General features: G+C 27.9%; 5 protein-coding genes and 1 long non-coding RNA gene across 9 annotated transcripts; 1 reads left to right on the forward strand and 5 right to left on the reverse strand.

Moving 5' to 3' along the window:
* The first annotated feature begins 4,402 nt into the window (after positions 1–4,402).
* LOC115707963 (shikimate O-hydroxycinnamoyltransferase) lies at positions 4,403–12,287 on the forward strand. 4 transcript variants are annotated; one of them, XM_061118483.1, is made up of 4 exons: positions 4,403–4,549; positions 4,716–4,817; positions 10,566–11,042; positions 11,243–12,287. In XM_061118483.1, exons 3-4 carry the CDS (start codon positions 10,587–10,589, stop codon positions 11,861–11,863), a joined length of 1,077 nt encoding a protein of 358 aa, XP_060974466.1. In that variant the 5' UTR covers positions 4,403–4,549; positions 4,716–4,817; positions 10,566–10,586; the 3' UTR covers positions 11,864–12,287. The 4 variants fall into 4 exon arrangements, with proteins under 4 accessions (XP_060974466.1, XP_060974472.1, XP_060974463.1 ...); XM_061118489.1 differs by having other exon boundaries at positions 10,577–11,042; XM_061118480.1 differs by having other exon boundaries at positions 4,413–4,641.
* Positions 12,288–13,346: 1,059 nt separating this feature from the next.
* On the reverse strand, positions 13,347–15,120 carry LOC133039594 (uncharacterized). The gene is made up of 2 exons (XR_009688714.1): positions 14,755–15,120; positions 13,347–13,903 (listed from the first exon to the last, which is right to left on the reverse strand). It is a non-coding gene; the product is annotated as an uncharacterized LOC133039594 (long non-coding RNA).
* A 3,053-nt stretch (positions 15,121–18,173) lies between these two features.
* On the reverse strand, positions 18,174–20,228 carry LOC115707961 (shikimate O-hydroxycinnamoyltransferase). The gene is made up of 2 exons (XM_030636080.2): positions 19,702–20,228; positions 18,174–19,123 (listed from the first exon to the last, which is right to left on the reverse strand). The coding sequence occupies exons 1-2, from the start codon at positions 20,176–20,178 to the stop codon at positions 18,224–18,226; spliced, it is 1,377 nt and encodes a 458-aa protein (XP_030491940.2). The 5' UTR covers positions 20,179–20,228; the 3' UTR covers positions 18,174–18,223.
* A 3,277-nt stretch (positions 20,229–23,505) lies between these two features.
* On the reverse strand, positions 23,506–25,918 carry LOC115707964 (uncharacterized). Its single transcript, XM_061118499.1, has 2 exons — positions 24,798–25,918; positions 23,506–24,220 (listed from the first exon to the last, which is right to left on the reverse strand). Exons 1-2 carry the CDS (start codon positions 24,886–24,888, stop codon positions 23,820–23,822), a joined length of 492 nt encoding a protein of 163 aa, XP_060974482.1. The 5' UTR covers positions 24,889–25,918; the 3' UTR covers positions 23,506–23,819.
* Positions 25,919–26,175: 257 nt separating this feature from the next.
* LOC115707959 (shikimate O-hydroxycinnamoyltransferase) lies at positions 26,176–29,053 on the reverse strand. Its single transcript, XM_030636079.2, has 2 exons — positions 28,378–29,053; positions 26,176–27,327 (listed from the first exon to the last, which is right to left on the reverse strand). Exons 1-2 carry the CDS (start codon positions 28,822–28,824, stop codon positions 26,365–26,367), a joined length of 1,410 nt encoding a protein of 469 aa, XP_030491939.2. The 5' UTR covers positions 28,825–29,053; the 3' UTR covers positions 26,176–26,364.
* A 15,972-nt stretch (positions 29,054–45,025) lies between these two features.
* LOC115707966 (heat shock 70 kDa protein) lies at positions 45,026–47,469 on the reverse strand. Its single transcript, XM_030636085.2, is given in 2 exon segments — positions 45,026–46,862; positions 46,864–47,469. Coding segments are annotated over 2 exon segments (1,956 nt in total). The 5' UTR covers positions 47,188–47,469; the 3' UTR covers positions 45,026–45,230.
* Positions 47,470–51,318: the final 3,849 nt, after the last annotated feature.

Below are 51,318 nucleotides of genomic sequence, written 5' to 3' on the forward strand. Positions count from 1 at the left end.
TACAAATAAGTAGAATTTATTTTTTTCAAATATCACAATTAATAAAAAAAAAATATTTTTTAGAGATTGTCTTGTAGAATTTTTTTATGAGCTCGGTCTAAATATATATATTTATTTATATATTTTTTTTATTTATTTTGTTATTATATAAATTTAATATATTTTAAAGTTAGTTGTTATTGTAATAAAATTAATTAGTTATTTTATTTAATTTAGATAAAATTATAAAATTAATACAATAAAAAAATAGGGGAAAATACAGATTTTTAATTGTAGAAAAATCTGTATTTTTCTTTTTACATTCTCGACAATTTTAAACCGTTGAGAAGTTCACATTAGCAACTAACCATCGCTTATTTTACCCATTTTGCGACATTCGTATAGGCGACAGTTATAAAAATCGACGATAGTACTTTAAATGACTGTTTAAAACGTAGAAAAAACTATTTTTGTAGTATAATGTGATATTTTGGTTAATTATACTATATTTATAATTAAATGTAATAAATATAAACATAATATTATCTTTGTGATAATAATTATGTAATTGTACACATATTATAGAGGTAAGGGCTAGTATACTTAAATAAGAGAATTGCTAAAAAGTAATACTAGTATCTAATATTATCTTTAGTGTCATATTACTATTACAATAATTAAGTATTAGGTTTGTATAACTTAAAAAGAACTTTTAATATTTAACAAATATCGTTAACTAATTATAAAGTGCCACTTATAAAATTATTAGGCACTGCTAATATCCAATAGCAATACACCTTAAATAATAATAATAATAATAATAATAATAATAATAATAATAATACCTAAATTTTGACTTATTATCATCATTAATTATTAATAAATGTGGCATTAATTCCCTTGGGTACGTGGGAGAGGGGGAGGGCAATTTCATGTGTCCACACATCTACCAAGCATATTTATTTATTAGATATTTATTATATGTGAATTTATTATTATTAGAAAATGAAATTAAGTTTGTGGATGAGACACAACACTAACTTCTTCCACACACTAAGGTGGGCAAAAGGGGTCATTGAGTCAAACATGAACATATATAACTCAAAATTAGTACGAGAGTCAGTAGGGGATTTAAATTCATCTTAAATGACTTACTTTCGGTATATATTAACGTTAGACTTAATAAACATGTCGGGTTCAGATTCAAATGGCTAACACAAAATTAATTCATTATTAACTTATTTAAAGTTACCTTAGTACATTAACATGTCATAAATAGATCATAAACGTGTTATTAGTTGACATGTTTAAACAAAATATGCTTATAAATAAGCAGGACCGACTCTATGTTAATTTGGGCCTTAGGTAAAAATAAAAATTGAGACCCAGTAAAAAAATAAAGCTATTGGGATTTAAAATCTCAACATTTTAATTATTAAATTAATCAAATTAATTTAAAAATATTATTATTTATTTTATTACTAACTATATTTCAATTTTTTTTTTTTTCGAAATAGGGCCCTGAGCGGTGGGGGGCCTAAGGCGGCCGCCTCCTTCATCTTAGCTCAGGGCCGACCCTGTAAATGAGTTATACGAGTCTTGTCGTGTGTTAACCTGTTTATAAATGAGTCATGTTCGGATTTTATTTTTTGACACGACTAATAAACAAGTTATGTTTGGGTCAAGCATATATCTGCCGTACATGAATCTTAACAAGACACGAATACGACTCAGAAACATAAATTACCACCCTATCAAACACCCAACTACTCCATCATATATATATATATATAAATTTACATTATTTAAAAATATAATATTTTATTTTATCTCTCTTTTACATTATTTTTAATGTTTTATAGAAATACAAACAAGTGATACAAATGTAAAAAATATAGTTCATTTTATTAAAAATCTACTCCAATAATGTGTCAAATTGTGATACAAATATGCCACATAACAAAAAGTAATTCAGATTTAAATCATAATATTACATGATGCAAAATTTAAATTATCACAATAAATATTATATTTTTATATTTACTATTATGTCATTTTAATATTTTATTATTAAATTTTAATTAATATATTATTTTATATTAAATGATTTGCATTATTACTATTAAATTTTATGTTTACTTTTGTGTTATTATTATTTTATACTTTTTAATAAATTATTAAGTGAGCATTAAATGACATATTAAATTTTCATCAAGATTTACAATTATGTAATAGAGCATAATATAAAAATTGATATAAAAATATCACAAGACTACTTGTACTAACTCAATTTGTATATTTCTCGTTGAAAAGGTTTTACTTTTAAAAAAATACTACAATAAGCATTATTCAAGAATATTATCATTATCTTACATATTATTATTTAATATATTATTGTTTTATTTTATTATAAATATTGTTAAACTATTTTTTTTTAAAGAAAATTGCACTAAATTTAAAAAATAACTTCTCAAGTAACATAATTATAATTAAACAATCTAGCTTAATTAAAAAAAAACTCATAAAATAACATAATTAGTCTATATAAGCATATTATGACAGAATTTCGATTGTACATGGGGGTTAGTAGATAAAAAATTAAAAAAAAATTGGGTTGAATTGCTAATACAATAAATTAGGGTTTTGAGAGTTAGTATATGAAATTTTTTGAGAATTTTGAGAATTTTTGTAAATCTATTATTTGGTAAAAGAAATTGTAATATTGAATTGTACAAGAAGAATTGGTATGAAAAATAAATAATTCTCAATAATAATATATAAAGAAAATAGAAAAAAATATTAAATTTAAAAATAAACTTGGTAAAAAGAAATTATTGGTGTAATTAATTTTATATGAAATAATAATATAATAATAATAATAACCAAATTTTGAGTCATTATCATCATTAATTATCAGTAAATATAGCATTTATTCCCTTGGGTTCGAGGGAGAGGGGGAGATGTGTCCACACATCTACCATGCATGTATGTATTTATTAGATATTTATTATTATTAGAAAATGAAATTAAGTTTGTGGATGAAACACAACACTATACTATTAATCTAGCTTCTTCCACGTCTCAAACACCCAACCAATCCATCATATATTAATGGTTCCATTAATAATCTTAGCATTTTTTTTTTTAAATGAAATAATTTCATTAAGAGGCAAAAAGCTAAAAAAGAGTCAAGTACAAAAAACCCTCAATAATTAAACAACTAAACTGGAAGGTCCGACTACAAGACACGTAATTTTTATTTAGATCAAGAACTCTATTATTAGCTAAAGAATGAACAATAAGATTTAAACCTTAGATAAAAAAAAATACTAGTAAAAGACTTATAGACGTGAGTAATATCATTAAGTATAATAGCAAATTTATTGAAATGTGTGACATGACTATATTAGCCTCGCGCAAGCAAACCAAGAAAGTAGTGACAAACGTATAATGAATTGTAGACGAAGGGAGAGACTGTAAAACAAAGCCTTGGCCTCCGCCATGCGAGGCTCAAGAGAACCCACACTTGGAAATGCATCGAAGAAGAAACACATGCCCATTAAGACTAGACGCCAACCCTCATCATTGTTTAACGCTCAAATGTGACTTCCACTAGTTTTAGTTGTAGTATAATTAAATTGGACGGTCGATTCTACAAGGAGGCGATTTTAGAAAAAAATGTTAATAGAAAAATAAAAAACAAAATGTTAATATTAATAATAAGTGATAATAGTAATCAATAATTTTGTAATTTTTGTTTTGGTAATAAATATTAAAAGAAACCAAATAAAGGTGTAATTAATAGTAAAAGAGAAAAAGGCTTCAAGAATCATCCATATATTTATTTAGCTATTTGTATATTTAATTCACAAAATTGACACAAATAATATAACATTAAAGTTCATCATATTTTGAGTATACAAGCTCTTGAAAATAAAAGAAATAATTAATCTTATGTAGAACCTCAAAATGACATTATACATCAAGCAATAATGTAATAAAAGATTAAGGTTAATTAGCAATTTTTTCCCCGAACTTTGACATGTACTAAATCATGCCCCCTGAACTTTTTTGGCCGTTAAAAATTCTCCCTGAACTATTAAGATTGTTAAGATTAAGAACTTTTATCTAATTTTAGTAAAAAATTTCTAACATGGATGAAAGTTCAGGGGGCATGATTTAATACATATAAAAGTTTGAGGGGCATGATTTGATACATATCAAAGTCTGGGGAGCATGATTTAGTACCTGAAACAGTAAAATTGAATGAAATTAGACAAAAGTCCTTAAATTTAACAAACTCAATATTTGAAACCAATCTCTATCTTTTTGAGCTATCTTCTTAGGCATTACGCCTTTAATTCTATTCTTTACATCACTCTTTACTCTCTTTACAATCGAGTCAATTATATATACTTTGTTGTTCTAAAATGCTTCATTTGTACACCTCCAAACATGGCATATTGCAGCAGCCAAAGTTGCCGAAAAAAACCTGTTTGTGAAACTTACTGATTTTAGATTTTGAAATCCACTTCAATAGTCCCTGAACAGTGTTGTTAGCTGAATTCCAGTTAAGTGACAATTGAAACATACATGCTGGTCCTTTGTTTCTTTATCCAACCAACACATTCGACAAATTTCATCCAAGCATATGTTGAAATGGTAAATTAAGACAAGTCTTAAGTTTTAATCTGTCAAGCACCACTAATCAAAAATTATTTGATGTTTTGGAATAGATAGCCAGTTCCACACTCTTCCCTGCCAATCAGTTCTTGGATAAGAAGGACATAGAAGTTTGTAACCCTCTTTAATAGAGTAAGCTCGATTTGCATCAGGAGGTACAGCCTATAAATCTATTATTGTTATTATTATATTTTTTTTAAAAAAAATTAAAAAACGTTAAGGTATATAGATGAATGATATTCTATGTATGTATATATATAAAATTTACAATAAATTATATTTGATTTAAGTTTAAATAATTTTTTTTTTAGAATTTATTTATTTATTTCAATTTTTTTAAATTTTTTTATACTTTTATAGAAAATTTATTAAATAATAGTAAAATATCGATTTGTAGATTTATAATTTTGTTATATAGAAAAATTATTAAAATAATAGTAAAATATCAATTTGTAGATTTATGCTTTAACAAAATATTAAAATTGAGAGAATTAAGGAATGAATAAAAAAAATAGTTTTAGTGTAATTTTAGAATGCCATATCATCGTCTCATACTTCTCCTTTATATATATATATTAATTATTAATTATCAAAATATATAATTTATAACAATTATAAACTAACAATACATTTTAATATATTGTATATACATTATAAGGAGAGAAAATAACCATACATTATAATTATCTAAGTATATGACTCATAATTTTTCAAAAAATCATATATATTCACCTAGTCAAAAAAAAATATTTTAATTTTCACACAATACATTTTTCTTGTCCTTATCTCATGTAATCATAACATCAAAAAAAAAAAAAATAAATAATAATATCAAATGTAGAAAAAAACTAAAAAACTAAGAAGAAATTGAAAAATACCAATAATTAAAATAGCTAGTTTTGAGCTAAACTTATATAAATATATATATATATATATAATGTAGGGTTTAAAGTAATTAATTCTTATTTTAAAGGTATGTATATATAGTTAATGATATTTTATTTTTTTATTTGTGAAAAATAATTAAAAATTAAAAAAATGACTAAAATATTATAATTCTTTTTTTAATTAATAAATAGGTTTAATGGGGAGAATTAAAGAGAGAAAAAAAATTTAAATTCATTTTAGAACACCATATCACCGTTTCATACTTTAGCTTTATAAATATATATAGATATTTAAATAAATTTTAATGATATTAATTTTTTTTTTATAAGATTATTTGAAAAATATTATTCAAACTTTATATAAATATAATTAAAACTATAAAATATACATATAGTTAATAGTAAAAAAATATAAAAAAATAAAATAGAAATTTATGTTCGGATTTGAAAATAAGCTAGCTTGTTTAAAAAATACGAATCGACACAAACAAAGTACGACACGAAAATACTGAATTTTCGAATCGTGTTAGGCCTACTTTTTAAAAATATTAATACGACACGGCTTATATTTTTTTGTGGCACAGTAGAACATAGTCCATTTTTTTAAAGTACGAAAAAAAATATAAATCCGACACACACAATCTTACAATATGAGAAATGCTAAAAGACACTAGTGGTGTCAAACTCTTTCCTACGTGTTAATATTGCTATTTGTCTAATTTAATATCGTGTCCCGTATAATTGAATATAATAGCTTTTAGAGAGTATCGTTAGCCAATCGCAAAACGACGTCTTACGTTGCTAGGTGCCCCATATGCTCTTACAATATTGATGGTCTTGTTACATAAATATATGTGTTGTTATAGGAGTCCGACAAATAATGACCCAAGACAAGACAGCCTTGTGTTTGTGTGTGCCTCAACGTTTTATTATGAATGGAGTGGTTGGCTTTTGGGACAGTGTTCTCTCACTTACTTTCATTTTCCCAAATTAATGTGCAACTCCTAAGTTAATTTGTACTACCTACTGACTTTTCTACATATGCTAATTTTTATTTTTATTAAAAAAAAAAATCTAAATATGATACAATGTCGGCAACCTACACCAAAAAATAGCATTAATTACATTTTAAAATGTTATATTTTTTGTCACATTTATTAAACTAGGTGAGGTTAGCATGTATGCATTATTTCATTTATTAGCTCTCCTTATTATTTCATTATTTCATTATTTCATTTATTCATTTATTTGTTTAATTTCTAATTTATAAATAATTGTAAGAAAAAATTATATAGCTGAATATTTATATTTTCATTCTAGTGAAAATTACATAATTCAAAGTTTATTGGAAGTACAAAATTATGGAAACTTTCAAAAAGGGCATTTTAATTATATACATAAATAATTGAGCATATTGTTATTAGGCACCAGTAGTGCGTAACATCTTCTCGATATGTCGCGTTGCGATTGGTTAGCGATACTCCCTAAAAGTTATTATATTAAATTATATAGGACCAAATACTGAATTAGACCAATAACGATATTGACACATAGGAGGGTGCTAGACACCACTGGTGTCCTTTAGCATTTCTCTAAATAATTAGTGGTAACATCAAAAGATCCCTAAAATGCTTATTTCATTATCAGTGTAAATATATTCAGTTAATTAAAATAACTATAGTGATAATTGAATTAAAAGTTAAAAAAAATTTATAGGTAAGTGGAGCCTTAGAATTATTGCTCGCTATAGGAACATGTTTAAACAAAAATATTACAAAGAAAAGAATCGAAGAGAAGGAAAAAAAACATGAAACTTTACCATTTTAATTACAAAATGGTCCCTAATAATAGCCATATATGCACAAGGAGATAATAGACAATAACACTCTACCACCAGATAGTAGATAATACCCCGCAATATCTCCAACAAATTATCATCAATTTTCACTTTTAATAGTCTTAAAATCATTCCACTAAGAACTTAGCAGAGATGCAAGGTTAGCAAAAAGGGAACCTTAATCTTGCTCATGGTCCATATGAAACTTTACCATTTTACAACTAAAATAAATTCAGTTATCTTTTTATTATATATATAGTTGGAGTTAAGAAATAATCACAATATTAGCAACAAATGAATTAGCAGTAAAAACAAGGTTAGATATTTGTGTATTCCGCTCTCTTATTAATACTAATATGAGTAAGCAAACAAATAAGTAAGCAAACTCGTCTCTGATCTGTAATCAACATCCTTTGTCTTGGTACAAGACCAAAGGTATTAAAGAGACCTGCAATCAACTCAATTTGCAATCTCACTTCCTTTTGGTCTTGTCTTGCTACAGACTAAAGATATTCAGAGAATATAGTTGGGTAATGATAGGAGAAAAGAAACTAAAATTGTCATCAGTTTCTTTATCAGTGATTAAAGGATTAGACTCTCCTTTCGCATAGTTCGTAGATGAATTGCTAATGGAACAGATCATACTGTTTTTTTTCCACGTGATCCTGCATAAATATTAAGGAGAGGGTTAATACACAAATTTCTCACTTTTAGCCAACAAATTATACTATTTGTTTTCTTTCTAAAAATACTGTAAATATTAAGCTATGACAAAAAAAACAAAATAAAAAAGTACTATACCAAAAGCATATAGCAGAACCAATACTATGCATAATAAATTATTCTTTTTTTTATATATAAAAAATAAAAAAATGAAAGAAATAAATAAAATATATAAGATTATGATAGCAGGCTAAATCCAGTTAAATATATAAGAGAGAGTTATCATTATTGACCAGTCAATAAAAGGATAAAGTTATGAATTTTTACTTTTATTAAGGGCAAAATTGTCTTAGAACTATCAACTTATTAAGACAATTTCATAATACAGTAGAACCTCTATCCAAGAATATATTTGAGACCAAGAAAATAATATTGTAATTGAGAGGTTATAACTAAATAGAGTTACACTTGAAAAAAAAAATCAAAATATCAAAAAATATCAATGTAACAAAAATACCAATAAACAATTCTTAATACTATATTATATTAAAGTTATTTTCGAGTACATATAATATTTATACATGTACTATAATTTGAAATAAAATTATTAATTCTACATAAGTAAATTTATAAAATATATGTATATATTTTTTTAAGATGTAATTATTCTTATATAGAGGTATATTTTATTAATACGGGACTTAAAAAAATGTATAACTAATTACAATATAGAGGTTATTCTTATTTATAACTGGCCCAAATCGGGACTTCATTTTTTTATAACAAATTAGAGGTTATTCTTGAATAGAGTATTCTTGAATAGAGATTCTACTGTAGTAAGATTAGTAATATTTGGTACAAATATAAGATATACCCATATCACTAAAATTTAAAATATTATTATCAATAAAAGTATTTTATGCTATATTAATTTTATTTTTTTTAAAGAAATTAATCACATTTACAAAGTATCACCATTAATATAAATAGAAAATCATATTAATCAATATTTTGTTTTTATTTATCTTTTACAGAAAAAATATCAAAAATTAAAATATTTTTATTATACATACAGAAATAATAATCTTTACATTGTCATATGATCATCCTATCAACAATTTTATAGTACATAAGTTGAACAATAAAGATGGCATATTATCTCTAAGATTATAAATTTCATATTCCTAGACTTACAGTACAAAACAATAATGATAGATTTGGACAACAACAGATACTTACCCTCTAACAGTTTTATTATCTCCATCACTATTTAATTATATTCGGATTTATTAGGTACGCCGTTGTATATTATTATATTAAATTATAGTATATAATATTTTTATGTACAACTATATGTGGTATCAATTTTTATGGACACCTAATTAGTTTACTGTCCAATTTTCCTAAGGCGTCCCTTATTCATACAAATCATTCAGCCAATATAGCTACACATGAATTAGCTGCGCACGCACTTAGAGTGGATGGTGAGCTAATTTGGAGGGAGGATCTTCGATCTCCTTTTTTTGATATACTCAATTTTTTTTCTCAATGAAATTTTGTCAATTGTTCAAAAAAAAATATTTAATAGGGAAATTATCCCATATATATCTTATTTTTTAACTTTTTTTTTTTTTTTTTAAATTTACAGTTTAGGTTTCTAAAGTGGTTTCTCCGGTGGTTTCTGTGTGGATTGCTATACGATTTTTAATTGCGATTTAAGTTGCTCCGTTAATTGCAATATGGGTTTCTATGTGAAATTCTGTAAAAATGCAAAAAAAAAAAAAAAAAAAAAAAAAAAAAAACTGTTTTGAAGTGTAAAAATAGAAAAACCCCTATTTAATAATAATATAATATTATTTTAATAATTTTTTAAAGATGTTTACCATTAAATTATTTTAGAACTAAAAATGCTAAAACGATGTGAAAGAGAGATAAAATAAAATAATATATTTTTAAGTGTTGTAGAGATTTTTGACACTCTTAAAAATGTCACCATTAGAGATGTTTTAACACCACCTAAAAGTTACTCATTGTAATTAGTTAGTGACATGTTATAATAGTTATATTAAATTAAATTATGCGAGACTCGATACTTAATTATATGTATAAGGTGTATTTTATCATTTTTTTATATCACAATCGATATTACTCTAATTTAGTTATTTATTTCCATTCCCCCAATATTAATGCATGTGAAATTAATTTACTAGAAAAAATAACTATTTTTAGTGACAACATAAATTTTTTGTGACTAAATATGATTTTTAGTGACAAAAACAGTTACTAATTATGACTAAAACATAGTATTTAAATATAAATTGTCATTAATTTAGTTTTAGTCATAACAAATATTTAGTAAAACATATTTAATTATAACAAATTATGATTTTTGTGACTAATACTTTTAGTCACAAACCATTTAGTTACTAAGAAAGATCCTATAATTAGTCTTAATTATTTACTTTTATTCACATATATGGTTCCAAAGAATTTTCCTATAAATATTATATGTAAAGGTTTTTATAAGGTGATCGAAGATGATGATAAGTGAAATGAAAGTGAAGATAAAAGAGAGTAGCTTAGTGAAACCAGCGGAGAAAGACCCTTCAAGATCATGGTCCACTATTCCATTATCCAATTTGGACCAACTTTACAATGAGGGAAGGAGCACATTACTCTATTTCTACAATAACAACTCATCATCATCATCATCAGTTGATGATCATCTCCTCAACCTCAAGGAAGCTCTTGCTAAGACTCTTGTGCTATATTATCCGGTAGCAGGGCGGTTGAGCCGGGCCGAGAATGGAGGAGAAGAGCGGTTAGAGATTAAATGCAACGACGAAGGTGTTTTGTTTGTGGTGGGGGAGACAAAGTCCCACATCGAAGACCTTGGAGATTTTACCAACTCCTCACTAATCATCTCTAACTTAATTCCACCACCCTCACATTACTCTGCTGGAATTTCTTCATTTCCTTTAATGGCCTTCCAGGTATGTATTAATTTTTATATATAAAATGTAGTTAATTAGTTAATTATTATAAAACTTCAATTTTAAAAAATAAAAAAATATTGGTACACATGATTCTCCCACATATGATTTTGATTCCCAAATTTCTATATTCATCTTTTAATATTATATGAATTTTTAAAACATCTAATTTAATTAGTTGAGAAAATGTACGTACACAGGTAACTTATTTTGGATGTGGTGGAATTTCTCTAAGTGTTGGAGGAGAACATCGTGCATTTGATGGGCATTCTGCTATCAATATTATCAAGTCATGGTCTGAAATTTTTAGAGGCCAACCCAACACAATCACACCATATTTTGATCGAACATTACTTAATCCTAGAAATCCACCAAAAATAATGTTCGATCATACCAAAGAATACCAACTACCCAATCAACCTAAATCTATTGTTGACGAACAAAACTTCAAAGTGGTTATTCTAAAAGTAACCAAGGATCAACTCAACAAATTGAAAAACAAAGCTAAAGAATTAGTTAATAACAATAATAATAAGTACTTTAGTACATTTTGTATTATGTCTGGCCTTATATGGAAATGTGCATGCATAGCACGTGCACTTCCCAAAGATCAAGAGACTAGATTATTTTTCAATGTTGATGGACGGTCAAGATTGCAACCACCACTGCCACGTGGCTATTTTGGGAATGTAGTTTTTGACGCTATGGCTGAGGCTTTGGCTGGTGATATTCAATCAAAGCCATTATGGTATGCAGTTGGGCTTGTACATGAAAGTTTGATGAGTAGAGATGATGATTACTTAAGATTATTGATTTTTTAAAAGTTAATCCTAATACAAAACGCCTTGAGCTTAAAATGAGATGTAAGTCACCAAATTTTGGGATTAATAGTTGGGCTAATTTTCCAGTTAATGATTGTGATTTTGGTTGGGGTTTGGCATTGGGGATTTGTGGAATTTCAGTTAGTGAAGGAAGAGCAAGTATTTATGATGATCCTACTCAAAAAGGAGATCTTTGTGTACATATCTCTCTTCAGACTCATCACATCAAACACTTTGAAAGTATTTTTATGACAGTGTTGGAACAAAGCTGCAGTGATCATGAGCTAGAGTAATAATTAAGCTAGATTGTTATTTCAATAATGATGTGTTGTATTATTAATAATCTTTTGTTGGGTTAGTTTTGTCTTTTTCTTCTATGTGTATTCTTAATTTCCAGTTTAATTATAATTTGATTGTTTTTGGAGATTGCGGAGATCAAAGAATTACTCTTTGTTGAATCATGATCGTCATACGTGGTGTGGTGTGATGTGATCTTCGAAACAAATAGTTTAGTTTGTTTTCGAGGCTATTTTCTAGTTGGACAAAATGTGTTTATGCATTTGAGTGTTAATAATTAGCTTAGTCTCTTGTACTTTTATATACTTCTGAGACTGGATTAAAAGATTTGAATTACTTGAATATGTGTGATTTTTAAAATTTATCCCTTCTGAGTTGTTTAAAGGTATGTCCTCAGATCATCCATCTTTGCACGTGAATGAACTCCATACAAATTATTCCCAAGCGAGGTTCAAGGAGATCTACTAGAAGTGCATATTCCATTACTTCTGTAGCTATGATTTCTGTCATAGAGCCATAGAGTCATCACATGAGCAATTGGTCATAGACAATCCAATGATCATACTCTGTTCATCTTCATACCAAATTCAGGTAAACCATTGCCAGTTGCAACTCTTACAGGAACAAATGTAAGTGGATCTCTGATGGCAAGTAAAGAAAGGTGCCTTTAACATCTAGGGATGGCAATTATATCCGCGGGTTCGGGTACCCGCCGGTAGGTACGGGGGTTGATTTTTGGGGGCGGGGCAGGTATGGGTTTAAAGATTCATACCCAAGTTGGAAACTGGGCGGGGACGGGGGATTAGATACCCACCCCGAACCCGTCCCGATATGATATATGTATATATATTTAAGTTTTAAAAGCATAACTACTACAATTAAAATAATTTTATGCTTTAAGTTTTTTTACCATACATACTATTCCACTTAAGTTTATTGTTTTACTAAATTTTTATGATTATTTTTTTTTATTCTTTTTGAGACATGTAATGGGTACCCGATGGGAATTCTTTCCCCGTCGGGTAATCCCCGCTCTACCCCCGCTTTAATTTAAACGGGTATTGGGGTGGATATGGGGTGAATTTAAGAAGCGGGTATAGGGATGAGGGAGCAATCCCCGCACCCGCCCTGCCTGCCCTGTTTACATCCCTATTAACATCAGATAATAAAACTCAACTCAAAGAGAGGTACTTGAGGGGTTCATTAACCATTTATAAGATGCAAATTAAATACAAGGATAGAAGGAGGAGGACACATGTCACTCCATTACAAAAGTTTGGACCAATAAATAACAAAAGGCAAAACAAAATTACAGAGCTAAATAGGACCACATGGGATTTAAACAACTACTTATACCATTAGTCTGCTAAGTATTTCTTAGCAAAATTTGATGAACACCCTATGTATAAGTAGAAAGCACAAACAACAACCAATACAAATTTTTCACTCACATAACACCATGATGTGGTTGGTCCACGTCATCTAATTAATCATGATTAGTACTTTCATAACCACTTGGCCTTGGCTTATGCCTGTAGATTTGGATAACTCCATCTTCCTTTTCCTTAAATAGACTTGAAAATGGTGGTTTCGAATGTGGTGGCGGTGGCAATGGCGTCGGTGGTCTTTCAATATTAATACCAACCTCTTTTGGTAAAGTTGGAAATAGTATTGGTGGCGATGGTTGTGGTAGTAGTTGTAGAAGAATTTTAACCTTCTTCCTTTGATTTATATTGCTTCTTCCTGAAAATTGTACTAATTAATAATTTATGTCGAATAACATTTTGCTTCCATAATTTAATTTCTATAGGAAATTAAAACGCCACTACAGAAAAAATTATTTTTAGTTACAATATAATTTTTTTTTGTGATTAGATTTGATTTTTAGTCACAATAAAATATTATTTATAATTAGAATATAATATTTAGATACAAGTTGTGACTCATTTAATTTTAGTCACAATTCTTGTTGTGACTAAAAACATATTTAATCACAATAAATTGTAATATTTGTGATTAATAATTTTACTCACGAAATTTTTACTCACAACTTAAGAATTATGATTTATAATTAATTATAATTTTTTCACTTTTAACCACAAATTTTATTGTGACTAAAAGTAAAAAAAATTATAGTGTATGTAACATGCATAATAGTAGAAATCTCTCTCATCTATGTATCTTACCAAAACACCTTGTTTTTTCATTATACTTGACTTTTTATGTTATTACATTATAAACACAAGAACTATGAATATAATAGAACTAAATTAAAGGAGATGTATATAATAGAGCTATGAATGTTATAAGTACTCATGGAAATTACTCATGTTTATTATAAGAGTTTCTTTTAGTTGATTGTTATTTGTGAGCTGGTAGTAATAATCAACTTATTCTTATTTACCAAAAAAACATGATATTACATATATAAATATATATTATTAAATATTATATTTTTAATATATATAATATACATAATATATTAGCAAAATGAATATACATTATTATTACAGTGTTTGAAAAATGAATATATATATATATGTATATATATTTCATTATTATATATAATATAGATGTACTTAAAAATTAATTACCTGGTAATAAGAGGATTCTTGCTTGTGCAGGAGTATAAACTGTAATAAGAAGAAGAAATGCAAAGAAAAGTAGCTGAATATTATTTAAGGCCATTAAATTGAAGATATGTTACAACTGAAAGAAAGTTATATATAATATTAGTATTGCTATATATATATAAATAGAGGCTTGTTCGAGGAAACTAATTAAGGTTCTTATATATATAGGCACACAAATAGTGAAAGAGAACAATTAATTATATTATGATGAGCATGGTAGTACTATACTGCGTTAGGTAAGTATAGCAATCAAGTTAATTAATTAGTAATATAGAGAAGATATTGTAACAATATGTAATTAAATCAACTAAATGATAACCAAGTTGCATCAAATTTCCTTATTATATATTTTAAGAAAAATTGCGATAAAAGTCCCCCAAAAATTTATGTTTGATGTAAATAATTAAGTCTTCAATCTCAAAAAATTATTGGCGGTAATAATTCTGAAGGTCCCATTTCTCGTAAATCCATTAGTCTCTCTTTTTTCTAACAGATCCTATTAAATACTAATATATATATATATAGCATATTACGTGTCAATTTTTTATTAGTCTAAATTATAATTTTAATTAAAAAAAATTGATTTTTTAAATAAATATTTTTTTAAGTTTTTTTTTTATTATTTTAAATTTTTTTTTATTATAATTATGATCTGGATTAATAAAAAAATTTACACTTGGCATATTATTCGTATTAAACGGATCAGTTAGAAAAATAAACTAACAGACTTAAGAAATGACAAACGAGACCTAAGAACAATTACAGTCAATTTTCAATGTTGAAGACTTATTTATATATCAAGCATAAATTTTTCCAATATTTTATATCTTTTACTTATTAAGAAAATAATAATAATATAAATAAATAAAATATATGTGTATCATGTGTACATTACTTAATTAAGTCAAGTAGAGATTATTCCAAATATAAATGTACTTGTACGTACGTACGCTAATATTTGTCTGGGTCAATGTTGATATTAAATTTTAAAAATATATAGTTGACTTAATATGTATCAGTATTAGTTTATTTTTTTCTTGTAGAAAAACGTTGTCTATATATGCATGCATGTTGCTTAATACAAACAACGAGTTTACGTAATTGATTTCGACGTTGTTTTGTAAGTGATCATTATTTATATTTATTATATATACTTGTATATATATTATATTCCTACGTACGGGAAAGATATGTTAAAATAATTATTGATCACATATGAAACTACCATGCATGTCTGGTATATATATATGTTATGTATTTCATTAATTTACAATTTATTATAATATACGTATAAATTATAAAATAATTTAATTTTAATTTATTACAAATAATTATTTTGAAAAAAAAAATACATATATAGCTTTTAAAGGCTTTCAACGTGAGTTTTAAGACAAAGCTTTATTAGAGTGTGTAAAAAGAGCACTCTAATTAAGGAAAATTTACATGGTATATTAATTTTTACTATTTTTTTTTTAAAAATACTGTCGGTATTTTTTATTTTTTTACTATGTTTTTTTTATAAGTTTCATATAGGGATAATTGTGGCAAAAGTCCCCAAAAAGTTAGGGTTGATGCAGATTAGTCCCCAACCTCAAAAATTGGCGGTAATAGTCCCTAAGGTCCCCATTTTCGTTAGTCCGTTAGTCCCTCTTTCTAACTGATCCGTTAAACCCAAATAAAATGGCACATGTCAATTTTTGATTGGTCCAAATAATAAATTTTAATTAAAATTTTTAAAATAAAATAAAAAACTAAAAACAAATATTTTAAAATCATAATTTTTTTTTTTTTTGAAAAAATAAAAACAAATAAATTCTTTTTAAAAAAATTAATTAATTTTTATTTTTCACAAAACCGACCATCACTTTTCTCTTTTCCCTTCGTCTTCTTCATTCTGCCAAAACCTCCATAGCCATGGTCTGAAGCTCCAACCGCCGTCCCCTAAAACCTCCATAGCCGACCCTTGCTTTTCTCTCTTCCCTTCTTCTTCTTCTTCATGAACCCAGCCAACCTCTTTTCTTGTTCATCTTCTCCATTTCTCTTCAACCCAGCGCAGCCATCATCACCACACTTCGAGCTCCACTTTCCTCAGATCTGTTTGAGCTAGACTACCCCACAAATCACAACATCGTTCCTGTGGCAAGCCTCACCCCCATTTTATTTCTTCTCCTACAGTTTCCCCACAACAAGAACAAAAAAAATTCTCACCCACACCATGCTCAGATTTGAGATCGGGACCACGCCGATATCGTTCCAAAGCTTTTCGCCGAAGGTCAAGATTTGAAGACCAATGAACCGGTTCTGGGTTGGTTTTTGTAGTCGATGAGCAGAGCCTAACCATTTGAACCATTACTGTCCATCGGAGCAATGGTTTTGATGCCATCATCATGATAGTGAGTTTGTGAGAGATTTGTGGGTGGTGAGTTAGATCTGAATATTAGTTTTTTTTACTGTAACATTGATAAATTCTTTGAAGAAGAAGAAGAGAAGGATCGAGGTGGGTGGGATTTGGGTATTAATTATAGGATTTTGTTATATTTTCTTAGATAATGGTTTTTTTTAATTTTAATAAAAGAAAAAGAAAATAAATAAATTTTATAGATTTTATTTTTTATTTAATTTCTAATTATTTAAATTTTTAATAATATTTATTAAGTGTACCAATAATGTTTTGACACGTGGTAATTGTTATAGCAATTAACGGACTATTTAACTTAGGTACTAACGGATTAACAAAAATGGTGACCTTAGGGACTATTACCGCCAATTTTTGAGGTTGGGGATTAATCTGCATCAACCCTAACTTTTTGGGGACTTTTACCGCAATTATCCCTTTCATATATTGTGTTAAGTTTTCACTGTTGTTCTACTGGTGTTTTCTAATTGTTCTACTGTTGTTTTGAATTGTTTTGTTTTGTGTTTTACTGGTGTTTTATAAAAACACAGTATTTTTTTAAAAAAAAAATCATGTGTGATAGTATTTTTGTAAAAATTAACCAAAATTCTAATATTTTTGTAAGTTTTCCCTGATTAATGAGACACTCCTCTTAATCCACTTCTTCAATCTTTCTTAGGCCTAGAACCAGGCCCAGCAGAGATGGGCTTTCTATCCAACCCAGTTCGTTTTTAACCATATTCTGATATTCACATTATTTTAGTTTACCTTAATTTATGTTTTCGCTTTTATGTGATTCCTGGAACCTTTGGTATTTTTATTTGCCTAAATTTATTATCTCATTATTCTTTGGTTTCTTATACAGAAAAAGAAATAAACCATTTAATGGTTCAGGATTAGAAACATGAACAAGGCCTGCCCTGTAATATATACTAAATAGTTTATTTATACAAAAAGTTGATAAATTAATAAACACCAATACAAATTTAGAACAAATATAATTAATCAACTTATTTAATTAAGTGCATGTCACTTTTAAATTTGATTCAATAAATTCTTAAAATAACTATTAAACTTTTCCACGTGCTGAGAATAAAGAGATATGTATACAGATAAATCTCCATTATTAGTATTATTATCGAAAATCCATGATCTTCCCTCATTAGTTATAGCTCCACAATGTGCCAAAAAAGGTGGACCCCACCCAAAATCAGCATCATAAATAGAAAATTTAGACCAACTATTAATTCCAAGGTTTGGAGATCCAAATTCAAACCTACGCTTTGTGTTGGGATGAACTTTCAGAAAGTCGATCACAGATTTCAAATACTCATTTTCCAAATTCCTTGTCAAAGTTTCCTGAACAAGATTAGATGCATACCAAAAGGGTTTGGATTGAAGATCACCAACCAAAGCCGTTGTCGTATTTTCAAAAACGACATTGCCAAAATAACCAAGTGGAAGTGGTGGTTTAAGTTTCGACCTTCCATTAGAAGAAAAACTTAATTTAGTCTCTTCATCTTTAGAAAGTTCACGTGCCATGCACGTGCATTTCCATATAAGGCCAGCCAAAATCGAAAATGTGCTCAAATTATTATTAGCTTTGAGTTTCAAAGCGTTGAGTTGATCCTTAGTGATTTTGACTACAATCACTTTGATGAAGTTGTTGTTATTATTATTAAGATCATCATAATCGTTGTCTTGGTTGGGTTGATGAAGGAGTCGATATCCATCATTAGTGTGGTCAAACAATATTTGTGGTGGATTTCGAGGAGAGAGTAAAGTCCTATCAAAAACTGGTGGAGTTGTGATGGTGGGTTTGGCTCGAGTAATTTGAGACCATGCATTTACGAAATCGAAAGCTGAATTTCCATCCATTACAACATGTGCTCCTCCAACACTTACACAAATTCCACCGCATCCAAAATAAGTAACCTGTTTAGTAAGGGTGAGTCATGAGTGATATTAAATATGATAAAATAACTAGTTGATCAGAACTTTTAAACAAAATAACTTTTTTCTAAAAATAAAATAAAATGCACACTACAAAATAAATGCCTTGTTTAGTAACAACTTTTACACATAATATAATTCTTTTGCAATTAAATGTAATTTTTAATTACAAAATAATATTACTTGTGACTAAAATGTTGTCACTAGTTAGTTTTGTGACTAAAAGTAAGTTTAGTCACAATAAATTATAATTTTTATGACTAATAATTTTAGTCAGTCACAATGTATGAATAATAATTTATAAATAGTCATAATTTTTTTACTTTTAATCACAAATTTTGGTATGATTAAAAGAATAATTTTGTAGTGAAACATCTATAAATATGTTGTTATAAGTTTGGCAAATATCTCGTACTAGAGTCCATAATTTCATAAATATATATAGGCTAGACCAACAAGTGGTGTTTAACAAGTATAGTAACAAATAGTAATTATCATAAATATATTTGAATCCAAATCACGTATTCAATATCATATATAATAATCTATCGATTACACACCTGCAAAGCCAGTAAAGGGATAGAAGAAATTTCGGTAGAGTAGTAGTCGGGGGCCGGAGGACTGAGCTTGGAGAGATTCGAAGAAGAGGTAAAATCTCCAAGGTCGTGGATGTGAGAGCTAGTCTCGGCCACGACAAACAACACACCGTCGTCATTGCAGTTAATCTGAAGACGACGGTTGTGGTCGTGGCCAAGACGGCCTGCAATTGGATAAAATGGAACGAGAACCTTAGCAAGAGATTTTTTGAGGAGAGAAGGGTCGAAAAAGTGGTTAGATGTTGGAACTTCTTCTTGGTTAGGCTTATTATAGAAATAGAGGCATGTGCTCATCCGCTTTCTCATTTCCTCATAAATCAAGTCCAAATCTGATAATGGAATAAAGTTGATTGGTCGAGGAGGGCCATTCTGATCAGCCGGCTTCACTAGAGTCCTCTCCTTCACCTTCACTTCCATTACATTCATATTCATCATTTGCATGCCCTCTATAATGATATAAGTCCCCAACTTATAAGATATCTATATATACTAGTGAAATAATACGTGCTCTCCACGTGAGTTACTCACAAAAAAAATGGGTAAATATTATCTTGGACCCTGTGTTTTGCAAAAGTTATTAATTAGACCTCGTGTTTTGTAAACGATAAAAATGTGTATTTTTCAAAATTATACAAATAGGACCCTGAATTAATTTTTTGTCAAAATAAAACTTAATAATAATTTGATTTAGATGTTACGACAAATCTGATTATATTTTCTATATGTGTTCGTATTAGAAATTGTCTTAAAGTTGATTATATTAAAAAAAAATTGTTGAAAATCGAGCTCAGGGTCTTATTTTTACCATTTTAGAAAATATAGGATCTATTTTGTCATTTAACAAAACAGAGAGTCCAATTTATAACTTTTGCAAAACAAATGGTCCAAAATAGTATTTATTCAAAAAAAAATTATAAAATACAATATTTTTATATTAATTACTTTCTTTCTTAATAACAAGCCACATTATTTTGATAATATATTAAAAATAAATATCAAAGCTCTATTTTCAAATTTTGCTTCACATTATGAGATTATGTTTCCACCAATTATTCGACTTGTGACATTGATAACGTTAGAAATAATAAATGTGACTAATCAAACTATTGATGGAATAGTTGGTTGTTGGCGGTTGGGACAGGTTAGATTATAAATTTACATATAATATACATAATAAATATACGAGAAATGAGGTACAAGTAGTGTTTAGCACCCTTCTGTGTTATTATTGCTATTGATCTAATTAAGTATCGAATTCCATAATAGTTTAACGTAACAACTTTTAGAATACCACATAACTAACAAAAAAATAAATTATTGTTCTTTTATGCTTCCAAAAATAAATTAAAATAAATAAATTAACAAATTCAAAAAAAAAAATTATAAGTATAAAAAAAAAAAAATTGTTTTAAATTATATTTTTCCCATATAATAATACCCTTCTATGTGTTATTATTGCTATTGATATAATTAAGTATCGAATTCCATAATAGTTTAACGTAACAACTTTTAGAATACCATATAACTAACAAAAAAATAAATTATTGTTCTTTTATGCTTCCAAAAATAAATTAAAATAAATAAATTAACAAATTCAAAAAAAAAAATTATAAGTATAAAAAAAAATTAATTTTGTTTTAAATTATATTTTTCCCATATAATAATAGGATATAAATTAAATTTATTAAATTTTAAAATATATTTATATCATATATTAGATTCTTAAATTACTATTTTTTTGTATTAAAATATTAATTGCATATATATATAATTTTTTTAAATATATATAAATATGTGTTGATTGGATTAGATCGGTTATTTTTACATATCAATCAACATTCAATCTGCGCACAAGTGCGGATCTCCGCACTTTGCAGATTGGATTAGATTAGATCGTGCAGATTGAATTGAATTGGGTATTTTATAAACACCCCTCATCATACCCCAGTAACAATTCTCTTATATTATGACTCACTCACATAACACCAAGATGAGTTTGGTCCACACATCATCTAATTCATGAGTAGTACTTTCATAATATAATTAAAAGTATTGTTATTGAGTACCATTCTTAGCGATCTAGAGGTGTCATACTATGATTGGTTTGCAATATTCCTTAAAAGTTATTATCTTAAGTTATATGAGATCCGATAATTAATTACACTAATAGTACTATGATATTGAGAAGACTGTTAACCTACCTTTTAGCTAGCATTTCTCCTTACAATAACCACTTGCTCTTGACTTAGATTATCTCTATGAGAGATGTAAAAGTTGATCTATATTTAGTTCAAATAACAGTTTTATGACATTATGAACCTGATGCAAAATTTTATATGTCATTTAATGTTGATCTAACTATATTTATTAAAAATATGAAATAATAATCAGGGTCGGCCCAAGTTTTGGACGGCTTGGGTCATTGCACAAAGCCTCCCATTTTTTAAGGCTCATTTTTTTTTTGAAAAAATGCCTATTTTTGTTGTTTTACACTTTTACGTTCAAAGTTTCTTTTTTACATATTTATGATATTCTATAAAAATACAAGGAAACAATAAGAAATCCACATAAAAGTAGCCAGAAAATAACAACAAAACAACATAAAAAAATAATATACAAATAAAAAAAATCAACAATAAAATAACAAAAGTATAACATAAAAATACATCAAAAGATCATATTTTCTATAAATAAATTTTATAAACCGTAAAAATGTTTAAAATTATGTACGATTATTTTTTTATAATTTATTTGTTGTTTTTGTGTATTTATGAAATTATTCCTAAAAAAATTTATAACTGAAAGTTTAGGAATGTATTTTAAAAAAATTTGTAAGGGAATTGTGGTCTTAATGTACACTACTTTTTTTTTTCTCTCTTTTTCTTATAAAAAATCTAATTTTAATCTTTCGCACAAGGCTTTCAAAATGTTTGGGCCGACCCTGATAATAATAATCATACAATAGTAAATATAAAAATTAATAATAAGATAATTATAATTATGAAAGTCAGCAAATGAACATGCTAACTAAATTTTAGTAATAAAATATTAAAAATAGCATAACGGTAAGAGAAAATGCTAAGGGGCATCATTGGTGTTTAGCACCCTCCTACGTGTCAATATCACTATTGGTGCAATTAAGTATCAGATCCCATATAGTTTAGAGAAATGCTAAAGGGCACCAGTGGTGCCTAGCACCCTCCTATGTGTCAATATCGTTATTGGTTCAACTAAGTATCGGGTCCCATATAATTTAATATAATAGCTTTATGGGAGTATCACTAGCCAATCGCAACGCGACATGTCGGGAAGATGCTAGGCACCACTGGTGCCTAATAGCAATGTTCTATAGTTTAATATAATAATTTTTATTAAGTATCGCTAACCAATCGCAAAGTGACACGTTTTTAAAAGGTTCTAGGCACCACTGGTGCCTAATAGCAATGCTGTAATGGTAAATATAAAATAATAGCATTTAATGTACATGTAATGTAAATTTTATATTATGCTATATTGTGATCCAAATTTAAATTACTTTTTATTATATAAGGTATTTGCATCACAATTTAACACGTTATTAGAATAGACTTTCTGATAAAATAAATTATATTTTACATTTAAATTTCTTATTTGCATTTTTATTGAAGACGCTGCCTCAAAAATTCAAAGCATTTGTAGAAAGCAATATTTAAAGCATTTTGAGTACATGTAAGTTATAAAACCTCCATCATCTATTTTATTTAAAAATAAACAAATAAATATTATTTTATTTATTATCATTGTTTTGTGTCTTAATTTAAAATGTACTAATTAAGAATCATTACACTTAAATATATAAAATAAAAACCCATGATATAAACACCACATACATTATTTTTCTCAAGTTTATGTATATTATTAAAATCAATTATTCTTGGAAAGGATAATAAGTTTTAAAGCATAAAAATATGTAAACCTACACATGACACGACAAACACAAATTATTAATGAATTGTTTTATTTTTTTCACTCACTCACATAAATTATAATATATATAATAGTTTGATGTGATTGGTCCACGTCATCTTCATGAATTTCATAATTCACTTGCCCTTGACTAAAATGCCAATATTAAATTTGGATTTGGTTTTGGTGATGGTGGCGATGGAGGCATTGGCTTTCGGTGTTCTTCTTATGATATTTCCAACCTCCTTTGGAAGAGTTGGAAATGGTTTTGGTTTTGGTGGCGGTGGCGATGGAGGCATTGGCCTATCAACAATAGTACTACCAATCTCTTCTTCGATGAATTGGTTATCATCTTCATTTTTTATGGATAGACCATTTAAAAGTAGTGATAAGTGTTGAGGCGACATCATTGGCTCCAGTGTTCTTCTTATAATATTTCCAATCTTCTTCGAAAGAGGAAATGGATTTGGTATCGATGGTGATGGTGTTAGTGGTGGTTTTTGTCCTTCTAACTTTGATATTTCGCTTCTATTATTCTCTGTGAAAAGAAAAATTGTAACATCAGTATTTTATTTTTCAAAATACCTTACTATTTTCATTTTTAATTTATCTTTTTCAGTTTTGGGCCAATTAACGGCCCAACCCGTGGATAGGTTACTATTTTTTTAGAATAATTACATAAGGCACCATTTTTTTGTAAAATTTTTACATTTTTATGTTTAAAGAATATTTTTTTTTACATTTTTACGGTTTTCCAAAAAATAACACGAAAACGACATAAAATCAACAAGAAAATTACATAAAAATAACAACAAAAAATCAACAAAAAAAAAACAAGATTACAATATAAAAAAACCGTATTTTATGTAAATAAAATCAAAAAAATCGTAAAAATGTTAAAAATTCTGTGAAACCGTATTGTTGTAATTTTTTGTTGTTTTTATATGTTTTTGTGAAATAATCCCTTTTTTTTTCTCTTGATTGGAAAAGGGTTACATTTAAATTTTTTGTATTTTTATATTAAATTGAATAAAATGTAATATAAACTGACCAAAATATACCGACGAAGCTATAAATATATTGGTTAATTAATTTGATAACAATTGTTATTTTACCTGGTAAGAAGATTCTTGCATGAGCAGCAGTATAAACTGTCATAAGGAGAAAAGACGCAAAGAAAAGTAGCAGAACATTATTTGTGGCCATATATTATATCAGATTGTAATATATATGCTTTGATGATATATAAATGGTCGAGGAAACATAATTAGGTTCTTGTATATATATATAGGCACACAGGCCACAGAACATATATATATATTAGTTATAATATAATTATATAAGTGAAAACCAGTACTAGTCCGTTAGGTAATTAATTAAGTATATAATATCAAGTTAATTATATATAACTAGAGAAATAATATTGTAATATAATACATAATAATCAATTAAACGATAACCAATTAAGTTGCATTTTAATTTCCTTGTTATATAATTATATATTTTACTTATAAAGAAAATAGATCTCTATTGGTCGACGACCAAGTCAAGTAGAGATTATTCCAAATTGTACGCTAATATGTCCTTATTATTAACAAAATTTCTATATATAATATGTGTTGGTCAACCAAGTCAAGTAGAAGATTCCAAATATATAAACGTAGGCTATATATATATATATAGTATTTTCAGACGGGTCAAAGTTTGTACTAAATTTGTATATGTATGTATAGATTTCTTGGAATTAAAATATAGAGAGTTATTGGTTTGTTGAAATATATATTAATATTATCATTATGGCTAATTTTGTTTTGATAAGACATTGCTCAGTTGTTGACTGATATGTATTAAATACAATTGTAGAGGTTTAAAAAACTAAAAAATGAAAGACCACTATTGAGCATGGTATTCACAACTACTGTATATTATTATTTTTACGCCATACAAAATTGGTACGAATTCAGAAGACATGAGTATGAGTAGACACGAAAAAATACGAATTTAGACATTATATGACACAATACTACGACTTGGCACAATATGACACGAAAAATATATCCTTAATAGCACGAGACAACACAAGAAGCACGAAATAAGGGCTACCCTGTTAAGAAATAAAGGCCGGTATAAGCAAAATACGGTACAAAAATAATATATCAGGTTTATGGATTGTGTCCCGGGACGGACACACTTATAGACTTGTGGGGGCTAAAAAAAATTAAATATTTTTCTTTCTTTTTTATAATTATAGCACAAAAAATTAAAAAAAAAACCCATAAAAATAAATAAATTAAATAAAGTAAACATAAAAAAATAATAATAATTAAGCCCCCACATAATAAAAATTATGTGTCCGGTCGTATTGGGCTTACCCTTTAAAATTTTAATTCGGCACGACTTATATTTTTCTGCGGCACACAGCACAGCCCATTTTTTGAAAATCATAAATAAATACAGATAGGACTACAGCACGCACGAACTTACATCTGTATATAATGATATTACAAACTTAAGCATAATTTTATTAATTAAATTTCTTAGACAAACCATACACAAATAGTTAACATGATATTACAAACTTAAGCCACCAGAAAGACCTAATTAAAGCAACTACATATATAATGGAAACGATATATATCTTAGTTCTCTCACTTTTAATTTGTAATACTAATATTAACTACATCATAAAGTAGATCGGATAATATTGAGATTCTGATAAAAGAGCTTCTCAAACATTTTCATGTGTTGTGGTTGGAGAGCTATGCCCACTAATAAACTCCCATCATTAGTTGGACAAGGTATAACATATGATTTTCCCTCGTACATAATCCCACCAGGTCCAATATAAATAGGTTGACCCCAACCAAAGTCAACCTCATAATTTATCAATCTAACCCAACTAGTAATCCCAAGATTTGGATTCCTATATGTCTGGGCCCCACGTCTAATGGATGACAAATTAGGATGAAGTTCCAAATAATCAATACTTGATAATAAGTAATCATTATCCATTCTCTTCACACTTCCATTGATGCAATTTACAGCATAAGAAAGTGGCTTTGTTTTGAGATCACTTACCTTAGCCACTGCTACAGTTGCAAATATCACCTTACCAAAGTAACCAACTGGAATTTTGGGTTGTAATAATCTTCTAGAGAATCTTCCATTGACTGGGAGGAATAGAGTACTGATTTTGTTGTTATCACTATCACGTGCTAGGCAAACACATTTCCAAATATGAGCTGATAAAGTCACATAACTACTAGCTTTGATCATCATCATATTATTATTATTATTAGTAGTACTATCTTTTTCTTCTGCCTTGGCTTTAAGGGTGTTTAGTTGCTCTTTTGTGATTTTCAAAGTGGAAACTTTAGGTGCATTAGAAAGATTATTACTAGTATCAGTAGTAGTACTATTTTTGTCTTGGTGGTTGTTGTTGTGGTATTCAATGTGATTAAATGTGGGATTAGGTGGGTTTCGAGGTTTGAGTAGTGTTCGATCTAGAAAGGGTAAAATAGTCATTTCAAGTCCACGAGTGATTCTTGACCATGATTCAATGAAATGAAAACTTGAAGTTCCGTCTACTGTATGATGGTCAAAACCAAACCCAATTGACACTCCACCACACTTGAAATAAGTAACCTAAAATTGAATTAATTATAATTAATAATTCAGAGCTTATAATATATAATATTGCAATAACTAATTTGAAACAAAACGTAACTAAGTTATAATTGTGTTTTTCTTTTTAATCTTATATACTATTTCTACAAAAAAAAAAAGAAAAACAAAATACTTTAAGTCATAATAAAATTTATGATTAAAAAAAAAATTAATTATAAATTTTTAATCTTTTATTGTGATTAATAAAATTTATCTGCTAAGAGTAGTAGTTACAAAAATTATAATTTATTATGATTAAAATTAAATTAGTAACAATTTGTATATAAATATTATATTTTAATCCAAAATAAACTTTTATTATAACTAAAAGTTACAGTCAAACAAAATTTATATTATAAGTAAAATATCCTCACTAAAATAACTTTTTTTTACTGTATTTAGTACATACTATTTTCTTTTTCCAGAATTGTACTATATACAAATAATTTATAGGGTAAGTGCTATTTTGAACACTCTGTTTTACAAAAGTTATTAATTGGACCCTGTGTTTTGTTAAATGACAAAATGGACCCTGTATTTTTTAAAATAGTACAAATAGGACCCTGAATTAATTTTTTGTCAAAATAAAATTTAATTATAATCCGATCTAAAAGTGCTATAACAAAATTGTTTATATTTTCTGTATCTGTTCGTATTAAGCATTGTCTTCAAGTTGGTTGTATTAAAAAATAAGTTGTCAAAAATTAAGCTCAGGGTCCTATTTTTACTATTTTAAAAAATACAGGGTCCATTTTGTTATTTAACAAAACACAAGGTCCAATCTGTAACTTTTGCAAAACACAAGATCCAAAATGGTATTTACCCTAATTTATATAAATGAAATTTCTTTCATGGAGCTAGGTATCTCATGAAAATATATAATATATTCAACAATATTTTAAATTTATTTTATTTTGAGAAAAATAGGCAATATAAATGGGAAAAAAAAAAGACAAGACTATGTAATTATTAATTAATATAATACCATGGATATTATATAAAAATAAAATTGAATGATGAAATAATTACCTGAATTAAGAGCAAGGGATAAGAAGAAATTCCAAGAGAATAGTCGACAGTTGGAGTGAGTCTCCGGAGTTGTGGGGTAGGAGCAAAATCACCAAAGTCATCGATCACAGCGGTTGTCTCCGCCGTGACAAAGAGGACACCTTCTTCGTTGCAGTCAATCTCAGTCCGCGGATGGGGGCCTCGGCCACCTCCGTGGACCTGGACGGGCCGTAAGCGACCCGCTATAGGGTAAAAGGGGACAAGAACCTTACTAAGAGAGTGTTTGAGAATATTAGCATCAAAAAAGTTATTGTTATTATTTGATGGTGATGATCTGAAGAAGTAGATGACTGGATTATGACTTGGATTGTTCATCTGGTCTAAAACTGAGAGCCAAAGCCGCCGGCGTGGAGTGTTCTCCGATGGCTTCACCATACTCCTCTCTTTTTCCTTGATTATTATCATCATCGATCCTTTATTATGTTATCTTTACTAATAACCTAGCTAATCAATCGTTTGTTCTCCTTTTCTTGCTCTTTTGCAATATTAATATATAGACATCGCATCATTTTGCAAATGTGGTTATAATTAGCGATCAATAGTGCGTGATATGACATCTTTAATTGCATGGTGTCAAGTTGTGCCTATTAACATTTTTCTCATATATTTAGAACAAAAATATTAATAAATGATACCTTGAATTATTATTATTGCATGGTAGGGTCGTACTAGTGGGAAAACATGTTATTGTGTCATATATATTGCCATGTGCATATTTTTTACTTTATTTTTCTTTACGTGTTGTTCTTTCTTATTTGCTAATGTTGTATTATGTCCATTAGTACTGTTTAATTAGGTGATGAAATTGATGCCATTATGAGTTAGTCATTATCAGATTCTTTGTAGCTGACATTTATAATGCTGATCATTTTAGTCATGAACAGATTCAACTTTAGTTTTATCCATAATTTCATGCTTGCCAATAAAATTCATCTCAATATATATATAGTGCAAGTTCTATGATTTGCTTTTAATTTGTGAATGCAGTCGATCAAGTGGATCAACCAATAATGATATATAGTGGAGTAGTTCATGATATATAGTATTGGGTGGCCTGGGACGATTTTTAATTAATGTAATCTATGTGCGGTAAGAAATAAGATATTATCATTACATGCTATATGTGGACTCAGCTAGAATGAAAAGTACAAAATACAAACATTATACTATTGTCTATGTGGAGCAAAAGAAGATTAAAATCCTACATATTAAGAGTATCTAATTTATTTTTCTTATCTATAACTTTTAGATAGATCGATGTTACCTTTAATTATTAACAATTTAGAAATTGATTTTTTTTTTTTTTATTTTACACACATTTAAATTGTATTTTATTTAGTATGTAAACATTATTTTTTAATTTATTTTTAAATTATCTTAATAACATATTACAGTTAATTGTATCACTTATTAATTATTAATAATATTTTTTTTCAATTATTAATTGTAAGTAAAAAAACAGGGGCTTTTTCATTTTTACACTTCAAAATAGTTTTTTTTTTTTTGCATTTTTACGAAATTCTACGTAGAAACCCTTGCAACTAGCAATGTTATATTATTTTATAATATAATAAGTGTAGATTAAAATGTAATAATATATATTATTATGTGAATAATATGTATTAGGTATTTGGTAAATAAATTGTGTAACATATAATTTATTTAACCTAAAATTGTAACCTAAACTTTATAACATGGAGAAGAGTTACAAAGTTAATTGCTTTTGTAACTTCTTTTGGTTGATCATAATATTGTGTAATAAAAGAGATGTTACACAATTTGATGATAGGATTCAAATGGTTTGAAATATAGTTGTTACAAACTATATTAATGCTCATTATATGAGAGAAATGAGATGGTGAGTTTGAATTCTAAGTGTGATCACCTAAACACTATATAAAGGAGTCTAATGTGCTCATTTGTAAGAGATGAAGTTTTCTATCAAGAAAGCACTTTGCTAGAAAACCCTAAGGCTTGATAATTCCCAAAGCTATTTCCTAGAGAGTTCCCTTAGTGCTTAGAGATAGGGGGAAATAAGCTTTTGGACAAAGGTGTAATACCTTGTTCAAGCCATGGTGATCCCCACTAATCTACACTCAAGGTTGTGAGTGAGTGTTTATATATATATATTATTCTCTTATTATATATATACATATATTATATTACATGTGTTGTAATCTTCTCTTCTACCTTTCATATATATATAATATATAGTGTATATATATGTATTGTAACATATATTTAATCAATCTCTTATTTTAGTCCTTGTATTATTTTACAATAGAGTTGTAATAAATCTTGATTTTCTTCCATTGTTATAAAATCTCTAACAATCAAAAGCTTATCCCTTTTCAATGGAAGAGGAGATAAATCAAGATTGTGAGAATACAAGGATAAGAGATTTTATGTGAAAACCATTCATGGGTGAGCATGGTGGTGTATATTATGTGATTTACTATTTTATATGATAGTAATACATGTGATATATATAAGTTATATATATGTGATCATGTGTTTATATCATATTATATATATGATATTTGAATTTTATATCATGTTATTTTATGTATATATGTGAGATATATAATATATAACATGTATATATATGAGTAATATATATTATATATATGTAGAGCATGTGATATAATATATATTAGTGAGATTAAATATGTAGAAATAATTATTTTTATGTATTTATATGAGACACGCATATATAATATATGTTATATATGTGTATATAATATATATATCATGTATATTAATGTGTATATATATGTTATATATGTGTGAGGTATGTAACATATATAGTTGTGTAATTAATGTATATATTATGTGTATATGATATATATGTATATTATAGTATATATGTTATATATATATGAGATATGTAACATATATATTATGAATTTAATATTGATATTATGTGTATGTTACATATAAGATGTTGATTAGTAACATACATATTATATTAATATATGAGTTACATAGCATGATAATAATGTTGATAGTAATAAAATAGTGTTTATTATTATTGTGAGAATTATTATCATCTATTTTGTGAATAAAGAATATTTTAAATTCTTTTTCAATTTGGTAGTGAACATCTCACTTTATGAGATAATAAAAGATGGCTTTTGAGAAGTTACATCTTTTATTGGGTTATAAGAGATAAGCATCTCATATTTGAGATAAGAAAAAGTGGACTATGAGAGTTACACTTTTATTGGACTTGCATTGTCATAAGCAAGAACAAATGGATTAAAAGTGAATCCAAACTTGTGAAATGAGTCATAAATTGGAAGAGCAATTTTGGACTCAAAATAAAGTGAATCAATGTGGATTCAAAAATAGTGAAAAGATAACAAAATTGGAGAAACAATTTTGAATCTTAAATAATCAAAGTTGTAAACAAAATTGATGAGAATTTTGTTAACTTTGGTATAATTTTTGGCTAATCTCAATGAGGAGATAGCTTTAAAATTATGGTAAAAATAATCACATTATTTTATGAGTAGTAATGTGAGTTTGACATTTTAGATTTATTGAGAAAACTAAAAATGTCAAATGATATTTTTTAAGGTGACCTTAAAAAGTCATTTCAAGAGGAAATACACAAAAGTGATATTTTATATACACTATGCTAGAAATGTGAGGGTGAGCCACAATGTGTTGAGACATTGTTGATTAATTTATTTGATTTTGAATTCAAATTCTAAATCAAGTTTGGCTATGTGCATAAGTGAAAATATTGACATATTGGTGTCAAATTTTTGGTAAAAATAATTTCAAGAAGGAAATTAAATTTAAGAAAAATTATAGAGACAAAGTGGTCTTCTATATTTTAAAATCAAGATATTATCTTGATAGTGAAATGTGAAAGTGTGGGGGTGATACTCCAATATGAAAAGTTTAAGACATGTTTGGTGTCTTAAAATAAAGTATAATTTAGACATGTTTGGTGTCTAAATTAGTGTTTAGTTTTGATATGCATGGTATCAAAATTATTGAGAATTTGAGTTGTGTGAAAATTAATCTTTTATGATTAAATTTTCAAAGCTTAAGTACTTAAGGAGAAAAGTGGTCACAAAGGGAACACTATGTTTTGGCATGCATGATTCACATGGAATCAATAGTGAGAGGTTATAACAAATCGCTTAATCTCCGTACAAGATTAAAGCAAGAATTTTCGAGGGATGGGACCTAAACTCCCTTAGTGTTTTGCTCATTGATGGTAACCTATCTTAACACTAGCTAGTAAACATCTAGTCTTAAGTTCAATAGGTAATAACAAGTCAATAGAGTGAATATGGTACTCAATTGTCCCATCTATGGATGAGTACATGTGGTGAAAATTGAGGGTTAAAACCGAAAGGTTTTTTAATGGAGCTTAAGCTTAAGAAAACTCACTTAAGCTTAAGAAGTGTCTAACGAGTGGTGAGACACTAAAACTCCACCTATATGGGCTAGAGGTGGTGCCGCCTCTTATGAGAATTGGGAGTATTCTCTAGAGAGTCCATGACTTGGAATTTTGCACATGGCCATTAACGGTGCAAGAGCGAGACATGCTGTCTCAAGTGAGCATTAGCGAGGGTGTGTGTGTTATCACCGGTTTGTACTAAAGAAATAGTGGTTCAATGCTACGGCAACCAAAATTTCATCACACTTTGTGGTAACTACACTAAGGTAAAATTCAAGTCGAAAGACATTTTACCTAATGCACCTAAGCAAGACTTCTTTGAAAGTGTGTATTTATTCAATCAAAGTGGGGGAATGTTATATTTTGATATAATATTTTGATTGATTAAATAAATGTTACAAGTGTGTTACACATTTTAATCTAGTGGGGGATTGTTATATTATTTTATAATATAATAAGTGTAGATTAAAATGTAATAATATATATTATTATGTGAATAATATATATTAGGTATTTGGTAAATAAATTGTGTAACATATAATTTATTTAACCTAAAATTGTAACCTACACTTTATAACATGGAGAAGAGTTACAAAGTTAATTGCTTTTGTAACTTCTTTTGGTTGATCATAATATTGTGTAATAAAAGAGATGTTACACAATTTGATGATAGGATTCAAATGGTTTGAAATATAGTTGTTACAAACTATATTAATGCTCATTATATGAGAGAAATGAGATGGTGAGTTTGAATTCTAAGTGTGATCACCTAAACACTATATAAAGGAGTCTAATGTGCTCATTTGTAAGAGATGAAGTTTTCTATCAAGAAAGCACTTTGCTAGAAAACCCTAAGGCTTGATAATTCCCAAAGCTATTTCCTAGAGAGTTCCCTTAGTGCTTAAAGATAGGGGGAAATAAGCTTTTGGACAAAGGTGTAATACCTTGTTCAAGCCATGGTGATCCCCACTAATCTACACTCAAGGTTGTGAGTGAGTGTTTATATATATATATATATATTATTCTCTTATTATATATATACATATATTATATTACATGTGTTGTAATCTTCTCTTCTACCTTTTATATATATATAATATATATTGTATATATATGTATTGTAACATATATTTAATCAATCTCTTATTTTAGTCCTTGTATTATTTTACAATAGAGTTGTAATAAATCTTGATTTTCTTCCATTGTTATAAAATCTCTAACAAGCAATGCAACCTAAATTGCAACAAAAAATCGTATAGATTCTCCTATTGCAACTAGCACTGTAACCACTTTAGAAACTCAAACTATAAATTAAAAAAAAGTTAAAAAAAATAATATATAAGGTAATTTAATATACTCGCATGTAGTTTTTTACTAATATATAATAACGTTCAATCTTTCTCAAAATAATAATAATAATAAATAAAAATTAGGTGTACGGTACAATATTACATAAAATATAGTTATACAAATAATTTCCCAATTTTTTTTATTATTTCTATCTCTCTTGTATTTAAAAGTAAAAAAATAAAAATAAAACATTATTATATCTAAAAATAGGGTATAAATATATTATATGAACACCTAGCCATAGTGAAGTGTAAGAATAAAAGATATTATAAGACACCAATAACAATTAAATATTTTTTAAAATTAATTATTAAATATTATAACATCTTAATTTTCTACTAAAAAATAATAATATCTAATAATTATGGTAATAATATTGTTTTGAGTAATGATATGTATATAAACGTAAAAACAAAAACTTACTATATTAATAGGGTTAAAGTATCTTCAAGGATTACACTAAATTTAATGTTACACTATCACTAAATTTAGTATTAAAAATTATTTTCACTCTAACTACAACACTAAAAAATATTTTTATTATTATATTAATTTTTTTAATAAATTTTAAAAAAAAAATTAATATTATATCTTGTTATATTTAAATAATAATTAGTACACCACTTTTAAATTAAAAATTTATTTTTATTACCATAAAAATAATTTATGGTATTCACATTTAAATTTACACACAATAAATTAAAATGTACTTTTAACGTACCCTTAATAAAAGAGTCAAATATATAACACATAATTTGAACTTTATTTTCGGCATGTTAAATTTTTTTCAATAAGAGAATGTTTTAAATAATTATAATGTACATTGTAATTTTATAAAAAAAAAAAAATTAGATCCAAAAAAAAATAAGACTATTCAGTGTACCACTTTAAAAAGTACATTGTAATTTTATAGATATAATTAATAATATAAATACATATATAAAAAAAAAAAAGTACAAAGCATGTGCTATATATATGCAGCAGTAAGAGTATCACCAACGAGGCTTCGAATTTGGTGATGCCGTGGAATCAGCCCTCCAACGTAGCTGCAAACATTACACTAAGTATAGTGCTTTGATGACTCGTTGGAGAAACCCTTAGTTTTAAACTTTTGTAGGTGCATATGATCATTATATTTGACTATGTCCTTTAATATTTATTTTTTCATTATTATTGTTAGGTGATGAATCTGATGATAACTTTTTGTTAGGTTGGAGAACTAAATTAAGCAATGAATGATACTGAAACGTGATAAATAAAAATTAAATAGCTTGAAATTAATTAATATTATTAGCTAAGAGCATGTGTAGATGTTTTTGTGTTTATTTAAAACATTCTCGTGGATTGTTAAAAATAGGTCACAACACTACAATTTTTTCTGATCAACACTTCAAACAAAAAACTACTTTAGTGATAATTTTTAGTTCTAATATAATTTTTTTGTGACTATAAATATGATTTTTAGACATAACAAAAACTTATTTGTAACTCATTTAAAAAAAAAATTATATATGTGTAACTAATTAAAATATAGTATTTAAATACAAGTGACTGATTAAATAATATTATGACTAATTTAATTTTAATCACAATAAACACTACAAAAAATCTTACTTTTAGTCACAACAAAACTTGTGACTAAAAGTGAAAAAATTGTGACTAGTTATAAATTATTATTCCTATGTTGCGGCTAAAAGGTCCCTGGCTAAAGGTATTAGTCACAAAAATTACAATTTGTTATAATTAAATGTATTTTTAGTCACAATACTTGTTGTGACTAAAACTAAATTAATGACAACTTGTAACTAAATACTATGTTTTAGTTACAAGTAATATTTAATTTGTTCTGACTAAAAAGTTGTCACTAAAAGTATGTTTTACAGTTATTTTGCCATGACTATTTATTTGACGTCGATTTCACTTTTTTTTTCTCAATCTCACCAGAATTAACGGTTGTTTTCTGATTGTTCTAGTGTTCCTGTGGTGGTTCTGTCCGTGGGTGTGAAAGATGGAGGCCTCATTTTTTTTTTTTGGTGTTTACAGTATAAAAGAAAAAAATTGGCCAAGACAGTATAAAAGTAATTTCTGCCTTATGGCAGTATTTTTGTAAAGATTGGGCCAAAAGTCAGTATTTTTGTAAGTACCATATAATATCACATATATCATTATTAATTAATATATTAATTAAGTTTTAGCAATATCATACACCTTATTTTGTAAGCTACACATGGAAACTTTTATCATATAGGTCCATACTATCTGTTTACATTATACATATATATATATATTATAACTTTAATATCATACTCATAACATAATTATATCAATAATATAAAATAATAATGTCATTACCATAACGTCAAGTAAATTTTTGACTATGATACATTCACTTTGAGGAAAAATATAGAGAATAAAAATTTTAGATATCTCTTTCAGCTTTCGAAAACATCTTGAATCGTTCAATTCTGAATAATATTGAAAGAGTTATGGCCAAAATATTATCAGGCGTCTCACCAGGAAGCTCGCTGCCAAAAATTGAGCACCCGCCTATTTTAAACTATGAAAAAAATTAGAGTTTTTTTTTTTATCTTTTTTTAGCTATATAAAGGTCTATTTTTTTCAACACTTTAGAACACACAATTAAGGAGGACGAAAATTAGAAGCGATCGAGAAGCGGCTCTAAAGACTTTCAACATTTATTTTTTGAAGAGTTCTTTTTTTTTGACTATTTTTTTTATATTCTTATTTAGTTGTTATCGGATGTTTACAATAATTATGGGTAGCTAGACTTTTTGTTAGTGTATTAATAGTGTCACCATTATTTGTAAGTAATTTTGCTTACATTATAATTTCAATAGTTTATAGGCAAGGACGAACCCACCAGTAATTGGGGGCATAGCTAGCTCTCACTAATGTAATTTTTTAATTTAATAATTATAGAATAAAATAGTAAAAGCTCACACATATATAATTAAATAAATTTATTAGAGTGATTATAATATATGTATAAATATTTTTTTAATAATAATAAGCCTCCACAAAAATCCTGAGTCCGTTATTGTTTATCAATCAGTTCTTTCGTTAGTTTTGTTATATGTCTTAAATACAAGTCTAGAGACCATGCTTAGGGGGTGAACTTCTATAATTGCTGGTGTTCTTCTTATTTACTTTTAATCCTTTTTAATTAGTGATTATTATATTCAGCATTAATTCATGATCAAATGAGTTAGGTATTTTTCCAGTCATAAAATATTAATGCTCTTTATTTATATATATATATATTAATATATATATAGTAATATATATATATATTTCTGATCATCATTAAGTCACATGGCTACGTACGCGCGAGAGAGTGAGAGGGAGAGCAATTTCACGTGTCCGTACATATATCTACCATGCATGATGGCATATTTATTAGATATTTATTATATGTGAATTTATTACTTCATCAACAATTGCCGCAATGTACGTACGGTGTAGCCATGCACATGCAGCACTTTAAATCAATAATGGTTCCATTATTATAATCACATTTATATCCAAACTCTTTTAAGTATATATAATAGCCTGCATGCATATATAGTAGATGAGCATGAGCACTGTTATTAAGCTTTTAATTAGTATTATTTTTTAAGATGACATATATCTTATAAATAATTCACACTTTTCTATGTTAATTCGATTGGGCCATAGTTAATATTAGTGCTTAGGTAGTATATATATATATAGGAGAATCTTTATTTAAGAATAATTTTTAATTTATTATAAATAAAATAAAATTTTATTTTGGATCAATTATAAATAAGAATAACTTTTAAATTATAATTAGTTATATATTTTTACTACAAAAAAAATTTACTTTTAATCCCAACAAATTTATAATTAAAAGTGAAAAAATTATACCGATCATACAATTTTTTGTGCTTTTATTAATATTCACATAGTTTTCTTTTATATATTAAGTCCCATGGCTACGTACGTACGAGAGAGGGAGAGCAATTTCACACGTGTCCGTACATATATATCTACCATGCATGCATGCATGCATATTTATTAGATATTAATTTATTATATGTGAATTTATTACTGCCAACTACTCCATCACTGCCGCAACGTACGTACGGTGGAGCCATGCACATGCAACACATTAATAATAATGGGTCCCAATTATATTAATCACATTAATAATAGTAGATTTGAGCATTGAAGTATAAATAGTGTTTATAGTATAATTTTTAGACCATATATCTTATACATAATTAAAAAAATTTACAATAATTATTAAATTAAAATATATAAAATTTGATATTAATTAAATTACACCATAATTAATATATATTAATTATACCAATGTTATAAAGAGGCTAAACTATAATACTTAAGTAATAAATATTTTAAATTATATTATTATAATGATAATTAAAATTTAAATAAATAACATCTGATTGTCATAAAGAAAGTCATCTATAAATATATGCTAGCTAATTATTTAGAATTTATTTTTTTAATATATAATTAGCAAACAATTACTTAAAAAAATTAATTATTATCTTAGTGTGTAAAAGATAAATTTGTGGTGGCTGTAAAACTAAAAGTGTTTAAGTAAGAGTGTTACTATATACACTAGTGGAAAAACCTATGCTTCTCTAATTTTTATTAACCATTACATAAATGCATTATATGTCAATTTTTTACAAATAAACTGCTAATTGGTTATGAATACCTTAATTTTTTATTTCACATCTATATTTCTAATATTTGTTCATGCTCACTATTCTTTGAGATGGAAAATAATTAAAAAAAGAAAATCGATACATAACATATATATCCGGCATCCAAGTATTTTTTTCTTCCAATAATACTGCATTGAGCATTCTAGAACTTTTGTTTTAATGCTGTGACAATTTTTTTTTTTACCATCAATGCTTTAATTTTAGTTTGACTATAAAGGGGACATGTACTAACAAATGAATATATAATCTACCTATATAACTAAAAATTATAAAAGACTGTACATGCATTTGGGCTAAAACAAATCAAACAAAAGAAAGAAAAACATGATTAAAAAAAACTAAAAAAATATTCTGCACAACCTCAATATTCAATGCAATAGCAGTTATATTTGTAAGTCCAATCTTATATTGTCAAAACAAAAAAAATACTAAAACAACACAAAAATAAATGTAAAACAATAAGCAGATGTAACTACTTAAAAAACATAAAAGAACCACACACCTCAAAACTTTTTTTGTAGTGAGCTTGTCAAATGTATTTTTAGGAGAACCAAAATAAAAAAAATAACCACAAAATAACGATAGAAAAGGAAGAAGAAATGTATTTTATAGCCTCCATCTTCCACACACACGGATAGAACCACCACAGCACCACGAGAACACCCAGAAAATAATTATTAATTCCAGCAAGATGGAGAAAGAACAGTGAAATCGACGTTAAAAAAATAAATTATGGAAAATAAGCATAAAAAATACTAAAACAAATCAAAAATAATAATAATAAACACTGTATACTGCAGTATGAAACTTATAAAAATATACACAGTAAAAAAGTAAAAATACCGCCTGGCAGTATTTTTGTAAAAAAAAATAGCAAAAGTTAGTATACCATGTTAAATTTCCTAGTAAGATAAGTATTTTTTTACTAGGCTTTTAGCTTAACCCCCTTACTTTTCCCTTACAGGTATTAGATAGGGAAGTACTGTTACTACGTATATAGTGAGCAGGGGGAGTTTTGGTGTGTATACTGCGGGCAGCTACGGAAACGATCTAAAATGTCTGTGGTGTCTTAGTTTTATTTTAAGCAGTTGATAATTTTAAAGACAGTGAAAATGTATTATTTAAAATCATTTACTTATTATATTTTGTTTTACAAATGAAGGTCTGTTATATTTTGATTCTAAAACTCACTGTTGTATTTCAAGTACTTTTGAATCTTTTCAAATTATGCATTAAAAATAATATTTTTGTAAAGTAAGGCAAAATATCAAAACATTACATTTTCGTTATGCATAAATTATGAATGCATAAGGAGTGCCAATTATTATATAGTTAGTAATAGTAACATAGAAATAGGCTAAGAATTGAAAGAACAACAAACATGACACAAGACAAATCTATACAGCAAAAAGATTAATATGTGTTTTGAGAGATATCAAAACCAAGAATGTAGCTTCAGTAGTAATCCTCTTGATCTTTACTCCCCAGTCCACTTCGGCTAAACCCCACACCCTTCCCAGAATAGTTCGAATTAGGACTCTGTTAATACTTTTGTTCGAACAGAACCTACCCATCAGACAGTATTTTCCCACCTCCGATTCTCTAGCTTCATTAATCTCCCATCCGTCTTCATCCTCAACACGCAGGTTGCTAGTTCGATCGAGCAGATCGTCCATGGTTTGATCAGGCGTTTGAGGCATTCCTAATGGAAAGGCTCTTCTCCAAGAGAGAGCAAAAATTCAGAGAATTTTCTTTTTATTATTTACGTATCGATTTTTAAAGGTCAGTTTTTTTTTTATATATTTTTTTTATTTGAAAGAAGGAATGAATACTTAAAAATTTTGGCCTAAGACAAGCTGGGAAACCCCTAATTGAAAGGCAACATCGATCTCCGCCACCTCAACATGTTCTGTTCTTAATTTTTTTTTTCAGCACAAAAAAAAAAAAACAAATTAATTACTATATCACCTTAATCAATCTTAATTTTTGAAGTTAATTACCTGTGCAAGTATATATATATATATATATGATTATAATTAAGTTTGTATGAACATACTTGTTAATTAATAATTAAAAGAATTGCATTATTTAGTGATCAGTTGAGTTCATCTTCTCCACTTTACTGTCTTGCTTGTTTTATTTTGAGTATTGCTATGATATATCATAAATATAAGTCACAACAATATACATAAGTTATAGATACAACAACGTAGACTATTTTAAAGGGAACATGCATAATAATACATAACTCATAAATTAATCTACAATCAAATTATTCGAAAGAAAGACAAAGTGATGATCTATCATGTTAGTAATTAAATACTTTATTATTATTATTATTATTATTATTATTATTATTATTATTATTATTATTATTATTAAAAAGTAAACAGTTATGATAATTACTTGGTTATTCAAATTTTGAGTAGCACTAGTATTGTTTGGTGAATAATTACTTGGGTATATTGAAAATACTTTTTTTATTTATCAATTAATTAAATCTACCTCTAATTTTATAATTAATTGAAACATACCTCTTTTTATATGTATTGTGTATGTTGCTATATTTTATTAATACTACGCAAGTATACGCAATCAAGTAGTAAATCTCACACAGGTGAGGTCGATCCCACAGGGAATTGGATTAAATACCACTAAACTATACTTATAATTCTATCTGGCGGATCAAAAGTAATTATGATTTAAAAATAGTAAAGTATGAAAGTAATTCAGAAAACTTAATAACACAATTGAAAGTTGAGCAAGATGAGATAATAGGGAGGAGAATCCTGTTGTTGTTTACCCAAATCGTTAATGCTTAATTACTATCCTATTCTTGAAGTGAATGACAGATTATGAAATAACCTAGCTCCTTTCAGATCTTCTAGATTCTAAATCACATGTTATCTAATTAATTCCTTAATTAAACTAACATGAAATCAGCATTAAGTAATAATCTACTCGTCACATAAGTCATGTGAATACTTTCGTTTCACATAGAACATCGATTATCTTAATTTTAGCATTCTCAATTCTCACTTTTCAGATTTTGAATTGAGATCATAGAACATGCACAAGGTAATCAATCTTAAACATGAAATTAAACACAAATTAAGATAATTTCACAAACAAGAATGGAGGAATGGCAATTAAACATTAACTAGGCAAAACATTAAACAACAATCATCATCCTCCCTAAATGGGAAATTTAGTTCAGAAATAAATCCATAACCATTCCTATGACAATATTCAACATAAATAAATTAAAGAGGAATAGAGAAAGAAACTGTTGGTGGATGAATTCTGGGTCTTCACTTTGATTTTCTCTGCTCTTCCTGCCTCTTTCTGCTGTGTTTTAGGGTTCCAAATCGCCTCCCTTGACTTCCAATCGAAGTTTTCTATTTATAACTAAGTTTTAGGGTTCGTCGGACAAAAATACCCCTGACCGTACGGACGCTCGCCGCGGCCAAAAGTGGTCTCGCCGCGGCCAAAAGTGCATCAAAAAACTACGTTTCTGCCCAGACTTTCTAGCCGCGGCCATGGAATTCTCGCCGCGGCGAGATGGAATTTTCAGTTTCGATCTGTTTTAGTAAAATGAGCATAACTTTCTCATCCAAACTCCAAATGAGCTGATTCAAGATGCGTTGGAAAGATAAGAAAGAGATCTAAAACTTTTATGTTTTGACTTTTTCCAAAATATGATCAGAACATAGTCGAATTTAGGCTTGAAGTTTCAGCTTTATTCTCTTTCAAAATTTTCTCTATTTTATAGATCACTGTTTTCCGAAATTTGTCCAATTTATACATTCCAAGTGTAGAAACCTGAAATCAAAGAAAACAAGCGTAATTCTATTCTAAAAATAATAATAAAGAAGGAAAACAATTATAAAATGTGACCCGAAACTTAGGCTAAAAATAGCCTAACAGTACCTAAAATACCCTGACATAAAGGAGTCACATGGATAGTATATTGAGGTGACAGGGGTAAAATTAGTAAAGTGTTTAAAAATAGAGGTAAAAATGATAGGCTTTAAAAAGAAAAGGTAAAAATAAAAGAAGTCAATATAAAAGGGAATTTTGATTTTATATACTTAAAATATTAAAAAAATTTATTATTAAACCAAAAATCTAAACTCTAAAAAAACTATACCTTTTTCTTCAAAACCCCAAAAATACCCCTCATAATTCTCTCTCTCTGCATCATCTCTCTCTATCTTACATCCCAACCGCCCACCTTCACCACCACTTCCGACCTCCATCCTCCGACCTCCAACCCTCACCGCCACCTCCGACCACCCGCACCAACACCCCGACCCAGCCCCACTCTCTCGGACCGCCCAAAAGTCGCACCCCGAAAGCCCACTCTCTCTTCCTCTCTCTGAAATCGGAGAAAAAAAAATTGCTCCCAGGTCCGATGGTCGGACCATGGGGTCCGACCAATCGGACCCAAGGTCCGATGGTCGGACCTGGGTCTCAAAAAAAAAAAAAAAAAAATTCTGGTTGTCGTTCATTAATGGAAAATATGTACAGGGCTCCTTCAAAAAAAAAATATGTACAGGCAGTCATCATTAATGGAAAGTTTAAATAAATTTTTGTATTAATTACATATTATCTTTTTGCTCAAAAAAAAAATCTTCCATCAATTATTATGCATTTATTATTTGATAAAACATTTATTTTACTATTTATTATATATATATATATAGAAGATGTGCATCTATTAGTCGGACCAGGTCTTGGAAAAAGAAAAAAAACGTACTGGTCCGATGGTCGGACCATGGGTCCGATTGGTCGGACCCATGGTCCGACCATCGGACCGATATGTTTTTTTTTTTTTTTTTTTTTTTGCGATTTCAGAGAGAGGAAGAGAGAGTGGGGTCCGATGGGTCCGATTGGTCGGACCCCATCGGACCCCATGGTCCGACCATCGGACCTGAGGGAATTTTTTTTTTTTTTTTCGATTTCAGACAGAGGAAGAGAGAGATGGGGTTGAGTTATGAGAGGGGTATTTTTGGGTTTTAGATAAAAGTGTCATATTTTTCTTAGTTTGAAATGTATTGGTTTAAGAATAAAATATTAAGATTTTTTAAGTATAGAAAATCAAATTTCCCATATAAAAAGGGTATAGAGTCTAATTTCCTCTAATTACTTGGACTTGTCACTTGTTGGACTAATTGTTTTCTTTAAATTAAACCGCTACTTTTTCATGATATTTTTTGGGAAATTTACATGGTATACTATCTTTTGTCATTTTTTTATAAAAATAATGTCAGGCGGTATTTTTTACTTTTTTACTGTATTTTTTAATAAGTTTCATACTGCAGTATACTGTGTTAAGTTGTCACTGGTATTCTACTGTTGTTTTGAGTTGTTCTGTTTTGTATTTTACTGGTATTTTATAAAAACACAGTATTTTTGAAAGATTTTCGTATGACAGTATTTTTATAAAAGTTAATCCAAATTACAGTATTTTTGTCAATTTCCCATATTTGTTCATGTCCAATTTTACTGTATAGTACAAGTGTAACATGAATGCTTTAGATGATGAGAAAGGCTATAAAATACGAATGAGTGTTGTCGTTAAGGTAAATGTACATAGATTAGTTGCTAATTAAATTGAAAGTCCCTTTTTATGTCACTAAGATCAATCAATTAGCATAGAGTTTTGCCCATATCCATAACCATATATACATAAAGACTTTGGGCCAGTCTCATTCTCAAAGGGAAAAGATGCCAAACTATTTTTTGGTTATTAATTGTCTCTTATTTAAGATGATTGATATTACTAATTAATCTTTAATGTAAAATATAAAATGAGTATTATATCACTGATTTTTTATTTATTTTTTTCGATATAGAAATATACCATTGACTAGAAAGAAAGAGAAAAAGAAAATCCTAAAAAAATTCAGAACATGGATTTCAATATTCAAAATTTTCACAACCATTTATAATTTTGTGTGTACTGTTTCTGTTGTAATCTTCATAAGCTAAATAATCGTTGATTTATATATGAGTTTTCCATAGTGTCATAAGATAATTGAGTTTCTTACTTTGCTTCCAATTCTCAAAAATAATGCTTTAATTTTGTTTCTTCGAAATGAACTAATTGCCAACAATGATTTGCCTTCAATTGATAATCAAGACAAACAAACTTTCGAAAAAATTATTACATCGTTGATCTAAGAAAACAAAGATAAAAACTTGTACATTATATAGTTTTCAAACAAAAAAGACACAAAACACCAAATTCATCTTAAAAACAGACAGCAGAAAGTCAAGACAGAACTTCAATAATCTTCAAAACATGTTTAATCAACCTCTTCAATCTTCGGCCCAGCACCAGCAGCGCCACCAGAAGTAGCATTAGGCATGTCACCACCCATAGGCACATCACCAGCACCAGCACCACCTTGGTACATCTTAGCAATGATAGGATTACACACACCCTCCAACTCCTTCAACTTGTCTTCAAGCTCATCGACTTCAGCCAATTGATTCCCATCAAGCCATTCAATGGCCGCATCCACAGCCTTTTCGATCTTCTGCTTGTCAGCAGAGTCTAATTGCCCAGCAATCTTTTCATCCTTAATGGTATTCCTCATGTTGTATGCATAATTCTCCAATGAATTCTTAGCATCAACCTTCTTCTTTACTTCCTCATCTTCAGCTTTATACTTCTCTGCCTCTTGTACCAATCTCTCAATCTCTTCCTTGCTCAACCTCCCTTTGTCATTGGTAATAGTAATCTTGTTCTTCACACCAGCAGTCTTGTCTTCAGCAGACACATTCAGAATCCCATTAGCATCGATATCGAAACAGACATTGATTTGAGGAACACCTCTTGGAGCAGGAGGAATGCCAGTGAGCTCAAATTTCCCAAGAAGGTTGTTGTCTTTGGTTCTGGCTCTCTCACCTTCATAGACCTGAATTAAAACTCCAGGTTGGTTATCCGAATAAGTGGAAAAGATTTGCTCTTTCTTGGTTGGAATCGTTGTGTTCCTCGGAATCAACACTGTCATTACTCCACCAGCTGTTTCTAATCCAAGGCTGAGTGGTGTGACATCGAGGAGAAGCAAGTCTTGGACTTTCTCATTCCCTTCACCACTGAGAATTGCAGCTTGAACTGCAGCCCCATAAGCCACTGCCTCATCAGGGTTTATGCTTTTGCAGAGTTCCTTGCCATTAAAGAAATCTTGTAAAAGTTGCTGAACTTTGGGTATCCTTGTGGACCCACCAACGAGAACGACCTCATGAACATGACTCTTGTCGATTTTGGAGTCTCTCAAACATTTCTCGACAGGTTCCATACATTTTCTAAACAAGTCCATGTTCAATTCCTCAAACCTTGCTCTAGTAATAGTTGAGTAGAAATCAATACCTTCATAAAGTGAGTCAATTTCGATTGTGGTTTGAGTTGTGGAAGAAAGAGTCCTCTTTGCTCTCTCACATGCCGTTCTCAATCTCCTCAAAGCTCTAGCATTGCCACTAACATCTTTCTTGTGCTTTCTCTTAAACTCTGCAACAAAGTGATTCACAAGCCTGTTATCAAAATCTTCACCACCAAGATGAGTATCTCCAGCAGTAGCCTTAACTTCAAAGATTCCTTCTTCAATGGTCAGAAGAGAAACATCGAATGTTCCCCCACCAAGATCGAAAATCAGAACGTTCTGTTCACCGGACCGAGATGCCTTCTTGTCAAGCCCATAAGCAATGGCAGCCGCCGTTGGCTCGTTGATAATTCTCATCACATTAAGCCCAGAAATGGCACCGGCGTCCTTGGTGGCTTGCCTCTGTGAATCGTTGAAATAAGCCGGAACAGTAACGACAGCGTTCTTAATAGTCTGACCCAGAAAAGCTTCAGCAATTTCCTTCATCTTCACCAACACCATTGAAGAAATCTCCTCAGCTGCGAATTGCTTCTCTTCGCCTTTATAGTTAACTGGCAATCATTGGCTTGTCTCCAAGGCCGGGAATGACCTTAAAAGGCCAGTGCCTGATGTCGGCCTGAACCGAAGCATCAGAGAATCTTCGCCCAATCAACCTCTTCGCATCAAAGACTGTGTTTTGAGGGTTCATAGCAACTTGGTTCTTCGCCGCATCACCGATTAACCGCTCTGTATCAGTAAAAGCAACATAGGAAGGTGTTGTTCTGTTACCTTGATCATTGGCTATGATCTCAACACGGTCGTTTTGCCACACACCAACGCAACTGTAAGTGGTGCCGAGGTCAATGCCGATAGCTTTTCCTTCTGTTTTGGAAGCCATTGATTGAATTTATTCCTAAGAAAAAGTATCAGAAAAAAAGTTATCGTTTTTAAAAAAACAGAGTACGAAAAATGAAGTTGGGTTTTTGGAGATTGTTTGTGTTTGTGGTTTGAAGTGATTATCGTATGAATTGTTGAGAAATATGGTTAGGACTTTGAGTTGGGATTTATTTATATAAGGTGGGTTGAGCTTGAATTGGATGAAAAGAATTGGTTTGGAGAAGAAGATGGTCGAAGAGGCTAGGAATATCGGTAACCTTCGTGAACAGAGAACGAAGAACAGAACAGAGGATTCTCGATCCTTCATGTGTGTTCGGTCAATGAATTGGGCTGGACTGGGCCGAAATGTTAAATGGGCCTATTTTATTGAATTGACTTACGTACTGAGGAAATTACACTCTATACATTTTTTATAGGGGTAAGTTGAAAAATGCCTCTTTTATTCATCAATTAATCAAATTTATCTCTAATTTTATATTTATTTGAAACATACCTCTTTTTATATGTATTGTACCCAAAATACCCTTACATAAGAGAATCACATGAAGAGTATCTTGAAGTGACAGGGACAAAATTGGTACAATGTTTAAAAAAATAGGTAAAAATGATAGATTTTAAAAAAGAAAGTAAAAATAAAAGAGGACAATATAAAAAAGAGGAAATTACACTCTATACCCTTTTTATATTGTCCTCTTTTATTTTTACCTTCTTTTTTAAAATATATCATTTTTACCTCTTTTTTTAAACATTGTATCAATTTTGCCCCTGACACTTCAAGATACTCTCCATGTGATTCTCTTATGTAAGGGTATTTTGGGTACAATACATATAAAAAGAGGTATGTTTCAAATAAATATAAAATTAGAAGTAAATTTGATTAATTGATGAATAAAAGAGACATTTTTCAACTTACCCCAACATTGCTTCTATTTTTCACTTATTAATTTGAATTTTCATTGTCAAATATTCATGACATTCGTTAACAAAGAATAATTACCCAATGATATATGGCTGTTTAATATTTATATATTATTATTAATCATATGTCAAATCGCCATGAAAATAGGGGTAAGTTGAAAAATGCCTCTTTTATTCATCAATTAATCAAATTTATCTCTAATTTTATATTTATTTGAAACATACCTCTTTTTATATGTATTGTACCCAAAATACCCTTACATAAGAGAATCACATGGAGAGTATCTTGAAGTGTCAGGGGCAAAATTGATACAATGTTTAAAAAAAGAGGTAAAAATGATATATTTTAAAAAAGAAGGTAAAAATAAAAGAGGACAATATAAAAAGGGTATAGAGTGTAATTTCCTCTATTGTGTGTGCAGACCAGACCTTAAGACTTCTATCTCCAATTGGACAGGAGATGCAAGTATTATGCTAAATATAATACATAAGAAATCAGTGACATATTTGGCAAATTTTATAATTTATACTTTAACTCCAATGCACATGTTTAAAAAGTTGATATAAAATAAAAATAGTTAATAGAAATTATAATAAAATTAACAATTTTATTTTTAAAGGTTTTTTTTTTAAAAAAAATTAATGTTAATAATAAATTCTAATGATGAGAAAAGTTAAATAAGAAAGTAACTATTAATTTTGATGTAAATTTGTATGTCAAATTTGTTACAACCACAATTTGGTAAATTTGTACCTAGAGAAAAAAGAACAGACGATTCTGGAGTAACATTGTTCGGTAACTGAATTGGGCTGGACTGGACTGAGATGTTAAATGGGCCTTGTTCATTGGGATGATACTCTTATTTTCTACGTACCACTATTTACATTTCGATTTGATAAATACAATTACTGGTAATAATAGATAAATGTTAAATAGCATATATTTTTGAGAAATTAAATTGTTTTTCTTCCATAATTTAAACTCTTACAAATTCAAATTTAATAAGTGAAATAATAGAAGCAATGTTATTGAGTCTTGAGTGTGCGTAGCTTATTAGACTTCTATCTCCATTGGGAGAGGAGATGCAAGTATTATGCTAAATATAACACATAAAAAATCAGTGATATATTTGACATGATTTTTATAAACTTTAATGTACATGATTTGAATTTTTTTTTCTTTATCACATGATTACAAAGTTTTTATGAACAACACATGATTACAGAGTTGATGCAAAAATACATATATATTTTACTATTTATAGAAATTATAATTGAATAATAATTTTTATTTTACATTGTTTTAAAAAAAAAAAATTAATTGCTAATATCGGGACGTGAGCAAGGAGAAAAAAAAAAAGAGGAAATTACACTTTATACTATTTTTATATTGTTTTCTTTTATTTTTACCCTCTTTTTTAAAGTTTATTATTTTTACCTCTTTTTTTAAACATTGTACCAATTTTGCCCCTGTCGCTTCAAGATATTCTCCATGTGACTCTCTTATGTCAGGGTATTTTGGGTACAATACATATAAAAAGAGGTATGTTTCAATTAAATATAAAATTATAAGTAAATTTAATTAATTAATTAATTAAAGTAGTATTTTTAAACAGAGGTGGTTGACTGGTTGGAAATGGACAAGAGGATTCTGTAAATGAATTGGGATGGACTGGGCCGAGGTGTCAAATGGACCTAAATAATTGGGTCAGACTCATTCTCTTATTTTGTACTACTACCATTGCGATTTATCAGATTCATATATAAATACAACGTTTGAAAATAAATAAATAAATAATGTATAAATGCTAAATAGCAATATGATTCTGATTAAATTATATTTTTTTTAATAATTTAAATTCTTTAGAAACGAGTGTGAATGAATATTCCAAAATAAAACTCCAAATTAAGTGAAAAGAATTTTTATACTATGTATTAAAATTTTCAAAAAAATTTCAAAAACACTGTATATTTTTCATATTTTGTATTGTATTAAGTTTTCACGGTTATTTTTAGTTGTTTCACTATTATTTTAATAGTTTATTTTGTTATTTTACAGTTATTTTTAACAAAACAATATTTCTATAAAAATTTCTGTGTGGCAATAAAATTATAAACTTTTACCCAAAATTGAATATTTTTGTAAAAAAAATCCATTAAAAAGTGAGAAAATTACACTCTATACCTTTTTTATATTATTTTCTTTTATTCTTACCTTTTTTTTTAAGTCTATCATTTTTACCTCTTTTTTTAAACATTGTACCAATTTTGCCCCTGTCACTTCAAGATACTCTCCATGTGACTCTCTTATATCAGGGTATTTTGGGTCCAATACATATAAATAGAGGTATGTTTCAAATAAATATAAAATTAGAGGTAAATTTGATTAATTGATTAATAAAAGATGTATTTTTCAACTTAGCCCTTAAAAGTTGAGGAAATTACACTCGATACCCTTTTTCTATTGTCCTCTTTTATTTTTACCCTCTTTTTTAAAGTTTATCATTTTTACTTCTTTTTTTAAATATTGTATCAATTTTGCCCCTGTCACTTCAAGATACTCTCTATGTGACTCTCTTATGTCAGGGTATTTTGGGTACAATACATATAAAAAGAGGTATGTTTCAAATAAATATAAAATTAGAGGTAAATTTGATTAATTAATTAATAAAAGAGGTACTTTTCAACTTACCCCTAAAAAGTTCTACCATGCAAATATTATTCTCACAAATGCAAAAAAAAAAAAAAAAAATTAATAAAAGATAAATCTTCCTTTGAATATATTTTTTTAATATTCTGAAAATTTTATTACATAATTTTTTTGAACATTTTTATACATACTATATCAATAAAGTTAGAATTATTTGCACTATTCCAAAAACTCAAAGATAATCTATATTGTTTGGTAATCTTTAAATTATGTGTAAATATAATTACGTAAAATGTACTTATTTAGTTTAACTAGCAAAAAACTACGTGCGAGGCACGTAGACTAAATTTATACTAATTTTTTTCTATGTTATTTGAAAGTGATACAATTAAAAATTAAAGAAAAAATATTATTAATTATTAGGTGAGATTATTATTATGTGTATCTAAATATAATGTTTTATAATGTTGTCAATTAAAAGTGAATACCGAATGCAATATATTAGTGTTTAAAAAAGCTTAAAGATTTAAATATGTTCTTAAGTTAATCCAAAAATAAATTAAA

The sequence above is a fragment of the Cannabis sativa genome, chromosome 1 (assembly GCF_029168945.1).
Source record: "Cannabis sativa cultivar Pink pepper isolate KNU-18-1 chromosome 1, ASM2916894v1, whole genome shotgun sequence".
Classification (NCBI taxonomy): Eukaryota; Viridiplantae; Streptophyta; class Magnoliopsida; order Rosales; family Cannabaceae; genus Cannabis; species Cannabis sativa.

What these genes read in the sequence shown, in the direction of transcription:
- LOC115707961 (XM_030636080.2), bottom strand. Translation starts at nt 20,178, where the DNA reads ATGCAAATGATGAATATGAATGTAATGGAAGTGAAGGTGAAGGAGAGG. An exon ending in TCCCTTTACTGGCTTTGCAG is followed by an intron (nt 19,124 to 19,701) that starts GTGTGTAATCGA and finishes CTTACTAAACAG; the next exon opens with GTTACTTATTTTGGATGCGG.
- LOC115707959 (XM_030636079.2), bottom strand. Translation starts at nt 28,824, where the DNA reads ATGATGATAATAATCAAGGAAAAAGAGAGGAGTATGGTGAAGCCATCG. An exon ending in ATCCCTTGCTCTTAATTCAG is followed by an intron (nt 27,328 to 28,377) that starts GTAATTATTTCA and finishes ATTCAATTTTAG; the next exon opens with GTTACTTATTTCAAGTGTGG.
- LOC115707963 (XM_061118483.1), top strand. Translation starts at nt 10,587, where the DNA reads ATGATGATAAGTGAAATGAAAGTGAAGATAAAAGAGAGTAGCTTAGTG. An exon ending in TTCCTTTAATGGCCTTCCAG is followed by an intron (nt 11,043 to 11,242) that starts GTATGTATTAAT and finishes GTACGTACACAG; the next exon opens with GTAACTTATTTTGGATGTGG.
- LOC115707964 (XM_061118499.1), bottom strand. Translation starts at nt 24,888, where the DNA reads ATGGCCACAAATAATGTTCTGCTACTTTTCTTTGCGTCTTTTCTCCTT. An exon ending in TGCAAGAATCTTCTTACCAG is followed by an intron (nt 24,221 to 24,797) that starts GTAAAATAACAA and finishes TTCTTTTCACAG; the next exon opens with AGAATAATAGAAGCGAAATA.